This window comes from Arachis ipaensis, chromosome B7, assembly GCF_059453495.1.
Source record: "Arachis ipaensis isolate K30076 ecotype BB chromosome B7, ASM5945349v1, whole genome shotgun sequence".
NCBI lineage: Eukaryota > Viridiplantae > Streptophyta > Magnoliopsida > Fabales > Fabaceae > Arachis > Arachis ipaensis.
The window spans coordinates 13,200,773-13,272,861 of record NC_142442.1 but is presented as its reverse complement, the minus strand read 5'-3'; the positions used below and the strand labels follow the sequence as shown (position 1 = coordinate 13,272,861).

At 34.4% G+C, this 72,089-nt stretch overlaps 2 protein-coding genes across 2 annotated transcripts; both read right to left on the bottom strand.

Annotated features, from left to right (window-relative positions):
* Positions 1–54,065: 54,065 nt before the first annotated feature.
* On the bottom strand, positions 54,066–57,162 carry LOC107606593 (protein FAR-RED IMPAIRED RESPONSE 1-like). Its single transcript, XM_021107705.2, has 4 exons — positions 57,086–57,162; positions 56,799–56,865; positions 55,120–56,227; positions 54,066–54,610 (listed from the first exon to the last, which is right to left on the bottom strand). Exons 1-4 carry the CDS (start codon positions 57,160–57,162, stop codon positions 54,066–54,068), a joined length of 1,797 nt encoding a protein of 598 aa, XP_020963364.2.
* Positions 57,163–70,351: 13,189 nt separating this feature from the next.
* On the bottom strand, positions 70,352–71,050 carry LOC148550370 (uncharacterized). The gene has a single exon (XM_088494466.1). The coding sequence runs from the start codon at positions 71,048–71,050 to the stop codon at positions 70,352–70,354; it is 699 nt and encodes a 232-aa protein (XP_088350592.1).
* Positions 71,051–72,089: the final 1,039 nt, after the last annotated feature.

Below are 72,089 nucleotides of genomic sequence, written 5' to 3'. Positions count from 1 at the left end.
GACACGATTTGGACACAGCAGACACGCGTGTCGGACGAGTGTCGATGAGTGTCGTGTCCGAAATGTGTCCGACACGCAGACACGGCAATTCAGCAAAGTATCCGTGTTTCATAGTATAGAATAATAATGAACTAAAACTTCTTCATTTTGGTGGATTCCTTTCTTGTCTAATTAAATAAAAATTTGGATAAAAAGCAACTTGTATAAGTGCCAACTTTATAATATAGTTTCATATTTCATTGTGGCCTATTGATTGTAACAAACTTAATTAATTAGTTCAAATTAAAACATTTTGATTTTTTTTCCTTCTGTTTTTGCGATTTTATTGATGTTTTTTCTATTTTTGTTTTTCTATTTGTCTTTTTCATCTTCGACTGTGTGTCACGATATTGGACATACTCTAACGTTCTCGTGTCAGCACTTGGACTTATTCAATTTTTTGAGTTAAGAACAAGTCAGTTTAACTCTAAATATTTAGCAAGAAAGCTAAGAATACAAGAGAAATGAAGCTTTGATGGAAAGAACACTTTATTACTCAAGTATTTGTTACAAATGACTTATACACACAAATTATAACTCAACTTTATTTATAGCCATTCATCTTCTTAATAAATGATTAGAATTAAATCTAATCAATGGTCCAGAATAATCATTCAGAACTTTACTACAAATATCTATCCTACCATAATTTTCTAAATACTTATAGATTATTCTATATTACTCTTTATACTTCTATATACATTCATACTTTTTAAATTACTCTATGACCTTTTAAAATCTTCTAAAATCTTCTAGAGTATTCTAAGATCTTTTAGGACATTCTAAAATATTTTGAAATTATTTAAAATATTTTCAAATACTCCAAAAAACTATATGAATACCATTAAATTTAACTTTTTAAAATTTATCGTAACATATGTCTATAGACACATAATAATGTTATTGTTCATACTGTTCTTTTTCCTTTTTTTTTTTCCGGTGGTCAAAGGGAAGGATTTACTTTTTCCTCAAAACGTTCTTTTTTGAAACACTTTTTAGCAATCAAAGTAGCATCATTATATTCTAATAATAATTTTAGATTAAGATGCAATCTTAATGATTAGGATTTATTTTGGCGTGCCTAGCTAAAAGGACAACCAGCGCAATAAAAAATGAAAAAAAAAAATGGTCCAATTCTTGAAGGGCCCAAATACAATTTTATATATAATAGGATCTAATGTGATATTTAGTAGGAGAATGCGATATCTTTTATCGTCTTTGAAAATCCTTTCATCAAAGGTTGATTTTAAACACTATAGGGATCTGCATGCATGCTTGGTTCATATGGATAATCTTATTAAGAGTGAAGATTGTTTGTTTTATAATAGAAAAAAAATATTAAAAAATAAAAAATATCATGTGTAAAAATTTATTTATGATTTCACTCTTAACAAAGAAATTTTTTAATTTTATAGCACACATTATTAAAATGTTAAGCTTGCTATTTTTTTTATTTTATATCATATTTATTAAAATCGATTCGCCAACCGATCCAGTTAAAATACAAAATTATTGAATTAGTAGTTCAACTAGTAAATTATTAGTCAAATTATTCAAAATTAATTAATTTAATATATATTTTATAATTTAATATGTATATAAAATATTTTATACAATACATTTAACAAAAAGCAAAATAACTTTAGTGGTTCTCATGCCTTGTGACTTCTCCAGAATCTGTGTTTGAATCCGAGGAGCTATTTTTTTTTTTTTTTTTTTTAGTTTTTTACTATATCTCCCACCAGCATATACTGAGAAATGCAATCAATTTAAAGATTAGGGTCAAACGCAAAACGACGTAATTTTTAGATTGAGGGATTTATTTGTCCAATTTACGAAAGTAGCTTTTCACTCATCAGTCCACGTGTTAACTCGTGACGCCAGGTCATCAGAACGAGAGTCACGTCAGACTTTTCTGTTAGGTCTGATGGAGGCATTTGGACTGAGGGATTCATCCGTCCAAGTTTTGTGAAGGTCAGGGATTTAAAAGTATTTTCAAATGGTTAGGGACGAAAATGTCCGCGGGACAAAAGGTCAAGGACCTATTTGTCCTTTTCTCTTAATTCATTAGGGAACATATGAAATCTTATCAAATTCATCAACAAGATAGAGTTGTATATAGCTCCAACAATTCAATTTAAACACTACAAGAAAAACGTTGAGAATTATCGAAATTACCGTCAGATTTAGCAGCGACGCTTACCGACGAATTTAGTGTCGGATTTAGCGATAGTTTTAATGATGAATTCATCATGTGAAATAATTATCGGTAGATAATGGCTTCCGACGGTAAAATTGCCGGAAACTTTTTGGTGGAAAATCACGACAAACGGGTGCCAACTGTAGCGTCGGATTTACCGTCGTACTAATCTGATGGTAAACATGTTTAATGGAAACATTGTGTTTTGGTGATCCGAACCACGTTACAGTCGAAAATCATGCCCTAAATTGGAACTGCGAACCCCTCCCCTTCATTTCGAATTCCTCTTCTTTCTCTAACCTTCCTCTCTTTCTCTAACTTCTCACCTCTCAATCTCTCTCTAGCCTCTGCCGCCCGCCGCTGCTCCAACCGCCCCTGCCGCCGCTGGAAAGACCGTCGCCGCCTCCAACTATCCTTCCCTTTAAGGCTCTTGATTAAAATATCTTCTAATTTTTTATTAGTTAAGTTTAATTTTATTTAGTTAGTTTGATTTTAGTAGTTAAGTAGTTAGATTAATTTGTTGTTTAGTGGATTTTAGGTGGTTAGGATAGGTTAGTTTAGTTTATTGAATTTTGATTTTTAGCTGAAAGTGTTTGAAATTCTTCTGAGTTATTAATTGAGTTGCTGAAAATTACTGTTGAGGTTGGTTGAAACTTGTTTGATTGTGTGAAAATTCACTATTTCACTATAATTTTGATGAATTGTGATTCTGAAATTGTCTAAATGATATTTAACTCTTACCTGTTTGAATGTTGGAACTGTTTTGATTGTTTGGATAATTCTAAACTCTCCGTGTTAAGGTCATTTTTACTAAAAAGTGAACTGTTTTGATTGTAGTACAACTGTGCATAAGGCTTGTATGAGTATATACAATACAAGTATCAGTGCTTACTTTTTTTCATAATTATAAAAAGTATTTTTGTTTAATTTTTATAAATGTTTAATAAATTTTAATATTTATTTTAATACTTTTATATAATAAAAAATAATTAATATAAAAAAAGAGTGAATATAAATTTAAAATAAAAATTAAATAAATATAAAAATTATATTTAATTGAATATTTTAGATTATATATTAATTAAAAAATATAATATATAGTTATGTAATATACTTTAAGAAAAATATAATATATAACTAGAAGCAAACTGGTTTAGTGGTAACCTTGTTGTTTCTGATCCTTTAAGTCTTCTGTCTGAATCCCACTTCGGCAAATCTTAATTACAAGAAAAATGCTGAGAACCGTCATCCAGTGGATGTTAGACTTGTCTGCATTATGCTTGATTGTGTTTGAGAATTGATTGATGGTGTTGTGATTCAGTAGTTCATTGTTGAATTTGCCAAAAGGTTGTTGTTGATTTAGCTTTTTGATGTACTGCTGATTTTTTGTCGTTCTCGGTAACCTAATGTTGAAAGCATGCACCCAACCACATAGAATCTTATGCTTAAGTCATAAAACTGAGGTGGCAAGGTATTACGACATCTAAAAGTAAAAATATATATAATAATAGTTGAAAGGAATTTTATAATGAGGAGCCTTTGAAGGAAAGTCTAAAACAAAAGTTGTAACGCTCACGTCAACGAAAAATTTTCGTACGAAGAAACGTAAGATATATGTATATGAATAATAAAAAGGGAGTGTCAAAGATGCAAATATTCAAACTCCAGGCTCAACCTGCGAAGTCAAGGTTAGCCGGAGAATATTTATATAAGTATATACAAGATAAACTCAAAAGGGCCAAAAGACAGCTTACAGAACATGTTTCTCCAAATCAACCTCTAAGAGGGACATAACATAATCTATGCAATAGAGATATAACGTATCTACATATATATAACCAAAACAAAATAGAAACCATAAGGCAAGAGTTCTTCGCTTTAGAAACTTCCAAAATGCCTCAGCGAGGTGCCGCTTGACCTGCATCTGAAAACCACAAAATATGTATGGGGTGAGAATCAGAGGTTCTTAGCATGGTAACAGTGCTTATATAACTAACATATAATGTCCCAAAAAAGTCGAAGGCGATCATAGAACTTCCGACAACAGATTCAAACTTAAAGCTAATCTTTACAACCATAAATGTCGTTCTTGGTAACCTACTGTAATTATTTTGAAACTAAAACACTGTAATTTCCCTTGTTATTTTTATAAATTTACTAAACTAAAAAACTTTTAGAATTATTTGTTATTTCTTGAGTTTCTTCTATGTTATTATTTATTGGTGTTTGTTATGGTATTAATATGTTACTAATATGTTTGCTGTACAGACATGACGACAGGTAGTAGAGGTAGGTCGAGTGGGTCATCCTGTGGTCGTGGTAGAGGGCGGGCTGCCACTGAATCCCACAAGGCTGCCCAGTCATCGCCCTCTACCCCGGCTATCCTGTTGACCTTTGTGACGTCACAGGCAGGTCCGTTGGACCAGCAGTTTATCATGGTCTCAAATTCGAACTGGGTGCCTCCGTCTGCTATGCTCCCTGCAGATGCAGCGACCCCGTCGACAGAGCCTACGGTTGGTGATACCTTCAATGGCCCCCGAGTAGGATGCTCCTCTACCACCGCCCGTCATCCGGCTGAGGATTTGGCCCGATGACATGTAGTCGTGAGTTCAATTTTATAATATTAAGTTTGCTTATCTTTAGTTTGTCTATGTTAAGTTTGTTTATCTTATTTGATTGTTACTGTGCGGTTTGTTCTATGACAGATGTGCACCGAACCCCAATGCTTGCACACAGGAGATATCCAAGGTCATTAAGTCTATGTACGACTATCCATAGCCGACCTACATGCAGATCCCGACTGAAACCAGATAGCGCTGGTTTTAGAAGTTGGCGGCAAAAACCCAATTTGGTTAGAATTGATTTACTTCATTAAGTCCATGTATTTTATTCCAAGTAACTAATGTTGGTAAATCACTTTGTGCACTTGAAATTCATACGGGATGCAGAGCATAACCTCATGATCCGCAAGATATATGACTACCAGGCCGCCAAATGTTTTCAGCAGATGATGAGCGTTGTTTGTCAGGGGAAAGACCACCTAACGAAGTGGATCCGTCCAAACATCAAACGTGACCTGGAAGCTCACTTTAGATATAACGAGGCCTTCAAGCGTCGACGTCTGACGAACATCGCCAACAAGGCTTTTCCCAGGTCGTCGAGGTATACCGGTGGGTCGGTGAACTTCATGAAGACGAAGACGAGGCTGGTAAGAATTTTAACATTGTTTTAGTAGTTACTTGAATTAGTTAGAAGATTTTACAGTGTTTAATTTCCTTTTTCGTTATCAAGTTACATAAGTAGTTAGTAGAGTTTAGGGTGTTTAATATTCAGTTTTAGTGGATTTAGCTGGTTAGGATAGGTTAGAATAGGTTATATTAGGCTCTGAGATTGCTAAAAAATGATGGATTGTTTAACTGTTTGCTGATTCCTGCTGCTGAAATTATTTAGAAAATGCTTGACTGTGATTTTCATTTAAATAGAAAAATTAAACTAAAATTAAAATTAAAATTTGCTTCATATGCATTTTTCTGTCATTCTTTAATTTGTTCGTTTATTTACTATTTGATTGATATATGAATTTGTTGTCTAAGTTGTTGGATCGTGAGGCCACACTGGCGGAGATCTTCAAGTTACGCATACTTTGAAAGCAAACAAGGAGAGATTTGCTGATGAGCAGTCAGCGGCCCATTATGTGAGTTTAAATTAATCCTAAATTTCAGCTTTATTTGGTTTTAAGTTCGTTTATTTAATTGTTATCCTAATCACAACTAATGTGTGTGACGCAGGAGGCGTATCAGCAGAGGTTGGAGGCTGCAACCTGACGATTGGATTTTTGACGGTTTAGAATTTCACAAATGAATTCTCGTTGCAAGTATAGTTTCTAAACCAACAATAATCCTTTCATACAAAAGATTGTTTGTCACAAGTAACAAACCCCTAAAATTAATAACCGAAGTATTCAAACCTCGGGTCGTTCTCCCTAGGAATTACAATAAGGTGTCTTGTTATTGGTTTGAGTTGTTTTGGGGTTTTGGACAAGAGGCATGAAAGTAAATGGCAATGAAAATAAACTAACAACTATAAAAGGCTCTTGGCAAGGTATGAAAATTAGAAGTCCTATCCTAGTTATCCTTCTCAATTGTGATGAGAATTATTCATTGCTACCACTTAGTTAACCCTTACTAAATAAAGGAAAGTCAAGTGGATGAATTGACTTGAGCCACAAGTCCTAGCCAACTCCCAAGGAAAGACTAGCTTTAGTGCACTCCAAACCAATTAGCAATCTCTCCAATTACCAATCAACAAAGGAATTAGATAACTCAAGTATCACTAATTACTCTACCTAGGCCAAGAGGAACAAAATCTAACTAATAGCTATAAGAGACATTTCATCAAACACATAAAAGGCAATAAAAGTAAACAACATAAATTGCAAGAATTAAAGAGAGATCTAACTACAAAGGCAAGAGATCAACAATAGAAAAGCAAAGAAGAACAATTATTATGAATTACCTCTTATTGAATTGAAAGAATGTAGAGGGAACAATACTAGATCTACAACAAAATGTAAGAACAACATAAAGGAAATTACAACAAAAGAGTAGAAGAAGATGAATCTAACAACAAAGAATTGAAATGTAGAAGTAGAAGAAAGCAAAGATTAAACCCTAGATCTAAGAACTAATCCTAATCCTAATCCTAATTCTAGAGAGAAGTGAGAGCTTCTCTCTCTAGAAACTACTTCTAAACTAATCCTAATATGTGTGTAATGAATGGAATCCCCTTTTCTCTTCAATCCTTGGCTTTAAATAGCATCTTTGGCGCCAAAGTTGGTTGCAATTGGGCCCCACAACCCTTCAGAATTCGTTGGTTGCGAATTCATTAAAAAATCATATATCAGCACCGACGCGTATGCGCACAGCACGCGTACGCGTCCATGGGCGAGTTCAACTTCTTTGACTTTTCATGATTTCTCCACTTTGCATGCTTTCCCTCTTCACTCCCTTGATCCAATCTTTGCCTCCTAAACCTTAAATCACTTAACAAACATATCAAGGCATCTAATAGAATCAAGGTGAATTAAATTTAGCTATTTTGAGTCCTAAAAAGCATGTTTTCACATTCAAGCACAATTAAAGGAGAATATACAAAACCATGCTATTTCTTGAATAAATATGGGTAAAAGGTGATAAAATCCCCAAAAATCAATACAAGATAAACCCTACAAATGGGGTTTGTCAACCTCCCCACACTTAAACCAAGCATGTCCTCATGCTTAAGCCAAGAGAGAAACAAAGGGTATCAACATTTATTCAATGTAAATAAACTATATGCAACCTAAACTATATGCAATTATCTAAATGGATGCAACTAAATGCAAAAAATGGTTTTACCTACTTGGTTAAAGATCAATCCTCCAAGTCATACATGCACAAGTAGGGTCAAGATCATATAACGATTCATGAATCCTACCAATTCGAATATCAAAATGAAGTTCAAGTAGACTTGCGAGAAGAACGCTCATGAAAGCCGGGAATCAAGGAATTGAGCATCGAACCCTCACCGGAAGTGTTTGCACTCTAGTCGCTCGGTGTTTGGGGTTGATTCTCTCAATTCTCCCCTAATCATGCTTTCCAAGATTTATTTTTCATCTAACAATCAACAATTATTCAATGCATGCATACATGTATCATGAGGTCTTTTCTTTAGGTTGTAATGGGGCTAGGGTCAAGGTAGGATCATATATGGCTAGTGGACTTAGGATTTGAATCTTTGATTAACTTAAACTTTCCCACCTAACCTATATAATGACCTATACAATTAAGTACTAATCTAACTACCCATTCCTCACTTTTTCACATACTCATGCATCCCTTTTCATTTCACAATACTTATGCATTGATCTTTATTGGACTTTACTTTGGGGCATTTTGTCCCCTTTTTATTTCTTTCTTTTTCTTTTTTTTCTTTTTTTTTCTATTTTTTTTTCTTTTCTTTTCTTTTTCTCTTTTTTTTTTCACATTTATTTTTTTTCTTTTTTTTTCTTTTATTTTTCTCATTTTTTTTTCAAGAATATCAATGCATAAGGTCTTACATTTAATTAACGCATGAGTATGTACCCAATTCCCAATATTTACAATAATAATACAGAACTACCTTTTTATTCACCCAATGTCCCAAGGTTTCCACACTTGAATGATACTCACACACACTAGCCTAAGCTAATCAAAGATCCAAATAAGGACTTTTATTGTTTTCCGCTTTAAGGCTTGTAATGTGCTAAATTAAGAACAAAGTGGGTTAATCGTAGGCTCAAATTTGGCTAACAAAGGAAGATTGAAGGTAAGGCCATTTGGGTGAGTGAGCTAATGAAATGATGGCCTCAATCATATAAATGCATGAATACACCAAATAATGGACATAAAGAATCAAACAAATCAAAGATCACAATCATAGGAAGAGAATAATGCACACAAGAAGGAAAAATAAGTGGTTATAAGATGTAACCACGCAATTAGGCACAAATCTCACTTGCTTATGTTCTTAGCTCAAAAACCATGTTCCAAAATAAATTCTTTCAAGCAAGTTCAACAAAAAGTTTTCAAATTGGTAGGTTACCCTAAAACGGTTTCTTGGAAAGAAAATCATCACCCTAACCAAGTAGTCCTAATAACAAAGGAGTGGTAAAAATATGTACAAATTCTAACTAACATGCAACCTATCATGCAATGCAATAGCTAATCTAATTAAAGAAAATAAAAAAATTTGGTGTTGAAAAGGAAATTTTTACCCATGGAGATCGGTCAGATGACCTCCCCACACTTGAAGATTGCACCGTCCTCGGTGCATGCAAAGAAGAGCAAGGTGGATGGGTTGCTACAATTGATGAGCTTCTTCAAAAGGTTGTGCGGATGACTTATTCGTTGCCCCATTTAAAAGCTTTTCCGTTCCCTCCTTTCTTGGTGGCCAGCCTAAAAGGAGAGAAAAAAGAAAGAAAATTAAGCCTACAACAAAGATATCAAAGTAAATAGAACATAGGCGGGGGCTAATGCCAAATAAGAGTATGATTCTCTACTACATGGTAGCTAAGCATGTGAGTGAGAAATCAATATAAGCAAAAGGCATATCAACTGATACTTGATGCAAGAGTAAAGTTAAAGCATGGAGAGTATATTGAGTATCAAGATCAAATAAGAATTGACACAAACAAGATTAGTGATACGCATGAAAGCACTTGATTCTAACCTAACTCAATGATGAAGCGGTACAAGAAAAAAACAAAGGGTAATGAATTAGGAAGGACTAAAGCACTAATCTTGTGTGTTGACAAATATTACAATTAATGTAACAAGTCATGAAGCACCAAAACAAATGCAAGAAATTCTCAACAATTTAGTGAGAGAATTCAACACCATTATTAAAATGAGAAATTTAGAAAATAAAATGAGAACGAATAGAATTAAAATGCAAAGAATAAAAGTATGCAAATGTAATAGACAAAAGGAAATGGAAGAGGAGAAAAAAATTTTTTTTTTAGTATTGTATTTATTTATTTATTTATTATATTTTTTTTATTATTAAAAAAATTTTTTCTTTTTTTTTTTATATTAAAAGAGAAAAGAAAAAAAATCTTTCAAGAGAGGAAGAAGAAAAAAAAATGAGAAAGAAAGAAGAAGAGAAGAGGAAAGAAGGAGAAAGGAGGGAGGAGAAAAGCAGGGTGCAAATCCGCGCGCGCGCGCACAGCGCGCTTATGCGTGGATGCAGCAGGGACAATCCGCGCGCGCGCGCACAGCGCGCTTACGCGTGGATGAGGTTGTGCTCCCAGCACAATGCTGGCACAACGCGCGCACAACTCTCTGGTTTTTGTACCAGAAGTTGCGGAAGTGCAATGTGCGCGCGCGCGCACAGCGTGCTAACGCGCCGATGGCCGTTTTTTTTTTTTTTTTTTTTGCACCAATCTCAGCATTCTAAACCTCCAAGCATCTACCAAAACACCCTAAAACCTTATTTAACATACTAAACTACCAATTAAACTCAACTATCTAAACAAAACATGAAATTAAACTAATTCTATCAATATGTACAAAAGAGAAAATGAAAGGATTTTACCATGGTGGGTTGTCTCCCACCTAGCACTTTTGTTTATTGTCCTTAAGTTGGACTTATGGGGAGCTCCTCATCAAGGTGGCTTGTGCTTGTACTCATCTTGGAACTTCCACCAATGCTTGGACTTCCAATAAGCTCCATCATTCAAGATTAATATCTTCAAGCTTTGATGGAGTTCTTCACAAACCATGGGCTCCCAATGTTGATCCTCATGTGTTCCCGGATCCCATATTTTGTCTTCACACCCATCTCCAAGTTGATTATCATTAATCCATGTGGGTGGTGAGCAAAGTGAATTCTCAAGGAAATGACCAAACATCCTTCTAGACCCAAGCGATCTAGTTCTACACCAACTCTTACAATTAAGCTTTGAGCATGCAACCATAATGAACCTAGAATGATATTTCAAACCACTAACCATCTCCTTTTTACTCTTAAAGCCACATATATGTCTTAGTTGACCATCCGTCTTAAGCAAACCATACTCAAGGGGAATAATAAAGCTTGAGCATAAGGAATTTACCCACTTGAATGAGAGAATGGATGGTAGTGGCTTGGGGAGAGGTATCTCCAATGTGCTAGCGAGCTTCACTCCCTTGTGTTCTTCCTTATTAATCTCCACCTCTTCATAAGCTTCTTCACTTCCAATCCTTTGTTCATCAACTTCATCTAACTCTTCCTCATCACTCAAATCATAAATGGGAGGTTGAGAGAAATCTACCTCCACATTGCTTTCTATCTCATTGGGAGAAGGTTCTTCAAATTCAAAGGATTCACCACCAAGATGGTTGGATGCATGATCTTCATCACCAAGGGAACTCAATTCTTGCTTCATTCTCTCCAAGTCTTCATATGGAATATGCCTTGGAGGTTGTGCACATTCCTCCTCAACATCAAATTTACTCTTCTTGGAGGGATTTTCTTTGATTTTAGCTTCCCATGGAAGTTCCGCATCTCCTAAGTCTTCAACCACTTCTTCCTCTTCTTCAATGGTCATAGGTTCCTCCAATTGTTCTAACACAAAGTAGCCTTCCTCCTTTTCCACCGGAGTTTCCAATCTCTCCTTCATGCTATGCTCTTCTTGAGCCATGGGAGTTCCTTGAGTGTCCAAAAGTTGGGATGCTAACCGGTTTACCACCGCATCCAAGGCGGTCATGAATTGTTGCACATCCCTTGTCATCTCCTCATGTCCTTGAAGAAGAACACCAAGGGTTCCATCCATTAGAGGTTGGAGTGGATAAGAAGGTTCATTGTCTTGGAGAAAGGGTTCATTATAGGAAGGTGGTTCTTCTTGGTGAGGTGGTGGTGTGTATTGAAGTGGTTCTTGGGAGTAGTAATCTTGGAATTGTGGTTCCATGTATGACTCATATGGTTCAAAAGGAGGTTGGTATGGTGGGTAAGGATCATGGTCATATGGAGGTGTTTGTTGAAAATAGGCTTGTGAGTGTGGTTGAGGGTCATGTTGAGGATATGACTCATAGGCATATAGTGGTGGTTCTTGGAAATCACAAGGAGATCCACCATAGCCACTTGATTGATATGCATCAAAGAATGGCTCTTCCTCATAGTGCATTGGTGGGGGTTGTTGCCATGATGATTGATCATAAGCATATGGCTCTTCCCACCTTTGATTGTCCCATCCTTGATACACATCTCCATTATAGTCCTCATCACCTACAACATAGTTGTGATCACACTCATAGCCAAAATGAGAATTCATAATGGAAAGAGAAAACAAAAATCAAAAGATAATGGAAACTAAGAGAAATAAAATTCTACAACTAGCAAATAAAGCAAAAAGCAAGATATTCACACTATTCACATATGTACAATAACCAATAACATAACACCATTGCAATTCCCCGGCAACGGCGCCATTTTGACGATTGGATTTTTGACGGTTTAGAATTTCACAAATGAATTCTCGTTGCAAGTATAGTTTCTAAACCAACAATAATCCTTTCATACAAAAGATTGTTTGTCACAAGTAACAAACCCCTAAAATTAATAACCGAAGTATTCAAACCTCGGGTCGTTCTCCCTAGGAATTACAATAAGGTGTCTTGTTATTGGTTTGAGTTGTTTTGGGGTTTTGGACAAGAGGCATGAAAGTAAATGGCAATGAAAATAAACTAACAACTATAAAAGGCTCTTGGCAAGGTATGAAAATTAGAAGTCCTATCCTAGTTATCCTTCTCAATTGTGATGAGAATTGTTCATTGCTACCACTTAGTTAACCCTTACTAAATAAAGGAAAGTCAAGTGGATGAATTGACTTGAGCCACAAGTCCTAGCCAACTCCCAAGGAAAGACTAGCTTTAGTGCACTCCAAACCAATTAGCAATCTCTCCAATTACCAATCAACAAAGGAATTAGATAACTCAAGTATCACTAATTACTCTACCTAGGCCAAGAGGAACAAAATCTAACTAATAGCTATAAGAGACATTTCATCAAACACATAAAAGGCAATAAAAGTAAACAACATAAATTGCAAGAATTAAAGAGAGATCTAACTACAAAGGCAAGAGATCAACAATAGAAAAGCAAAGAAGAACAATTATTATGAATTACCTCTTATTGAATTGAAAGAATGTAGAGGGAACAATACTAGATCTACAACAAAATGTAAGAACAACATAAAGGAAATTACAACAAAAGAGTAGAAGAAGATGAATCTAACAACAAAGAATTGAAATGTAGAAGTAGAAGAAAGCAAAGATTAAACCCTAGATCTAAGAACTAATCCTAATCCTAATCCTAATTCTAGAGAGAAGTGAGAGCTTCTCTCTCTAGAAACTACTTCTAAACTAATCATAATATGTGTGTAATGAATGGAATCCCCTTTTCTCTTCAATCCTTGGCTTTAAATAGCATCTTTGGCGCCAAAGTTGGTTGCAATTGGGCCCCACAACCCTTCAGAATTCGTTGGTTGCGAATTCATTAAAAAATCATATATCAGCACCGACGCGTATGCGCACAGCACGCGTACGCGTCCATGGGCGAGTTCAACTTCTTTGACTTTTCATGATTTCTCCACTTTGCATGCTTTCCCTCTTCACTCCCTTGATCCAATCTTTGCCTCCTAAACCTTAAATCACTTAACAAACATATCAAGGCATCTAATAGAATCAAGGTGAATTAAATTTAGCTATTTTGAGTCCTAAAAAGCATGTTTTCACATTCAAGCACAATTAAAGGAGAATATACAAAACCATGCTATTTCTTGAATAAATATGGGTAAAAGGTGATAAAATCCCCAAAAATCAATACAAGATAAACCCTACAAATGGGGTTTGTCAAAACCCAGCAATCTCAGCTGTCTAGTGGAGCCGACGAACGGCTCGGAGACCTCAGTCGTGGATCCTAACAGGATTTGGTGCGAGACTATCTCCGAACCCCACAAGAATTGCCGCTTCGGGTTGGGCTCCTTCTTCGCCGGCGGTTTCGCTCCTCCGTGTTGGCGGCTTCCTCTCCCTCTGTCTGTGCCACCAGCCTTGCTGATCCCCGGGAAGTTATTGACTTGAGGAAGAAGGTGCAGAAGCTAACATAGGAGCTTCACCAGTAGCAGGAGCAGTCTGAGCAGAGGTATCGAGAGATTGTTGGAGGCGTTGCCGCCAGCTCGGACCCGACAGAGAAGCTAAAGTAGCCCGATCGGTTGTGACAGTAGATGGAAGAGTACAGCCATCAGATGTATGCTGGAGGCAGTGGCACTGCTGGTGGGGATCTGACGGCAGCCCCTACTCCATCGCCGACGATGACGATTTTCAAGATCTCTAGCTGTTAGGGTGTTATTCATTTTTGTTTGTTTAGGATGCATTACTCTTCTGTGACATTTTATTGTATTGATACCATTTATTTTTAATAAAATAATTTATTGATTTCTATTGCTTTTAGATTTCTGATAACAATTTCGTTCACAAGAATTTTAATCCGAGATTAATCGATAAAAAAATAAAAATTAACTGTGCTATTGGCAGATTTACCGTCGGATTAATCCGACAATATGTTTTGGTTCCATTTAGAGTGAAATGGTGCCAAAGTAATCCGACGGTAATAATCAATCCCAGGTTTGACAATCCATTGAAAACACCAACGGAAAATTCATCGGTAATTAACGTCGGCCGTAAAAAATCCACCAGAAAGGAGTTTTTGGCGCTATTTATACCGTCACCTACAAGACAACGGTAAATCCAACGGCACTAAACGTTTTTGATACGGAAATAAAAGGATAAATAAGACAAGAATTGAAATTGAATAGAAAAGATACATTGAAATTGAAATAAAAGCAAAAAGAATAGGTTGAAATTGAATACAAAGAGAATCACTCTACTTTCTACCCAATTTCTTGACGCAACAAGAAAGGGACTCCTCAACCTAACTTATCAACGCCATAGTTTGGGAATTGAATTGAAGGGACTCCTCAACCTTCTACTCAATTCCCCGATGTAACAAAAGAGGGACTCCTCAACCTCAATTGTCCACACCATGGTTTCATCACGAAACCAAAAGGGGTTTTCAAACCTCTAAAAATTCTATTCTACGATTACAATAGCTAAGGAGGTATTTATAACCTCTTATTAGGTTAAAACAAAGAAAACCCTAAAGCCCATAAACATAAGGCCCAATCTAGTAATTAAATAAACAAAATCAAAATACATTAAATAAAATATTCTAAAAATATAAACTAAAATATCTTCTAAATAACTCTTAAACTCTTCATATCACGAACATTTGAAGCACGTATCAGTTTTTCTTGTAGTGAAAAATAAAAAATACAAAATCTCAACACAATTGAAAAGCATATGAAAACCATACAAACTAAATTCATAAAATAAAACAAATATTTAATCCAAATAAAATCTTCATATCTCTTTAAAGACACACCTCAATATGCAACAATTAAATTGTTGAAAGAAAAACATTATCGTAAATTTAAGGGTGATATATAAAAATGTTGTACCTACAATTTTATTAGACAACTCTGGTAATAATTCTGTTATTTATAATTTATGCATATAATTTTTAAGTTTTGAAAATCTCGTAATTTTGTTTTGGGTAATGGTTTGTAACCACTACAAGTAAGAGAATAAACAGATATAAATAAGAAAACATGGCTGGATCTTACAATTTATGTTTTCATCTATAAAAATACTAGTTATTAAATTAGAGTTGTTGGTTGGAGCCTTGGAAGAGCATTTATATCATTATTCATTAATAATAATTGGAGTGATATATATAACATTCTCTGAATAAGTATTAGGGGTTTAAATCTCACTTTGTGCATGCAGTAATTTATTGACTAATAATAAACTCTTAAATAGAGCTCTAATTTTTTACGGATTAATTCTTAACCTATCATATTAGAAAATACTGTGGGTAACAAAAAAAATATTTAAACTTATAATATTGCTTTGATGCCACTTCTAATTAAATTAAGTAGTCCTTACCAACAAATCAAAACATATAAGTCCGAACATATAATATAGTTAATAAAGGCACGACTTATTTGTATAGTTTCTCAACATTGCACCGATGATAAGTGTGATAGAAGTGCCACAATATAGATTAGAATATTAAGCCTATGGAATCTATAAGGATGCACTAATCACAAATTGAACAATATATAGTGACTTAATTATCTTATTATAAAATAAGTAAAAACGAAAAAGTGTAAAACGTAATAATCATATCACATCCGAATGCACTTCTAGCTGGATGATTTGTAAAATCTCCAAATCTTTACCGATATTTGAATTTGATTTTGGATAATTAAATATTATTTGACTTCTAATCAAGCATCAGTATAAGCATCACGTAAAACAAAAATCACACATGATGATGGTTCCAATATGGAGGAATAATATGGTATCTGTTATGCACTATCTCCCCACATTTTTGACTCTATTCCTTTAAGTTAATTATGGCTTTTGAATAAAACATGATCCTAGCTATGAGTGTTCTAATAACAATAATAATTTTGATGAATGAGCATATCTACTAAGTATATATTATGGTCAAAAAAGCAATTTGAATATATGATTAAGCATTGCCCCCACTTCCATTTATCCCAACAACATTTTCATTATTATTGGATTTCAGCACTCCTAATTATTAGGTGATAGCTACAATTCCATAATTATGCAAACGGTCCTACTATACATCCCTCTCAATCTTCTTCTTTTATTTAATATTTTATAGGATATTAAATTTCCAACTTTATTTTCATGTGATCATTTATGAGTATACATTTTATAATAAAATAATTAGATAGATGTATAAAATATGAGTATTGTTAAAAAATATGTTAAGAATATAATTGATTTAATTTTAATATACTGTCAATATAAAATAATTTATATGTATATTTAATTATATAATATATATTACATCATAAAAAATAATTATTTTTTATATTAACTATATAAATAATTATCTAAAAATACAGATATAATTAAATAATTTGTATAAAATATTTTATATTATTAGTGCATCAAAATTAAATTATACATATAATTTATTTAATAAACAAAATTTAAAATCTTATTTTCAATAATTTTTTTATATATTTATATCTTTACATTGAGTGCCCTACCAAAATCTATTTACAAATAGAGATTAGATTTAAGGAAAATATTGAATTATTTAGTCGAACCATAATTTAAAAGATGTACAAATCAATAAAGTGAAAACTTAACTTGCACATAAAAAGCATATGCGAGAAGTTAAAAGGAAAAAAACACGTACATCATTTTGTTTTGTTTTGTTTTTTTGTTTGTTTTTTTTTTTTTATTTTTGGTTTTTTATCGACCATCAAAGATCTTCTTCTGCTCTCTCCAAAAATTTATTGGGTAATTTTTTCTTCCCCTTACTACTTAGTCAACCTTGGTCATGTGCCTATTCATTGGATTTTTTATTTTTATAAATTAAATAAATGTAATAATTATCGAAATAAATAATTTAAAAAATATTTACTAAAATAAATACTCATCTCTTATTTCGTTTACACTGTAAACGAGATAATTTTGCATGTATCTCATTTACAGTGTAAACGAGATAAGACAGGTCGACGCGACATATATATATCTCGTTTACACATGTATTTTAAAAAATAAAATTTGAAAATAATAAAAAATATTAATAATATCAATAATCCAAACTTTTAGCATGCAATTAGTACATGAAAAGGTTGGTAGAAAAGATTAAAATGGAAAGATGAAAAGCGCGAAGTTGATGCACGATAAATAAAATACAAAAAGATGAGATAACCGTTTGCCAATTGTTAGAAGAGGTTAACGGGGATAGTGGAAAGAGAACTGAAATATTATCTCTCACGTTATCTCCCACTATCCACGTAAAGAGATAACCGTTTCAATTCTCTTCCCACTATCTCCATCAACGTCTCCTAACAATTTTATCTCATCTTTTTGTGTTCATGCATCAACTTCATGCTTCCCATCTTTCAATTTTTTGAAGTGGGCACAATTACCGTATTTATTCTCATCATGGAACTTTTCTTGAACACGTATGAATTTTTTATTTTTCAAATTTAAATCAATCCAATTGGATCATAATTTAATCTAAAATTTTTATGTACTCTTTTTGAGTACTAATTGAACAAATAGGGGTGTTCAAAACCGATCTAATCCAAACAAAACCGACCAACCAAGCCGAAAAAATCGATAACCGAACAAACCAAAAACTGAAAAAAACAGAAAAATGATATTTTGCAGTTTTTTGCGGTTCGGTTCGGTTTTCGATTTTAATTTGAAAAGCCCTAACCAAACCGAACCAAACCGGTTATACTGAAAACCCTATATGAAAACCAAACCCCATCCCCCTTCCAGGAAGATACAGCCGCCACTCAACCCTAGCTCTCTCCTCTCCCCCACTCTCCGCTCTCTTTTTCCACACCGTAGAAAATTCCACATCCCCCTCTCACACGCCGTCGTCCTCTAAGCCCCTGACGTGCCGGACAGCACCCTCGCGGTGGCCTTCCTCGTCGTGCTTCCCTCTTCTCGGCGCGGCCCTTTCTCTCCTTCCCTTCCTCATCGCGATTCCCTCTCCTCGGCGCCACCCTTCCTCCACGCACAAAAGCCGCCATCTCCTCCATGCACAGAAGCCGGCATCTCCTCCCATCGTCTTCCTCCTAGCGTCCTCCTCCATGCCGTCGTTTTCTTCTCTGCAGTTCGCAGAGTCGTGGTCTTCATACTTCACTGGCGCTTCACATCTCTGATTCGCAGTTCTAAATTTGTTGGATCTGACTATTTGTTGTTGTTTTGTTTTTGGATTCTGATCTTGTATACGTTCTGATTTGTTATTTTGATTTTTAGCTTTGATTACTGGTTAATTGTTCTTGGTTGTGAGTTTTGTTTAGGGTTTTGGATCTGATTACTTCTTTATTTTGATTGTATGTTCTGTTCTGAGTTTTGCTTAGGATTTTGGATCTGATTACTTCTTCTTTGGTTGTGATTACTGATCATCTGTTATTTTGATTTTTTATTATTTGTTCTTGATTTGAGTTCTGCTCTGGTGTTTGATTTTAGGATATGGATGGATAGAAGTTTAGAACAGGATATTTTTTTGAATTATTTGAAAAACCAAAAAAATCGAACCGAACCAAACCGGTTTTAATTGGTTTGGTTTGATTTGGTTGGTGTTGATAAAAAATCGAACCAAACCGAACCGAAGAATAAATATAAAATTGGATCGGATGACTTTTTCTCAAATAACCGAACCAAACCGCATCGCAAACACCGCTATGAACAAACATATCTATTTTAATCTTTTTACCCACCTTTTTATGTACTAATTACATGCTAAAAGTTTGGATTATTGATATTATTAATATTTTTTATTATTTTAAATTTTTTTTAAAAAACACATGTATCTCGTTTACACTGTAAACGAGATATACACGTGTCGCATTCACCTCTCTTATCTTGTTTACACTGTAAACGAGATATATGCAAAATTATATCGTTTACAATGTAGACGAGATAAAAGAAGAATATTTATTTCAAAATATTTTTTAAATTATTTATTTCGGTAATTATTACATTTATTTAATTTATAAAAATAAAAAATCCCTATTCATTTGCCTTACTTTGTCTCATTGAAAATCGAAACAATAATTACACATATCATATAAAGTTTACATATAAACAATGGAAATGACATAGTAAAATATTTGATCACAATACTCAAATATTATTTAAGATTAGGTATAGTCTTCTTGTGCTTTCCCCCATCTACCCAAAAAAAAAAAAGGAAGAAAATCGTAGATAAATTTGATTAATTAGTACTAGTAATATTAAAAAGAAGCCAAAAGATAGATACCGTTATGGCTATTGGCTAATAGAGCATAGGAGGTAAAGAGGTAACTCTTCCTTCACTTATTTTATTTGGTGGGCTTATCTTTCACCGGATCTCTGAGAAAGAAAAAAAAAAACCCAACATAAGGTGGGCTCAAGTCTCTAAGCAAATTTCTAATACAGAAGAATACTAGAGAAGTTTCCTCTACTTAACCAAGTCGGATTGGTCTAATAGTTAGTTTATTAGTTCGTTTAAATAAATATTGAGAGTTAAAATCCCATCCTATGCATGTAACACAACATTTTATTGGTCAACGTCAAATCCTTAAAAATAAAACTCCGATTTACAACAGATTAATTCTTGACCTGTCGAATTGAAGAATACCGTGAAATAAAGAAGTTTCCTACCTCGACTTAAATCCTCTTCCTAATTTAACTTCAGTTAATCGAGTAGTTAGTTTACTCGTAATAAATATTAAAAGTTTAAATTTCGTTTTGTTTATACAGCAATTTATTCATTAACGATAAATTATTAAATAAAATTTAAATTCACAACAAATAAGATTTTAATATACCAAACTAAAAGATATTGTAAAAAAAACCTCTCTATAATTATGTACCCAATTTTTAAAAAATAAGATATAAAAGTATAGAATTCCCTACATTTACTTACTTGAGTTACTTTTTTTTCTTTTTGACGTAGTATTTATTTTCTCAGCTCAACAAAAAAAATTTTAAAATAGAAAACAAATTTCTCATTATCATTCTACTCTACATTCACAAGTTATTCTTAAATATGTTTCAAATAAGTTTTTATTCATTATATAGCTTGTGAGTTCCTCATTTGTTCTTTGTAGGAATTACTATTTATCTTAGTTGATTAAAAAAAAAAAAAAAAGAAATGATGAAAGAAGAATAATCCATGGATAACGGGTGGGTGGAGCCATTAGAATAGCATGAGAAGGTGCAATGTTTGTTGGGCCTTACCTACCCTATTGTACCTTACTTAGGTCCACGTATGGTCAATTGTCACATCACCCTCCTTCGCCTGCTTTTAAAATCATTATGCATTATTTTCCATCTTATAAATGCATGCATGCATCAACTAATTTGGAAATTAATACTCAGAATTGGTTCTTGAAATTTAATTTTTGATTTAATTTAGTTTTTAAATTTTTAAATAATCTAAAATATACCATAAAATTTTAACGCATGCCTTAAGTTAGTTTTTTTATTTATTTTTGTCACAAAAATTGGCCTAGCACATTTCGTTGACACCTAACACTTTAATAGTTATATAATGTGGCCAAATTCTTGTAGGCATTAATTTAGCCCCCAATAATTTGAAGATAAAACCTAACAGTCTCAATTTTCTCAAATCGTCGTAGCTTCTGGTGAGTAGGGGAGAATGTTAAGGAGCAGCAGCGAAGTCTTGGGCACTTCTAGTAGAGCTTGTTCGCATGGTGACTGAGTGAAGAACGCACATCGTGGCAGAGGTGGGAAGGTTCCTCATTGGTGTGGTTATGGGATGCGACCTGCTCTTTGATGGTCTGGGACGGATTCTAATCCAAAGAGACAATTTTATGGATGCTTTAATTATATAATGTGAGCTGGTTGAATGATTGCAACTTAATTTTGTATCTTATTTGTTCAATTTTTTTCGGTTTTGTAATTGTTCTTCCTCTTATGTTATTTCTGGATTTTTGGTATTATAAACTGCTGATAAGAGATGGTGTGATTTTTTTGTCTGTGCAAATATTGAAGAAGAAGAAGTCATAGTTGGGAGAAATGAAACTCTAGTTAGTGAAAACTATTGAAAAATAACTTTGGGATGGAGAATTAGTGCAATTCAAACTGAAATTAGAATGTAAAAGAATATGGAATATTATTCTGTCTATGGTTGTTATCATTTTTGAGTTTGTGATTATAGGTCATGGATTTAGTGGGATAAAATATATGTAAATCTGATAAAAATTATGTGAATAAAATATTGTTATGCTTTTAATTGTTTATTTTTTTGCCCTAGAGTTGGAAGTTGATGACAAATAAGAAATGAAAATTATGTATTTTAGACAATAATGTATATTGTGAAAGCTATTTAAAACTAGGATGCCATGAACAAAATATAAAATGAACAAAGCTGTATTACAATATAATTTATGAAAAATGAGATCGATTTAATAATTCATACTAATTATTCATTGTCATCATAATAAGTAGCAATGACAGTAACTACTGTGATATACTACACCTCAAATTTAGAATATCATCAAATATTTCAAAAATATATCTGAGATGCTATACGTCAATTAATTGTTTGCTTCACCTCATTCAAACAAAGATCATAATAAAACAAACAAAGTTCCAGCCAATGTCTCTAGAAGCACAAGTCAGCCTACACCAATCTCATAGTAACTTCAACAACAAATGAATGAACCACTATGTAAATCCAAGTAGCAGCAACAAAAATAATTTCATTTCTTTCATAAGCAAATATAAAACCATCTTGCTTAATTCAAACAACTTGAGTCATTATAAAAGCAAAAATAAAAACACTATTAAATTGTACAGAACATATAAACTTTAGCTAATAAACAAAAACCAAATTAAGATATGCAAATCAAACAACTTATTTTCTGTATGTCTGACATAAACGCCCATCTATTATGCATGTAGCCATCCAAGTCATTCAGTAGCAGGTCTAAAAACCAACTCCAATTTTCTTTGTTCTCGACATCAACAATTGCCCACACAATTGGATAGATATGATTGTTGGCGTCTTGAACCACTGCTGAGAGTATTTGTCCCCCAAATCGAGTCTTTTTAGGAAGGCGCCGTCGAGTCTAATTAGTGGGCAGCATCTAGCCTTAAAGCCCTTCTTACATCCATCTAGGCACACATACATTTTTTGAAAAATAACATCCTCCCCTTCAATATATGTACCAATATTCACAGTTGAGCCTGGATTACTCTTAAGCAAAGTCTCCGCATAGTCTGTAAGTAAACTATACCGAGCACATCTCTAGCAACTCTTTGTCATTGTTTAGTACTCTCAGTCCACTCTTCATAGGTCTACTAGAAACAAGCCACCAACACTCTACCATGTTATCATAGACTAACATATTGTAATAATTCTTTAGTGAAAATACATCTAGTACATTTTTATCCATCTCAGTCAACTCATCAATGTGATCGGTCTCATAAACCACGCTGCCATCTGACTTGGTCACAAAACTACCTCCATGATGATACACAATTGTTATACCATCATCCATCTGCAAATAAGATTCAAAAACACAGAATGGTTAACAACTACACTAAGTTTAATCCTTTTTTAAATCATGCATCATCAAACTCTTTAAAAATGGAAAATATTAAGTTAAATCCTCTGTGTATTCTAACTCCTAATAAACTGCTTCAAAAAAAATATATTACCCAAAACCAACTAAAAAATTTTTAAAAAATAGCGTCACTGGTAACATCCTTGTACTAGACACATCAGTCACACTTGATCATAGTGAAAATTTATTTAAAAAATTTAAACCCTAATAGAAGAATCCTAACACTATCAACTATCATAAATAACCCAACTAATAGTACAAAATAATGAACAACAACCTTCACCCAACAACGGTTATGAAAACAGCGCATTGAAGGTTGAGAATAACGATTTTGATACTGGCCTGTTCTTGAATAACTGCTGGTTGGCAGGGTCTTCCTTTTCACTACAAGCAAACGAGACAAGCGTGGAAAGCTTTCAAGTTGGCCTACTGAGACACCATTGATTCTTCCCGAATCCAGCATCGACAAGAGAAGGAAGAAGAATAAGTGTATATTGAGGTTAATGTAACGAGGGAATAGTGACATCGAGTTTACTTTAACTCTTCTAGTATCATAAGACATCGTTTTGGTTTAATTTAGGCACGAATCTAAAAATGACGTCATTTCGTTTTTGCCAGGTGTCAAGAAATATGCCAGGTAAACTTTACGGTGATGGAAATGGACGGAAGGACCAACTTGAGACACGCGTTAAAATTTCAGAATACATTTTGGGTCAATTGAAAATTCGATGGATAATTGAGTCGGGAGTCAAATTTTAGGAACCATTTTGAGTATTAACTCACCAATTTGGATTGGTGTAAGCGTTCGAATATCATCTTGTGCATGCAGTAACTTATTTATTAGTTATATGGCTGTTACAAATCCGATGTCATAACTCGGATTTATGCACCATAACTCAGCAATTCACACCATAACTCGGCGTTATATGTTACACCTGGGAATAAAAACGACCGACCAGACATTACAACTTATTAATACCTAATAACTTCTCTTCAATTCAGATGATCAACAATAACGTAACCGACCTATTATACTCCACCTCTAAAAGTATGTCATCTTATCCTTAACAGATACACTGAATTCTCAGTACTAACTTAAACATCGGAGTGCCTTTTGCAGGTACACTCCCCCTTTGTTCATACTCTCCGTGATGTGACATCTTCCTGGACAAAGAGCTCGGATCATCCTAGCTTATAGCTCGGCGTTGAAGGCTAAAGCTCGGCGTCGACTCCCCTAGCCGAGGTCACGTCCAGGTTATTCGCGTAAGAATAATTGGCGCCCACTGTGGGGCCGAAAATATAATTCCTTTCTTTTTATCGGCTTCAACATTTTCACCTCCAATCATGGCTGACAAACTTCCACCTACACCATCCGAGCTCCTTTGGATGGTGATTGAGTTGCAACAAGCCAACCAGCGCATGGCGGAGGAAAATCAAAGAATGGCGAATCAATTTGCCGAGCTAACTAATGCTCGGATTGAAAATAATGATGGACGCTAAGAGCCTACAGAAGAAGCCGAGCATCAATCTGGACCAACATATGTCTCCGAAACTGCTCGGCGAGAAGAAGCCCAACCTGAATACAATGAAGAAGCTTGGCCAGAAAATGAGGATGGCGAGCCAGATAACTCGCCTGGACTATTCACGCCCGGGGTGATGAACTTTGTGTTGCCCAGAAAGTTCACCCTACCAACTACCTTAACCCCATACGACAGGTTAGGCGATCCGAAGAAATATATCAAAAAAATTTACCTCCATAATGATAGTAAACGGTGCATCCAATAAAGGTTTATGTCGTTGTTTTCCATCTTATCTAGACGGTCCTGCACTTGATTGGTTTTGTTCTTTGCCTAAAGATTCTATTTCTCATTTCCGAGATCTATCAATGCTGTTCGAGGAGCATTTTGCTGGATCAGCTATCTACCTACCACAATTCCGACTACCTGAATACAATCAAACAAGGTCAGAACGAAAGCCTCAAAGGTGGGCATGAGCATCCCCGACCTCCACCCCGAGGTGCATCTACACGCCATTAAAAGTGGACTCTGACCAGGAAAATTCCATGAGACTATTGTTGTCGCCAAACCAAAAGCTCTGGCCGAATTCCGAGAAAATGTGAAAGGCCAAATTGACATCGAAGAACTCCGACAAGCTCAGAAAGTAGACAAACCACAATACAAGGAAGACGAAAAAACCCAAGACAATAAGAAGACTTTCAAACCCACCCCTGTTATGAATCTTATACCCAGTTCAATACCAAGCGCGACGACATCATCAAGGAGATCTTAAATTCCAAATTGATCAAGCCACCTCGAAAGGCCGACAACTATCCAGAACCGAAGGGTGTGGACAAATCAAAGAGTTACATCTTCCTCCAGAAACATGGACACACCACTGATGAGTGTGTCATCGTTAAAGACCTGTTGGAGCAACTAGCTCGGCAAGGCCACCTCGATAAATACATTGAAGGCCATATGCAACGACGTGTCCCTCCCACTGGTGACCACAACTCATCAGGAAAACATAACCGAGAAAGAGAAAAGGCGAGCACAAGTCATCCTGAACAACCAAGAGGAGTTATTAACTGTATTTCTGGAGGTTTTGCAGGTGGAGGCAGCACAAACTCGGCAAGAAAACGATCTTACCGAGCTATTTCAATTGAAGCCAGTCCGAAGAATCCTCAAACGCTTCCACACTTCCCCCAGATGACATTCCAGGCCTCCGACTTCAGTGCAGCTACAACAAATCTGGATGACCCTGTGGTAATCTCCATTCAACTTGGAGATCTCCTAGTAAAAAATGTACTACTTGATCTGGGAAGCAGGGCCGACGTTCTTTTCTATTCCACTTTCCAGAAGATGAAATTAAGCGACAACATTCTCCAGCCTTCCACTGGAGATATGGTCGGCTTTTCAGGTGAAAGAGTCCTGGTATTGGGATCTGTGTGGTTACAAATCACACTCGATCAGGTTCCTTTATCAAAAACTTTAGATGTTCAATATTTAGTAGTTGATTGTTTTAGCCCTTATAATATGATACTTGGCCGACCTTTTTTGAATAAGTTCGGTGCTATTGTTTCTACGGTCCATCTTTGTGTTATGTTTCCTTTGCAGGATGATACCATTGCAACAATTCACAGCGACACTCGTGAGGCCAAACAATGTTACAACAATAGCCTCAAAAGGCTCAACCGTAGTATACATGCAACTGTCCACACCATTAGCAATCAAGACGAGTTTCCAGTCTTGGCCGACCTTGACCCAAGGGCAAACGTTCTCGAACGACCAACCCCTACGGAGAACTTACAAAAAATCTTTTTTGCAGATAGGTCGAAAAAATTCACTTACGTCGGATCTACACTAAGCTCGGAAGAAAAAACCTCATTTCAAAATTTTTTAAAACAAAATGCCGATTTATTTGCTTGGACCCCTGCAGATATGTCAGGCATTGACCCTTCTGTAATTTCTCATAAGCTACCATTAGACCCATCTGTCCGACCTATAGCACAGAAGAAGAGAAACCTCGGCCTTGAACGAAAGCAAGCCTCTCTGAAGGAAACCAAGAAGTTAATCAATGTCGGCTTCACACAAGAGATCAGATTCACAACATGGTTGGCAAATGTCGTCATGGTAAAGAAACATAACGGTAAATGGCGCATGTGTGTCAATTTCACCGATCTCAACAAAGCATGCCCAAAAGATTCCTACCCTTTACCATCTATTGATTCCTTAGTAGATAATGCTTCAGGTTATAAAACCTTATGTTTCATGGATGCATATTTTGGTTATAACCAGATTCTAATGCACCCATCCGATCAGAGTAAGACTGCTTTTATTACTGAGTACGGAAATTACTATTATAAAGTTATGCCATTTGGTCTTAAGAATGTAGGTGCAACGTATCAACGCCTAATGGGCAAATTATTTGCCACACAGATCGGCAAAAACCTCGAAGTTTACGTTGACGACGTGGTAGCAAAAACAAAGCTCGGCAACAACCACCTTGATGGCCTTGAAGAAATATTCAATCAAATTCGAAAATATAACATACGGCTATACCCCGAGAAGTGTGCCTTCAGTGTACAAGGGGGCAAATTCCTCGGCCTCATGCTCACAACCGAGGAATCAAATCCAATCCGGAAAAATGACGAGCTGTGTTGGATATGACAAGCCCGCAAACCATCAAGGAAGTCCAACAATTAACAAGGAAACTTGCAACACTCTCCAGATTCTTACCTTGCCTAGTTTCAAAGTCTTTCTGTTTTTTCCAAATATTAAAAAAGAAAAAAGCTTTTCATTGAACTGATGAATGTGAATAAGTTTTCACAAATATAAAAGAAACTCTTTCAAAACCACCTATTTTACAAAGACCCCTTCAAGGGGAACCACTCTATTTTTATTTATATATCACTGACTGGGCTATAAGCTCTGTTCTTATTGCAGAAAGACAAAAATAGCAACTGCCAATCTATTTTACTAGCAAGACGCTGCAATAAGACTCCGGTCATATTTCCAAAGCCATGTGATCTATGTTCGCACAGACCAACCCTTACGACAAGTCCTTCAAAAACCAAAAATAGCTGGCCAATTAGTAAAATGGTGTAACACCCTAACTTCTAGCACCTCATGACCATACTAAAAGTTTGAGCGCTACTTACTTCTATTTCTTTAGTTTCCTACTATATTTATTTAATATTGAGTCTTTACACGTTAATTTGTCGATAGTTTTTAAGAAAAACGAAATTCCTTTTATCTTGATAGATACCTTAATCTCAACCATGTCCGATACACATATAGTCACATAATTACTATTAATACATAATAACTATTCATGCAAGACTCAAATATAAACCTACCCCTCTGTAAAAATATAACACTTTAAAATACCAAGGGCGATGGAAAAATAAAACCTAAGAATAAACCAAATACGGAAAATGCAAATACATATGTACGCAAAACTTGGTAGTTTAGTCGCGGCTCCGCGTCAAGGGTTCCTGAACCTGTTGTTGAAACAGAAGATCTGTAGGGGGTGAGAACGTCGTCCTCGCATGTTCTCAGTAAGGATAACGAATGCCGTAAAAATATACAGAATAATATACAAATAGTTAACTCATAACCCAAAAACAGTTTTCTTTATTGAACCCTTGAAATCCTTCCTAAGTCTTATCTAAAGTCGGGTAAACCCCTTTCCTTAAACCACATTACTTAAACAAAATCTCCATTACAATAGCAATTCCTCATCCCTAAACAATATTCCTCAATTGCCGCAATATCTAAATAAGCCAGCATTGCAAATAATATACCTAAACCCAATCCACAAACATCAGCTCCCACCACATTATTAAGGGTGTGTTTGGAAAACACGTTGGAGAGGATAAAAGTGCGTTTCAATGCTTTGAACGCTGTTCTTTAATGTTTGGCAATTTTTCTTCTCTGAACGCCAACGTGATTCTGCATCCCAAAAGCTGATTTACTAGAAGCAAAAAATTATAGCTTCTGCGTTTACTCAACTTACGTTTAGGTTTGTTACTAGTTATTATTGGTTTTTTCATAATTTTTTCTAAATAAATACTGAGAATACAATTATTCTAATTTATGTGCACTGTTTACTATTTTAATTTTTTATAATATGTATTATTGTTCCTATTAAAAATGATAATTAAATAAAAAATTAATTATAAATAATAATAAAAATATAACTTTTAAAAAATTAGAACCTAAAATAATAATAAAAATAAGATTATTAAGAGTATTTAAAAAGAGTACTAAAATATTTTATTTTATATATTTTTTAATTTAATAAATAAATATTAATTTTTACTATAAAAAAATATTTAAAAAGTTATTAATTTTTATTATAATAATAAAAAATTATAATATACTAAAATAGAGTACTATAAAAAAATACTATATAAAAAATACTAAAAAAATATAAAAAAATAAATATACTTAAAAAAATAATATTATAATTTAATATTATATTTTTTTAGTAATTAATTAATTATTTATCTAGAAGTGATTTTAACTAATATTATCCAAATAATCAAAATCAATTTTAGTAAAAAATTGCCAAACATAAATCATATTGGCACAAACTCACTTCTACTCAAAATCAATTCTACAAAATCACTTTCATTCAAACTCCAGTTTGTCCAATCTAAATCCAAACACACACTAAGTCCAAAGCACAAGTAGAATGTCTAGTCAGGTACACAAGCAAGTCACCAAGACAACAGCACAATCACAAGTAAACAAGATAAGCAACCACAATCAAATGTAAATGCGCAAACAATATGATGCATGTCTGTTCTAAGCAGGTCATGAGCTCATGCGTCGGTTGTCTACCCGCAACCCGACGTTACTCGAGGAGAACCCCGAATATGGTTCCTTTACCATGTCAGTCAGGCACAATTATCATCATGGGCGAACCCATGTCAGTCAGGATATCTTGGCATCACGGTAAGAACAGGCTATCAATTAGGCGAACCTTCCCGCATTAGTAACCATAGGCTATCAGTTAGGCAGGCACTTTCGCATTAGCAACCGTAGGCTATCCATTAAGCGGACATTCCCGCATTAGCAACCTTAGACTATCAGTTAGGCGGACACTTTCGCATTAGCACTTTGGCATAAAGGTTCATTTAACATACACTTTTCAAGTATCTATCATAGTCATTCTTTCTCACTTCTTTTCTCTTAAGTATCTATTTCCTTCATTATTTCTCATTTCCTTTCTTTTTATTATTCCTCCACATCACCAATTACATGTCCATACCTCCGCATCACCTACTTTATTAAATGTCCCTCCGCATCACCGCTTAATTACACATACCTATGCATCACCATCTATCTACTCATCTATCATACCCTTAAATTAGTTTTTAGGTAATCAAACTTCATAATGCTTAATAAAAACCCTTTTTTCTATGGAAACCGAACTCAATTATAACTTAAAACAAAAATCTTTTCTCAATAATCGACATATGATTCCAATTCTAGTAAAATCATTCATAAACTCTCAAAATTACTACTTCTAGTTAAAAATCAATTTCCATTAACTTTCATAACCAAAAACTCAATCATAAACACAGCCAATCATTCACAGCTAAAAATCCAAACTCAATAACATTATAATTACTAACATATTTGTAATTATTTACTATACTTTGGACATTCTTAAATTGAAAACTATTAATTTTAAAATAAAACCCCCTACCTTCGTACGAAATCAGAATTAACGAAAATTCTGGAGAAGCTTTCTAATCGAACTGCTGAAAAAGAAAACGTTAGAAGTCGTCTGTGCCTCCTAAAACTCCAATTGGCCGAACTCAAAGGAAAGAGGAGCTACGTTATCGTCAACTTTTATCGGAAAAAAATGATGCCAACGTATAGAGAAGGAGGATACGAACACTTTTATCGGATTAAATTTTTTATTGGAATTACGGATTAAAAGAAATCGAAGAGGAAAGAAATGCGAGGAGATCACGGTTTCACCATACAATTCGGTTACTCTCTCTTCATTTTGAAATGCAAGTTCGGTGATTACTGAATGAATTAGAGAAAATGCTTAAATGAGTTGATGATGATTTGGCAAGGCAATGGTGGTTAGGTGTCATAATATTTATCAAAGGAAATGGATATATATATATGTGTGTGTGTGTCATTGTTATGTTAATGCATGCATAGTATACATAATATTACCAATCTTTCTTTTGCCTTTGTTCCCCCTGGCTTCGGCCAAGTATTCTTCTTTTTTCTTTCTTTCTTTTAAACGTTAATAATAATAATAATAATAATAATAATAATAATAATAATAAGAGCACCGCTAGAGAGTTAGTAGTTTTTTAACTTTTGGGCCAGCAAACAACCAGCAATAATAATTTTATACCTCAAACAAAATAAAGCCCAAATCCATAAAAAGAGCGTGTACTCACGCTCCTTTATCACATTCTCTTCTTCTCCCCCAAAATTTTACAGTCTTTCCTCTACATTCTTGCACACCATCTTTGTTCCTCTCAATGCTGGAGCACGCTCAACACGAATCAGCGTTCTTGAGCTCGCTGTTCATCTCAAGTAGCGTCTCCAATAGCAGCGGCGTTACTCTCTGCAACAGCATCTCTCAGCTCTCTATCCATTCTCCTTCGTTTCTAGTAATGCGTGATGCTTCTTCAAGATTAATGTGAAGGTTAATGAATTCTTATTTTTGTTCATTTATTGCTTTCTTCAACTCTTACCTTCTTGGTGTCCATCATTCTGTATCCATTCAAAACATGCAACGAAAAATTCATAATAACACCCAAAAATATTACTCAATGTTTCCTGTCTATTCATGAAAAATCTTTAAGTACTCTATAATAAAATTTCTTTTGATTTTGATTTTGATTTTGATTAAATTATTATCTCAGTTGTTAGTAGAGGTTTGTTGTGGTAGAGCTTTGGAAATTAAAGCTGAAGTTTAACATGATAAGACGCAGCAACACCATTTTCATGAATAGATTGCCCACCACCTGTTTGAGAAATTATCGCAACGCCACGAGCAAATGCAAAAGAACTTGTCCCTCCGACAACCCTTAACTCTTATCTTCTTCTACCTTTATTATTATTTTTCTGGGGCATTGGAGCTTCTTTTTGTTTATACATTAAAGTTATTATCCTCTGTTTTTGAATCTATAAACATATGACATTGAATGCAGATGAATCATAATAGTAATATTGTTGGAACTTTTAATTTATAAATCTTTGAAAAAATTCATTAAGTTATTATCTCATTTGTTAGTACAGCTTTATTTTGGTAGAGCTTTGATAATGGCTACTGCATAATTGATTACTAACTTTGTTAATAGTATGTTTCTTAATAATATGCAGTGATTATTTGAAAATGGAAAAAGATCCAGATATTAAGATGCCGCGAAGAAGTACAACTACAAAGAAATCTGAAACAGGAACTAGAAGGAAAGTGCAGCAGAAAACTCTTGAAGAACTAGAATCTCGGGTATGAACCAATTTAAAAGGTGATTTTGCACACTTTACTCAGGACACTTTGCACCCATCTGAATGAAATTTTGCACACATGAATCAGATAGTTTGCACCCACTTTAATGAGAATTTGCACACTTTATTCAGCATAATTTGCACTCAATATAATTATTTTTTGCACACATTTTTCGGACAGTTTGCACCCACCTTAATTGGATTTTGCACACATCAATTTGACAATTTGCACCCACTTTAGTCAAGTTTTGCACACCTTACTTGCACAGTTTGCACCCAGTTTAATAAAATTTTCCACATATCACTTAGCATAGTTTGCACTCAGTTTAATAAGATTTTTTACTTTATGTTTGCAGAAAGTGATAGAATGTCGTTGTTCTCCCGTTTTGGTTTTCACAACAATAAATTCCCTTACAAAAGAGCAAAAACTTGAAGTTGATAAAATGAAATTCTCATCCATGAAGGCTATTCAAGATTGAAAAATTGATAGGCGGTTATTCCTCGCACTTTCTAAAGCATATAACACAACAACAAGCAAACTGAAATTAGTGGTGGGGGATATCGATGTGACAACAGACAAAATTGGGTTAGCTCTAGGATTACCTTCAATTGGTAAAAATTTTCCAGAAGAAGAAGATTGGACTTCAGAGCAAAAAAGATTAGTTGCCTCGTTCAAGTCTGTGACAAGCCCATGGTTACAAGAAGTATTACATTCAAGAGAATATAATGTTTCAACATCCAAAGGGAGAGATTATTTTAGGAGAGCATTTACAATGTTCATTATTAGCTCATTTTTGGCACCAACAAGTAGCGCTGTCACATCCCCAAAGCACTTACGTGCCATTGTTGATATAGAGAATATCACAAGATATAATTGGGCAAGATTTGTGCATGATGAGCTTATGAAAGGGGTTCAAAAATTCAAGAAAAAAAATACATTAAGTATTGATGGTTGTCTTTATGTTTTGATGGTAATTAGTCTAATGTACTTATCCTTTTTTCTTTTTTGATTTCTTTTTTGATGATAATCATTACATTTATTATTTTGCTTGTAGATTATCTATTACCACAAAGACACATTCGAAGATAAGGAAAATTATATGGGGCCTCCACCACCATGGATTGCTTATTGGGATAAAGAAAAACTTGCAAAGAAGTTGACACAGGAGTCATCAAAGCAAAGGCCAACGGTTTGTTTTATTTATTTTATCTTGTTAATTCGCTTCTTTTTTTTTTTAAATTGATGATTGGTTATAATATCCAGAATTCTTTCGATTAATGAACCCTTAATGCACATTTCTAAGTTGAATTCTTTTCACTTCTAGTTATCAGCTACATTTTGTTTATCCAAGAGGAAATATATTAATTAAGTTTGATCCTTTATGTATTCTTGTGTGATGTGTGATGTGTGTGTTGTTTAAGATACATACAACTATGCTGAATTTCTAATTGTTGAAATCCTGCTATCTATATAGAATGCTCAAATGGCATAGTTATAGTTATGATAGTGCCTCAATTTTATTCCAAGTCTTATATTTGCATGCCGTGTTTTAGAAAAAGGTTTTCTAAAAAATAAGTTTGAACAAGAAGAAAAAGGTTATGCTTAATGTAGCTACTTTAGCTGAACAAAATAACAGTATGTTATGTTTTCAATGTTATTTATTTTTATATAAAAAGTTTTAATTAACAATGTAGAGAATGACAAGGGAAATTTAAAAAGAGCAAAATTGTATATCTTCACCTTATAATATGAAGGATAGGAGCAAAATTGCATGAAGGAGCAAACGAATTGAATAATCACTTTTAATTGCATATTTTTTTTTTTTGTTCTGCGACTATCTCTATTTAATTCTTGCATATGAAGCCTTTTTTTCCTTGAACCTTCCTTTGTTTTTATGAGGTGGGACATAGGACTAATATAATTAAGTAAGGCAAGGTATATATATATATATGTTAATAAGTAGCTAATGTTTAATTTAATTAAAATTATTGTTTAAATTGTAAATTTTCATTTATTTCATTTTTCTTTAATTTTCACTGCACACTACTCTGAGAAAGTAACAGAATACTCTTTGCTCTCTGTACAAGCAAGCAAGTTCTGATCTCTTTGGTGTGTGATGATCAACAAGACACACAGTTTGATCGGTTTCTAACACACACACACACACACACACATATAGTTTCCTTGTGGTTCATTTGGCTTCTGAATCACTATTAGCTAGAAGTTAGTAAAATGACATCCCAAGGTTGTTGAGTGCAGATGTGGATTAGTGAGTATAATTGTGCTGTTTTGTGGTGTGCTTATTAGTGAATTAGTGTGTAGTTATTTGCTCTAAAGATTGAATGTAGTGTGATAAAAGAAAAATAGTGGCAAGTTTGGTGCAAACTGCAGAGAATACAATTACAATAGTAAATAACAAAGTTGAAGCTAAACTGGATTTAATATGTGATCTCTGTTTTTTATTTTCAATTTTTAATTCATGGATGCTAGTTATGCTACAACTCTTCTCCGTTGGCGAATGGAAAGCATTATAACCTAAATATTAATTTCTAGTGAACTGAACCTTTTTTGGATTTTTTTCTGTTTTGCATAATATGATGAGTGTATAATATAATCTGTGTGACTATTATTGTAGGGTATTGTTACCCTTTTAGTTAAGCAAGGTGGTGTTGATGCTAAATTTGCAAAGAACACAACAAGAGCACCAACTAATTTGGTTAAGAAAAGGGGGGCGAAGGAGCTTAATAAAGATAACACAATGAAGGAAAAGAAAGAAAGAAAGGTTAAAAAAAATAAAGTTTTGGGATGTTATAAATGAAAGGACTGAAGCTTATGAGTATTACAAACACTCTTTATCACTAATTAAATTTCTTGTTTATAGATTTGATGAACAAAATAATGACAACAAAATGTCAAAAGAAGATGATAATGTATCAGATGAGCAAAAAGATAAAGAAAGGTAAAAATTAGTTTTGATTTATCTTTTATAATAAAAGAGAATGTAAAGTAAAATATAGTGTATTCTTCTTTATAGTGATGCAAAGCAAAATGAGGAGAAGGAGCTCAAAACAAGGTAAAAATAGTGTATGTGCTTTTTTATAGTTATGATTTTTTTTATTTATTGTTCTACAAATTTTTATTTATTGTTTTTATTGATTTAATGGGAAGACAAAAAAGATGAAAACAACATGAGATCGCCAATGCGATCGCCTAGCAATATGGGTATAAATTATAGTTCTTAGTGTTTGTTGTTTTACATTATGTATTATGTGAATATATATGAGATTTTTGTTATGTAATTTTGCACACATGAATCAGCAAGTTTGCACCCTATGTAATGAATTTTTGCACATATGAATTTGATGTTTTGCACCCACCTTAATGATATTTTGCACACATGAATCATCAAGTTTGCACCCTATATAATAAATTTTTGCACACATGAATTTAATATTTTGCACCCACCTTAATGATATTTTGCACACATAAATATGATAAATTGCACCCACCTTAATGATATTTTGCACACATGAATCTCATAATTTGCATCCACTTTAATGAGATTTTGCACACATGAATTTGATGTTTTGCACCCACCTTAATGATTTTTTGCACACATGAATCTGATAATTTGCACCCGCTTTAATGAGATTTTGCACACATGAATCAGCAAGTTTGCATCCGCTTTAATGAGATTTTGCACACATGAATTTGATATTTTGCACCCACCTTAATGATATTTTGCACACCTGAATCTGATAATTTGCACCCGCTTTAATGAGATTTTGCACACATGAATTTGATGTTCTGCACCCACCTTAATGATATTTTGCACACATGAATCATAGTTTGCACTCACATTCCTATTATTTATATTCCACTTTCTCTCTATTTTAAATCTCATTTTTGTGTATATGTTCTGTTTTAGATGATGCAATAAAACCTGAATGGAGAGAAATTGTGCAAAGTGTAGTCCAAGCATTCTTAGAAATAGAAGACTGTGATATTTATACACCTTCTCCAATCAAGAAGACACAAGAACATGTGCGACCATCAATTCCATCATTCTCCCTAATGATACATAAGGAAAACAAAATAGGAGAAGAAAAAAAGGTGATAGATGAGAAAAATAAAATAGGGGAAGAAGAAAAGGTGATAGAGGACAATAAGTTAACAGAAGTAGATAAGGATAAGATATACTTTTGGGCAACAGACGATAGGTTGAACAAGGATGAGACTATGTGCATCTTAAAAGACATATCTAGAGTAATGCTTGTTAGGGAGGATATCATGTCAATGTTGCCAAGACATCAGATAAACAATATGGTTAGATTTCTTGACTGTGACATGTTTCTATTTTTTTTTATATTTTTATGTGTATTATGTTTTGGAACTAACATTACATTGTAAAATGCAGGTTCTGAACTATATGGTCTTTTTTTCAACAAATTAAGGCCACCTAACTTTGATGTCTATTGCATAAATATTTTTGTTTTGGTGTGTATACAAAGTTACAAACTACTTTTTCAGTTTTATAATTGGAGAGTTTAAACTTTATAATCTAACTATTTCTTTATATATAGGGAGAGATGTTCTCACATTGGGGACACTTGGTCAAAAGAAAGAAAAAAAAGTTATGTACTTCTTCCCGATGATTTTGGAAAGAATGGTGACAGCTTCTTTAAGCAAAAGGAAATTCCAAAACATAGATAGGTGAGTAAAACTAAAACTATTCTCTATGTATTGTGTTAATTTTTTTTGTTTGTGCCAGAGCTATATTTGCTATGTATTTATTTTGTCGGTGTCATGCTATTTGTGGATTAATTTCATTCTTCCCTGTCATAGTTGAAACTTCTCTACCATAGTTGAATCCCTTAAGATTATAGTACTAGACCCAAAATATTTACCTTTATTTAATTCTGGATGTGTCTATTCCCTGTGCTCTGCACTTTCTTCAGAACCCTGTTTCTATCCACATACCCTGTCACTGTTACCTTGTGTTAATTTTTTTCATTTCAATGCTATTAAATATTTATAATAGAACAGAAATGAAACAGAAATGCTATCCTCTGTTTTTGGACTAATAACAATAATTGGCCATATAAAGTTATAGACATGAATATATTACTTAATGCTATCCTCTGTTTTTGAATCTATACTTGATATATGGCATTGGAGCTTCTCTTTGTTTATATATTAAAGTTAGTGATGACTCCTTTTGTCTCATTTGAATCTGCTATCCTCATGAGAAGTATTTCTGTATCCTTTGGTACTTATGGTTTTGGACAATTTCATCATTACTTTGTTAAATTATAAATCGATTTGTTGGTCAAGACTTTCACTTCTAATAAGAAAATATGATATAATGCAGTTATTGGTGCCGTGCTGCTATGACTATCACTGGTGGCTATATGCTTATGACATCTATGAAAAGAGACTTTTTGTCTTGGATTCCTTGTATAAAGAGGCCAAAGGAAATAGGGTGCAGTTAGACATATATGCGGTATAATTTCGTTTTGCTCACATGATATTATATTATGTGGTTTAATAGTTTTATTTATTAACAATGAACCTTTTTCCAGAGCAAATTGATTCAACAAATGGTCTCGATAGCTGTGCCAAACTATGAGCTACCAAAGAATGATCCGATCCCAATTTATTTGAATCTCCCTAGACAATCAAATAAGTAAGCATAATATTAATTATGTTATATTATAAATAATATAAATGTACATGATAAGACTAACCAAATTCTAATTCAATAATTTTTTCAGCTATGATTGCGGATTATTTGTAATAAAATGGGTAGAAATGTGGAATCCTAGTAGTATCGAGATTAATGTGTCCAACATGCCAGAATGGGAGGAAGTAATTGTTTTTTTGTAGAGTTTTAATTTTTGCTTTTGATGTTCATGTTTTTTTATAATTTATGATCTTTGTGAACATTATTATTGTAGTTTGAGTGCGTTAATCTAAGGAAGCAATCGGTCATCCAAATACTTACATCACCTTCAAATGCCCTTCTTAAGGATGTTATAAATAAATCAGAGAAATATAGAGTGGTAAAGCCAACTCCAGCTCAATCAAGTCCTTATATAGTATGTAATACTGATGAATTGATGATCCAATGCCTTGGTTCGGCTGGGAAGGGCTTTAGAAAGAAAGCTCTCGTTAAGAAGCGCAAAAACTGAAATTCAAGACTTAGAGTTACCATCTCTTTTTAGGGGTTATTGGATATACTTATTTTGTATATAACAGAGTTCAAGGGATCATTAGATATACTTGTTTTGTAGAAAGGTATTGTTTTATAGTTTTTACTATATAGTATGCACTCACTTTCTGAACCTCCAAGCTGATTAATTGCCTCGATGAATCTTTGGGGAAGTTCAGAAGTCCATTTGAGCCTTGGCTTTGGCATCAGTTACGAGAACCAAGTGCATGCTACTTTGCACATTTTCCATTGTGTGTTGCTTCTTTTAGGAAAGAAAGAGTTACACTGTAGCATGTAACGTAAGCAAACACAAGAGAGACTTTTCAGTTTTAAATGAATGAATAATTCCTTTTTTAGCTATGTATGAATCCTATATGATCTTATATATAAATTGGAGTAGTTGTTATGTCCCATGATCTCATTCTCATATCAGAAAGCATGAGTGGGGTTATATTACAAACTAATTTTGTATCTATAAATAAGTTTAATTTGCACCTATTATAATGAGATTTTGCACACATAAATCAGACAATTTGCATTCATTTTAACAGAATTTTGCACACCTTATGAAGCACAATTTGCACCCGTCGAAGCACAATTTGCACCCGTTTTAATGAGATTTTGCACACCTTATGAAGCACAATTTGCACCCGTCTTAAGTATAATTTGCTCCCATCTTAATGAGATTTTGCACACCTTATGAAGACACAATTTGCACCTGTCTTAATGAGATTTTGCACACCTCACTCAAATAATTTACACTCACCTTATTGAAATTTTGCACACACATGAATGAGATAGTTTGCACACATGATAGTTTAATTTATCATGTAGAAAAAAATATTATTTTTATTTTTAGATAACGAATGTTAAAATTAAGTAAAAAAATTAAACTTTTTCATTTGAAAATAATAACTAAAAATTTTATTATTTAATTTTGTTTAATACTAGTTACAAACTAATTTAATTTACACCCATTCTAATGAAGCATATATGCATATATCCATAGTTATTTTGCTTACAAATTTCTCCATCATCTCGTTCTTAATATATTATTATTATTATTATTATTATTATTATTATTATTATTATTATTATTATTGTAACTGGTACTTGTTTTAATTGAGTAAGTTAGCAAGCTATAAATTTGGTACTAGTTAATATAGTTATATAAACACATTAATTATTATTACTGATAAATGGAATAACAGGAGCAGCAAGGTGCTGTATTGGAGTTTGAAACTAATCAATTTTATTATTTCTTGTCCAAAATAATAATTGTCTCATGAATCATTAGCTAATTGAACTCTTTAATGTATTGCCAAATAAAATTCTTTTTCGTTCGACATTATTTTGTTATCAATCGACATTTGAGAATTGGTATGAATGGATTGAATTCAATAAGGACATGAATCCTCCCATTGATCCTCCCGTTGAATCAGATTCAAATCCCAGCATCTTGAAGCTGAAACAATTTAAAAGAAAAAACAAATATATTAGATCACATGTATAAAATTCATATGTTTATAAATCACAAAAATCACAAACTATTGGATGAACCTGTTCGTTGAAAGGGAGACTTTGACTATCTCCAATATGTTTATTATCCTTTATATACAATAGAAAAAGCTATCACTCAAGTGTAAGTACTAAGTAATAACAGCATGGCTATAAAGTACAACTGATTATCCTTTATATATACCTTAAGGAAGTAGTTTCTACATCTAAAGTCTATTTATTGTAAAAAAACAGCATGGGTAACAAAAATAAAATAATGTTTTACCTCTTTTTCAGTTATCTCACTTTTCCTCTTCTTTGCCTCGGTCTTCTTTTTTATCATCTTGTCTTTTTCAGATCCTAGCCTATTTGTTGGACGACCCTTAGTGGACACATAAGGAGGGCTTTTAATATCTTGAATGCTTATTATACAGCCTCCTACAAAAATGGACAGTGCATCTTTACCACCATCTTTACCACCATCTTCTAATGTAAGCAAATTATTGGTGCACGAAATCACAATCACACTGTTGCAATTCCGCACAACTAACCAGCAAGTGCACTGGGTCGTTCAAGTAATAACTTACGTGAGTAAGGGTCGATCCCACGGAAATTGTCGGCTTGAAGCAAGCTATGGTTATCTTGTAACTCTTAGTCAGGATATCAATAATTCTCAGATTTAATTATAAAAAGTAAAAGAACATGAAATAAATACTTGTTATGCAGTAATAAAGAATAGGTTGAGGTTTTGGAGATGCTTTGTCTTCTGAATCTCTACTTTCCTACTGTCTTCTTCTTCATGCACGCAAGGCCCCTTCCATGGAAAGCTTTATGTTGGGCATCACCGTTGTCAATGGATACTTCCCATCTCTCAGTGAAAATGTTCCAAATGTGCTGTCACCGCATGGCTAATCATCTGTCGGTTCTCGATCATGTCGGAATAGGATTAATTGATCCTTTTGCGTCTGTCACTACGCCCAACACTCGCGAGTTTGAAGCTCGTCACAGTCATCCCTTCCCAGATCCTACTCAGAATACCACAGACAAGGTTTAGACGTTCCGGATCTCAGGAATAGCCGCCAATAATTCTAGCCTATACCACGAAGGTTCCAATCTTAGATTAGAAACCCAAGAGATACACATTCAAGCTTGATTGCATGTAGAACGGAGGTGGTTATCAAGCACGCGTTCATAGGTGAGAATGATGATGATTGTCACGAATCATCACATTCATCAGGTTGAAGTGCGAATGAATATCTTAGAATAGAAGCAAGCGTGATAGAATGAAAAATAGTAGTAATTGCATTAATTCATGAAGAACAGCAGAGCTCCTCACCCCCAACAATGGGGTTTAGAGACTCATGTCGTAGAAGATACAATATGAAACGTGTAAAGTGTCATGAGGTACAAGATGAATCACTAAAAGTAGTTTTTATAGTAAACTAGTGACCTAGGGTTACAGAAAATGAGTAAGCTAGGGTGTTTAGTGTAAAAATCCACTTCCGGTGCCCACTTGGTGTGTGCTTGGGCTGAGCATTGAAGCTTTCATGTGTAGAGACTTTTCTTGGAGTTAAACGCCAGCTTTTGTGCCAGTTTGGGCGTTTAACTCCAGCTTTTATGCCAGTTCTGGCGTTAAATGCCAGAATTCTTAAGCTGAATTGGAACGCCAGTTTGGGCCATCAAATCTTGGGCAAAGTATCGACTATTATATATTGCTGGAAAGCCCAGGATGTCTACTTTTCAACGCAATTGAGAGCGCGCCAATTGGGCTTCTTTATCTCCAGAAAATCCACTTCGAGTGCAGAGATGTCAAAATCCAACAGCATCTGCAGTCCTTTTTCAGCCTCTGAATCAGATTTTTGCTCAGGTCCCTCAATTTCAGCCAGAAAATACCTGAAATCACAGAAAAATACACAAACTCATATTAAAGTCCAGAAAAGTGAATTTTAAATAAAAACTAATAAAAATATAATAAAAACTAACTAAAATATACTAAAAACATACTAAAAATAGTGCCAAAAAACGTATAAATTATCCGCTCATTACAACACCAAACTTAAATTGGTGCTTGTCCCCAAGCAACTGAAAATCAAATAGGATAAAAAGAAAAGAATATACAATGAATTCCAAAAATATCTATGAAGATCAGTATTAATTAGATGAGCGGGGCTTTTAGCTTTTTGCCTCTGAACAGTTTTGGCATCTCACTTTATCCTTTGAAGTTCAGAATGATTGGCTTCTATAGGACTTCAGAATCCAGATAGTGTTATTGATTCTCCTAGTTAAGTATGTTGATTCTTGAACACAGCTACTTTATGAGTCTTGGCCGTGACCCTAAGCATTTTGTTTTCCAGTATTACTACCGGATACATAAATGCCACAGACACATAACTGGGTGAACCTTTTCAGATTGTGACTCAGCTTTGCTAGAGTCCCCAATTAGAGGTGTCCAGAGCTCTTAAGCACACTCTTTTTGCTTTGGACCACGACTTTAACCGCTCAGTCTCAAGTTTTCACTTGACACCTTCACGCCACAAGCACATGGTTAGGGACAGCTTGGTTTAGCCGCTTAGGCCAGGATTTCATTCCTGAGGGCCCTCCTATCCACTGATGCTCAAAGTATTGGATCCTTTTTATTACCCTTGCCTTTTGGTTTAAAGGGCTACTGGCTTCTTCTGCTTGCTTTTTCTTTCTTTTTCTCTCTCTTTTTTTTTCGCATATCATCCTCTTTTTCTTTCTTTTTTTTTATTCACTGCTTTTTTTTGCTTCAAGAATCAATTTTTTTTATTTTTCAGATTATCAATAACATTTTTCCTTTTCCATCATTCTTTCAAGAGCCAACAATTTTAACATTCAGAAACAACAAATTCAAACATATGTACTGTTCAAGCATTCATTCAGAAAACAAGAGTATTGCCACCACATCAAAATAATTAAACTGTTCTAAAATTTGAAATTTATGTACTTCTTTTTTCTTTTTCAATTAAAAATACTTTTTAATTAAGAAAGGTGATGGATTCATAGGACATTCATAACTTTAAGACATAAACTTTAAATTTTATTAATCATGGAATGACAATAAGACTCAAAAATAAATATAAGAGCACTCTAATAATAATAGAAGACGAAAAAAAAAAACAAAAAAATAAATGACTCTTAATAATAAAGGTTATCACAGAGTTAGGACTCAACAACCTTGATTTTGAGAAGTGGATGCTCCCTCAATCTGTGGGGTGCTTGGTCCTTCAAGGGAGAGCTTCTGACGCTTCAGCTCCTGTAGCTCACGCCCCTGCTTCTCCTGTTCCTTCAGCAGTTTGCATAGCATGCAGTTTTGATTCTGCTGTTCTTCCTTAAGTTGTTCCATAGCTTCTTGCAGCTTGGTAACAGATGCTTCTAGGCGGGTCCAGTAGTCAATTTTAGGAATTTCTGGGAGGAACTCCTGTGCCCTCCTTTTTATGGAGTTGTCTTGCACTTGTCTTTCCATTGACTTCTTGGTGATTGGGTGTTCAATTGGGATGAATTCATCTACTCCCATCCTCACCCCAGCATCTTTACATAACAGAGAAATTAAGCTTGGGTAGGCCAGTTCGGCTTCAGTGGAGTTCTTGTTTGCAATTGTGTAAATCTCACAAGAAATCAGATGATGAATCTCCACTTCTTTTCCAAGCATAATACAATGAATCATCACTGCTCTTTTGACAGTGACCTCAGAGCGGTTGCTAGTAGGCAATATAGAATGCCCAATGAAGTCCAACCAGCCTCTTGCAACTGGTTTGAGATCTCCCCTCTTGAGTTGGTTTGGGACACCTTTTGAATTGGTTATCCACTTAGTTCCAGGGAGGCATATGTCTTCTAGAACTTGATCCAACCCCTTATCTACTCTCACCATTCCCCTATTAAAGGATTCTGGATCATCTTGTAGTTGAGGCAGGTTGAAGACCTCTCTTATTTTGTCCAGATGGAAGTAAATAAGCCTTCCTCTGACCATAGTTCGGTAGGTGTGGAAGGCGGTTCCAGTTATTCTCTATCTGTTAGCCACAGATTTAAGTAGAATTCCTGAACCATGTTTCTTCCAACCTTTGTTTCAGGATTAGCTAGAATTTCCCATCCTATGTTTCGAATTTGCTCTTGGATCTCCGGATATTCATCTTCTTTCAGATTGAATTTAACTTCTGGAATCACTGACCTCAGACCCATTATTTTGTGGTAATGGTCTGCATGTTCTTTGGTTAGGAACCTCTCTTGATTCCAAAGACTCTTTGGAGTATTCTCTTTCTTGCCTCTTGATTTGGTTTGTTTTCCCTTAGGTGCCATGATCTTGATGAGTCTTAGCTCAGTGATCACGGAAAAACACACCAAACTTAGAGGTTTGCTTGCCCTCAAGCAAAAGAAAGGAAAGGGGAGAGAGAGGAGAAAAGGCAAATTCGAATGGTGGAGAGGAGGGGTTGGCCAAATGTGTATTTATAGGAGGAGGGGAGGGATTTTGAAAAACTTGAAAGAGATATGATATAGAGATATGATTGATGGAAGAAAATAAAATCATGATATGAAAAAGATGAGATTTTTTTAATTGAAAAAGATATAAAGATGTTAAATCTGAAAATTTGGTTATACATCTAAGAATTAAGAGATGATATGATGAGTTGAGAAAGATTTGGAAAGAAATTAAGAAGATAATTGAGTTTTTGAAGAAGATTTGGGAAGGATTTGAAAGAAAATTGAAAAGAGATTTAGAAAATTTTTGAATTTTTGAAAATTGAGGGTGAATGATGAAAGTTTGAAACATGTTTATGCAGAAAATTATGAGTCAAAACATGAAAATTTGAAAAAATTTGAAGTTGGAAACAAAATCTCCTCCCCCTGCCTTTCTGGCGTTAAACGCTCAGAATGGTATCCATTCTGGCGTTTAACGCCCAATTGTTGGCCATTATGGGCGTTTAACGCCCAGCCAGGTACCCTGGCTGATGTTAAACGCCAAAAACCCCTTTATCACTGGGCGTTTTGCTGAATGCCCAAGATGCTGCAATTCTGGCGTTAAACACCCAGAATGGTACCCATTCTGGCGTTTAACGCCCAAAATGCCCTTTACTGGCGTTTTCTTGTCAGCAAGCTCCTTTTCTCTTCTTTTTGCACTGAATCCTTCTGTAACTCTGTGAATTCCTTCGGTTTTGATGATTAACCTTTGAAGAAAATGTATATCAAACTTCTACAAGTATTAATTAAAACAAATAACCTGCTAATGGCTGGGTTGCCTCCCAGTAAGCGCTACTTTATTGTCTTTAGCTGGACTTTTACTGAGCTTCATTGAAGCCTCAGTTTTGAGCATTCTTGCTCAAAATTGTTTTCAAGATAATGTTTGATTCTCTGTCCATTAACAATGAACTTTTTGTCAGAATCAATATCTTGAAGCTCAACATATGAATATGGTGACACTTCTGTAATCACATATGGTCCCCTCCACCGGGATTTTAATTTTCCGGGAAATAATCTGAGCCTAGAGTTGAACAGCAGAACTTTTTATCCTGGCTCAAAGACTCTAGATGACAATTTCTTATCATGCCATTTTTTTGCTTTTTCCTTATAAATTTTTGCATTTTCAAAAGCATTGAGTCTAAACTCCTCTAGCTCATTTAGCTGGAGCAATCTTTTCTCACCAGCTAACTTAGCATCCAGGTTTAGGAATCTGGTCGCCCAGTAGGCTTTATGTTCCAGTTTCACGGGCAGATGACAGGCCTTACCATACACAAGCTGGTATGGAGAGGTTCCTATAGGAGTCTTGAATGCTGTTCTGTATGCCCACAGAGCATCATCCAAGCTCTTTGCCCAATCCTTTCTACGGACAATTACAGTCCATTCTAGAATTCTTTTTAGTTCTCTATTAGAGACTTCAGCCTGCTCATTTGTCTGTGGATGATACGGAGTTGCCACTTTGTGGCTAATTCCATATCGGACCATAGCAGAGTAAAGCTGTTTATTGCAAAAATGAGTGCCCCCATCATTGATTAATACTCTGGGAACACCAAATCTACTGAAAATATATTTCTAGAGGAACTTCAGCACAGTCTTGGTATCATTAGTGGGTGTGGCAATTGCTTCCACCCATTTAGATACGTAGTCTACTGCCACCAGAATGTAAGTGTTTGAGTATGATGGTGGGAAAGGACCCATGAAGTCAATACCCCATACATCAAACAACTCAATCTCTAAGATCCCTTGTTAAGGCATGGCGTAACCATGAGGTAAGTTGCCAGCTCTTTGGCAACTATCACAGTTACGCACAAACTCTCGGGCATCTCTATAGATAGTAGGCCAGTAGAAGCCACATTGGAGGACCTTAGTGGCTGTTCGCTCACCTTCGAAATGTCCTCCATACTGTGATCCGTGGCAATGCCATAGGATCTTTTGTGCCTCCTCTCTAGGTACGCATCTGCGGATCATTCCGTCTACACATCTCTTAAAGAGGTATGGCTCATCCCATAGGCAGAGTACTTTGCATCTGAAATTAGTTTTTTCTTTTGCACCCCGCTATACTCCTGGGGTATGAACCTCACAGCTTTATAATTTGCAATGTCTGCAAACCATGGTGCTTCCTGAATGGCAAAAAGTTGCTCATCCGGAAAGGTCTCAGAGATTTCAGTAGGAGGGAGGGACGCCCCTGCTACTGGTTCTATCCGGGACAGGTGATCAGCTACCTGGTTCTCTGTCCATTTTCTGTCTCTTATTTCTATATCAAACTCTTGCAGAAGCAACACCCATCTTATGAGCCTGGGTTTTGAATCCTGCTTTGTGAGTAGATATTTAAGAGCAGCATGGTCAGTATACACTATCACTTTTGAACCTACTAAATAGGATCTAAACTTGTCAATGGCATAAACCACTGTAAGTAGCTCTTTTTCTGTGGTTGTGTAATTCTTCTGGGTATCATTTAAAACACGGCTGGCATAGTAAATGACGTGTAGAAGCTTGTTATGCCTCTGTCCCAACACTACACTAATGGCATGGTCACTGGCATCACACATTAGTTCGAATGGTAATGTCCAGTCTGGTGCAGAGATGACTGGTGCTGTAACCAGCTTAGCTTTCAGGGTCTCAAACGCCTGCAGACACTCTGTGTCAAACACAAATGGCGTGTCAGCAGCTAGCAGGTTGCTCAGAGGTTTTGCAATTTTTGAAAAATCCTTTATGAACTTCCTATAGAATCCTGCATGCCCCAGAAAGCTTCTGATTGCCTTAACATTGGCAGGTGGTGGTAATTTTTCAATCACCTCTACCTTGACTTGATCCACCTCTATTCCCTTGCTTGAAATTTTATGCCCAAGGACAATTTCTTCAGTCACCATAAAGTGACATTTTCCCAGTTTAAGACCAGGTTAGTCTCTTGGCACCTTTTCAGGACAAGTGCTAGATGGTCAAGACAGGAGTTGAATGAGTCTCCAAATACTGAGAAGTCATCCATGAAGACTTCCAGGAACTTCTCTACCATATCAGAGAAGATAGAAAGCATGCACCTCTGAAAGGTTGCAGGTGCATTGCACAGACCAAAAGGTATTCTTCTGTAAGCAAATACTCCAGATGGACATGTGAATGCTATTTTCTCTTGGTCTTGAGGATCCACTGCAATTTGGTTGTAGCCTGAATAGCCATCTAAAAAGCAGTAGTATTCATGGCCTGCTAGTCTCTCTAGCATCTGGTCTATGAATGGTAAAGGAAAATGATCCTTTCTGGTGGCTGTATTGAGCCTTCTGTAGTCAATACACATGCGCCATCCTATAACTGTTCTTGTGGGAACCAGTTCATTCTTTTCATTATGAACCATTGTCATGCCTCCCTTCTTGTGGACAACTTGGACAGGGCTCACCCAGGGGCTATCAGAAATAGGATAAATAATCCCAGCCTCTAGTAACTTAGTGACCTCTTTCTGCACCACCTCCTTCATGGCTGGATTTAGCCGCCTCTGTGATTGAACCACTGATGAGCGGATAATTTATACGCTTTTTGGCATTGTTTTTAGTATGTTTTTAGTATATTTTAGTTAGTTTTTATTATATTTTTATTAGTTTTTATTTAAAAACCATTCTTCTGGACTTTACTATGAGTTTGGGTATTTTTCTGTGATTTCAAGTATTTTCTGGCTGAAATTGAGGGACCTGAGCAAAAATCTGATTCAGAGGCTGAAAAAGGACTGCAGATGCTGTTGGATTCTGACCTCCCTGCACTCGAAGTGAATTTTCTGGAGCTACAGAAGCCCAATTGGCGCGTTCTTAATTGCGTTGGAAAGTAGACATCCTGGGCTTTCCAGCAATATATAATAGTCCATACTTTGCCTAAGATTTGATGGCCCAAACCGATGTTCCAAGTCAGCTCAAGAATTCTGGCGTTTAACTCCAGAACTGGCATAAAAGCTGGAGTTAAACGCCCAAACTGGCACAAAAGCTGGCGCTTAACTCCAAGAAAAGTCTCTACACATGAAAGCTTCAATGCTCAGCCCAAGCACATACCAAGTGGACCCGGAAGAAGATTTCTGCATTAATTACCTATTTCTGTAACCCTAGGCTACTAGTTTTTTATAAATAGGACCTTTTGCTATTGTATTATCTATCTTTTACCCATACTTTTGATAGACCTTTTCATGTTTGGGGGCTAGCCATTTGGCCATGCCTAGACCTTTTGTTCTTATGTATTTTCAATGGTGGAGTTTCTACACACCATAGATTAAGGTGTGGAGCTCTGTTGTTCTTCATGAATTAATACAAAGTACTATTGTTCTTCTATTCAATTCATGCCTACTTCTTCTCTAAGATATTTATTCGTTCTTCAACTTGATGAATGTGATGATCTGTGACACTCATCATCATTCTCACCTATGAACATGTGCCTGACAACCACCTCTGTTCTACTAGCAATGACTTGAATGCGTATCTCTTGGGTTTCTAATCTAAGATTGGAACTTTCGTGGTATAGGCTAGAATTATTGGTGGCCATTCCTGAGATCCGGAACGTCTAAACCTTGTCTGTGGTATTCTGAGTAGGATCTAGGAAGGGATGACTGTGACGAGCTTCAAACTCGCGATTGTTGGGCGTGTGACAGACGCAAAAGGATCAACGGATCCTATTCCAGCATGATCAAGAACCGACAGATGATTAGCCATGTGGTGACAGCACATTTGGAACGTTTTCACTGAGAGGACGGGAAGTAGCCATTGACAACGGTGATGTCCAACATAAAGCTTGCCATGGAAAAGAGTATGAATGATTGGAAGAAGGCAATAGGAAAGCAGAGGTTCAGGAGGAACAAAGCATCTTCATACGCTTATCTGAAATTCCAACCAAAGAATTACATAAGTATCTCTATCTTTATTTTATGTTTTATTTATCTTTTAATTATCAATTCTCTATCACCATCTGAATTCGCCTGACTGAGATTTACAAGGTGACCATAGCTTGCTTCAAGCCGACAGTCTCCGTGGGATCGACCCTTACTCACGTAAGGTATTACTTGGACGACCCAGTGCACTTGCTGGTTAGTTGTGCGGAATTGTGACAAAGTGTGATTCACGTTTAAGAGCTCCAAGTCCTTTGGCGCCATTGTTGATGATCACAATTTCGCATACCAACCACTGGTTTGGCATCATCCTCCAATAGGATCTTGTGCATGCATCTTGCTGGGCTAATGCCCTTAAGATCACTTATGGACCACCCAAGAGCTGTCTTGTGTGTCCTTAGCACTTGAATTAGTGCTTTCTCTTCCTGTGGATTTAAAGCAGAGCTTATGATCACTTGAAAAGTGCCACTCTCTCCCAGAAATGTATATTTCAGGGATGGTGGTAGTGGTTTGAGCTCAGGTTTAGGAGGTTTCTCCTCTTCCTGGGGGATTTTTAGAGGTTCTTTTATTTCCTCTGGTTCCTCCAGATCAGGCTGAACATCCTTAAAGATGTCCTCTAGCTCTGATTCAAGACTCTCAGTCATATTGATCTCTTCCACCAAAGAGTCAATAATATCAGCGCTCATGCAGTCAATTGATGTGTCTGGATGCTACATAACTTTGACAGCATTTAACTTGAACTCATCCTCATTGACTCTCAGGGTCACTTCCCCTTTTTGGACATCAATGAGAGTTCGTCCAGTTGCTAGGAAATGTCTTCCTAGAATGAGAGTTGCACTCTTATGCTCCTCCATTTCCAGCACTACAAAGTCAGTGGGAAAGACAAATGGCCCAACCTTGACAATCATGTCCTCAATGATTCCTGATAGATATTTAATGGAGCCATCAGCAAGTTGAAGACATATCCGGGTTGGTTTGACTTCTTCAGTCAACCCAAGCTTTCTGATAGTGGATGCAGGTATTAGGTTGATACTTGCTCCAAGGTCACATAGAGCTGTCTTGGTACAAGAACCCTCTAATATGCATGGTATCATAAAGCTTCCTGGATCTTGAAGCTTTTCTGGTAAGCTTTTCAGAATGACTGCACTGCATTCTTCAGTGAGAAACACTCTTTCAGTTTCTCTCCAATCCTTCTTATGACTTAAGATTTCTTTCATGAACTTAGCATAAGAGGGTATTTGCTCAAGTGCCTCTGCAAACAGGATCTTTATTTCAAGAGTCCTGAGATAGTCTGCAATGCGGGCAAATTGTTTATCCTGTTCCGCTTGGCGGAGTTTCTGAGGATAAGGCATCTTGGCTTTATATTCTTCAACCTTAGTTGCTGCAGGTTTATTCCCTACAGAAGTGGTTGCAGAAGCCTTCTTAGAGGGGTTACTATCAGCACTTGCAGGTGTCTGATCCCTCATTGGCGTTTGAACGCCAGAACTGGGTAAGGAATGGGCGTTTAACGCCAGCTTCCCACCCTTTTTCTGGCGTTTGAACGCCAGAATTATTCCTCTCTGGGCTCTTGCTGTCCTCAGAGGGATTTTGTGCAGTGGTTTGGTCATCCTCTGTCAGTTGTTCCTTTCTTGGCTTTTTACTATTTTGAGCTGAATTATTCAATGTCTTCCCGCTCCTTAGTTGAACAGCTTGGCATTCTTCTGTTATCTGTTTAGATAGCTGCTGTCTTGTCTGATTTAATTGTGCTTCTATATTCTTGTTAGCATTTTTAGTGTCTTGGAGCATCTCTTTAAATTCTATTAATTGTTTTGTCATAAGGAGTAATTGCTGATTAAGTTCAACAATCTGTTCTTGAGGATTAGGATCAGTAGTTACTGCCATAGCCTTTTCTTTTATGGAGGACTCACTGTTTGAGTACAGATGTTGATTTCTAACAACTGTATCTATGAGTTCTTGAGCCTCTTCAATTGTTTTTCTCATGTGTATAAATCCACCAGCCGAGTGATCTAGAGATATTTGAGCTCTTTCTGTAAGCCCATAGTAGAAGATGTCTAGCTGTACCCACTCTGAAAACATTTCAGAGGGGCATTTCCTTAGCATCCCTCTGTACCTCTCCCAAGCATTATAAAGAGATTCATGATCCTCTTGTTTAAAGCCTTGGATGTCCAGTCTCAACTGTGTCATCTTTTTTGGAGGGTAAAATTGATTCAGGAATTTGTCTGATAACTGTCTCCATATTTTTATGCTTGCTGTGGGTTGGTTATTTAACCACCTCTTAGCTTGATCTTTTATAGCAAATGAAAATAGTAATAATCTGTAGACATCCTGATCCACTTCTTTATCACGTACTGTGTTAGCAATTTGTAAGAACTGTGCCAGAAACTCAGTAGGTTCTTCCTGTGAAAGACCAGAATACTGGCAATTTGGCTGCACCATGATAATGAGTTGAGGATTTAGCTCAAAACTGCTTGCTTTGATGGGAGGTATACAGATGCTACTCCCATATGCAGCTGTAATGGGGTTAGCATATGACCCCAGAGTCCTTCTGGACTATTCACCTCCACTTAGGTCCATGATGGAGAAAGGGAGATGATGTGGATTGCAAATAAAATATATTTTTGTTTTTATTTTATTTTATTTTATTTAATTAAAAGTAACCGAATAAAATAAAGTAAAATAAATGGAAAATAAAATAAAGTTTCGAAAACAAAAAGAAAACAAAATAAAAGCAAATTGAAAACTAAATTAATTAATTAATTAAAAAGATTTTGAAATTAGCAATAAAAAAGATATGATTGAAAATTATTTTGAAAAAGATATGATTGAGAAGATATGATTGCAATTTATAAAAAAAAGATATGATTGAAAAGATATGATTGAAGAAATTAAAAAGATTTGATTTTTTTTTTAAAAAGATTTGAAAAGATCAATTTTTGAAATTAGAATTTTGACTTGATTAAAAAGAAGAGATATGATTTTGAAAATCTTTGACTACTTTAATGTTAAATTTCGAAAATTATGAGTAAAATAAGGAAAAGATATTTTTTTATTTTTAAATTTTAATGAGGAAAGAGAAAAACAACAAAACGACACTAAACTTAGAAATTTTAGATCAAAACAAAGAGAACAAACAAGAAAACTTAGAATGTCAAGATGAACACCAAGAACACTTTTTTGAAAATTTTTTAAGTAAATAAAAGCATAAAAACACCAAACTTAAAATTTTTAGAAAATCAAACACAAATTTTCGAAAATTTAAAGGGAAAACACAAAGAAGACACCAAACTTAGAACTTTTAAAGATCAAGAAAAAACTAAGAACATGTAAATTCGAAAAATTAAAAGAAAGTAAAAGCATGCAATCGACACCAAACTTAAAATATGAAACTAACTCAAATAAAAGACTCTAAACTAACAAAAATAAAATATTCCTAATCTAAGCAACAAGATAAACCGTCAGTTGTCTAAACTCGAACAATTTTCCGGCAACGGCGCCAAAAACTTGGTGCACGAAATCACAATCACACTGTTGCAATTCTGCACAACTAACCAGCAAGTGCACTGGGTCGTCCAAGTAATACCTTACGTGAGTAAGGGTCGATCCCACGGAGATTGTCGGCTTGAAGCAAGCTATGGTTATCTTGTAACTCTTAGTCAGGATATCAATAATTCTCAGATTTAATTGTAAAAAGTAAAAGAACATGAAATAAATACTTGTTATGCAGTAATGAAGAATAGGTTGAGGTTTTGGAGATGCTTTGTCTTCTGAATCTCTGCTTTCCTACTGTCTTCTTCTTCATGCACGCAAGGCCCCTTCCATGGCAAGCTTTATGTTGGACATCACCGTTGTCAATGGCTACTTCCCGTCCTCTCAGTGAAAATATTCCAAATGCGCTGTCACCGCACGGCTAATCATCTGTCAGTTCTCGATCATGTCGGAATAGGATCCATTGATCCTTTTGCGTCTGTCACTACGCCCAACACTCGCGAGTTTGAAGCTCGTCACAGTCATCCCTTCCCAGATCCTACTCAGAATACCACAGACAAGGTTTAGACGTTCCGGATCTCAGGAATGGCCGCCAATAATTCTAGCCTATACCACGAAGGTTCCAATCTTAGATTAGAAACCCAAGAGATACACATTCACGCTTGATTGCATGTAGAACGGAGGTGGTTGTCAGGTACGCGTTCATAGGTGAGAATGATGATGATTGTCACAGATCATCACATTCATCAGGTTGAAGTGCGAATGAATATCTTAGAATAGAAGCAAGCGTGATAGAATGGAAAACAGTAGTAATTGCATTAATTCATGAAGAACAGCAGAGTTCCTCACCCCCAACAATGGGGTTTAGAGACTCATGTCATAGAATATACAATATGAAACATGTAAAGTGTCATGAGGTACAAGATGAATCACTAAAAGTAGTTTTTATAGTAAACTAGTGACCTAGGGTTACAGAAAATGAGTAAGCTAGGGTGTTTAGTGTAAAAATCCACTTCTGGGGCTCACTTGGTGTGTGCTTGGGCTGAGCATTGAAGCTTTCATGTGTAGAGACTTTTCTTGGAGTTAAACGCCAGCTTTTGTGCCAGTTTGGGCGTTTAACTCCAGCTTTTATGCCAGTTCTGGCGTTAAACGCCAGAATTCTTAAGCTGACTTGGAACACCGGTTTGGGCCATCAAATCTTAGGCAAAGTATGGACTATTATATATTTCTGGAAATCCCAGGATGTAGACTTTCCAACACAATTGAGAGCACGCCAATTGGGCTTCTGTAGCTCCAGAAAATTCACTTCGAGTGCAGGGAGATCAGAATCCAACAGCATCTGCAGTCCTTTTTCAGCCTCTGAATCAGATTTTTGCTCAGGTCCCTCAATTTCAGCCAGAAAATACCTGAAATCATAGAAAAATACACAAACTCATTGTAAAGTCCAGAAAAGTGAATTTTAAATAAAAACTAATAAAAATATAATAAAAACTAACTAAAATATACTAAAAACATACTAAAAACAGTGCCAAAAAGCGTATAAATTATCCGCTCATCAATTATCTAACTCATTGGCATTAGATGATGAGTTAGCAACATGATTTTGACACTCCGCCATAGCCATATCAAGATAACGATGTAAGATATCACTTGTTTCCTTTGTTTGGGATGCAAATTGAGCAACACTGTTCGAATGGGAGCATAAATCATCAAACCTCTCTGTTTTTGGATTCAACAAACTTGGATCATGGCTGCTCTTAATATCACTATGTCTTTGCTTCACAAGTTTGCTCCAGCAGTCCAAAATGTATCTTCTTGGAATTTCTCTCACGCGTTCATGCCCTAGGACAACCAAGCTATGACGGCATAATATGCCTCTTGATTCAAACATTTGACACATGCATGTAATATCCTTCGTTTCCGCATTGTAGTTAACTTCATAAACCCTCTCTTTAGAAGTAGATACATCCTCCAAAATAGAATAGACTTTAGATGTAGAAACTGCTTTCATAAGGTGCAAAATACAATTTGCTTTCTTTCTAAATTGTTTTTGTACTTCCTTAAACTTTGCATTAGTATAGGCACCTTGAAATTGCTTCTCTATTAAGGAATTAGTGGCACAAGGTATTATTGATTTATAGTCTTCAACATCAGCCTCCCTTTCTTGTTGCTCTTTCTATCCAAGGCAATTATCATATTGTTTGATAAATTGAATCAACAAGCTCTTGTTATTTATAAATTTGTCAAAATATGAATGCATGCTCTCACTTCGTTGTGTGGATCTCATACCAGCCCAAAAAAAGTTGTCAAAAAAAAATTGGAACCCAACAATGTCTTTCTTCATAGATATCTATGTATCATAGTAAACAAATATACATAAAAAAAATTTGTGAGCAAACTTAACAAAAGTGGATGCAAATGTTGTCATAAACATGTCAATAATGCAATGAAGCTTAAAAAATATTAGAATAAGAAGATTGTACTAGAGGCATATTCAAACACGTGTTAGAATTCTAGCAAATAGAATATGATTGCCACTTGATACTTTTTAAATACCAATATGCTAATTCCTATGTGCAAAATATAAAAATTCATGTTTAGAGAAGTACCTGATAGCCACTTGTTATCTTCTAGACCATATTCAATCAGAAAATCTTTCCATTGATTTTGAAAATCATCTTCTGAAATGGACTCCCAAACAATATTATTTAAATCACTTTGTAACTCTTCATATCTCTTGTGTCTTTTGAATTTTTCTGGAATCTTTTTCGTAATGTGCCAAATGCATAACCTATGACGTGTCTCTGGCATCATATTCTCAATTCCAGCTCGTATTCCGAGGCATTGGTCTGTTATAATGCCTTTAGGAGCCTTTCCATGCATACATGTAAGCCAAGCATTAAATAACCAAGTAAACGAGCCTGAATTTTCCTTAGTCAACAAACTACACCCAAGAAGCACTGAGTTACCATGGTGATTAACCCCCACAAAGGAACCAAATGGCATATCGTAACGATTGGTTTTATAAGTAGTATCAAACGAAGCTACATCACCAAAGTACTCATATGCTGCTCTACTTCGAGCATCAGCCCAAAATATAGTTTTGAGACGCTTGTTTTGATCAAGTTCAACATCAAAATAAAAATCAAAGTTCATATCCTTCATCCGTGTAAAATACTTCAACATCTTCCTAGCATCCATTTCTTCCGTAACATTGCGTACCTTTCTGCTGAGATAGTTCCTAACATCTTTTTCCATTAAGTTTATCTTAGAAAAACCCCCCGCTTCACCCACCAATACTTGATATGTTTTGCTTGGTCTCACACCTGCTTCATCATTCCTCTCAATGACTCGACACATGTGCATAGTCATCTCTCTATTATGTGTCAACAGTTTTGCCATCTCTGGATCACAAGGATGTGAATGATCCAAACACACCTTCAATATAATCCAAAGACCCTCCTTATTCAACCTAATAGAAATCCTTGCGGGGCAATTGTAGTTGGTTCTAGGGTTGGTCTTTTCTATTGGTGAAACTCTAGACTTGCGTTTCCCCTCCCTATTGCAAGTGATCATTTGATTCTTAGGAACCTTATCTTTACCAACTCTTCGGGTAAACCTTATCTTAGTAACAAAACCAACGCGCTTGGCATAATTCTGATAAAATTGATTTGCATCTTCAATGGTTCCAAAACACATGCCAACCTTGGGCACATCCTGTAAAAAAGTTAGCATACATCATATTTAAAGTTGTATTACAGTTAAAAGACAGGGACAGGCGAGTACTCTTTTTCCTACTCACGAGATTTTTTCCACAAGGGTTTTGCTCGGAGAGGTTTTAACGAGGCTTGCCTACCTACACCTTTGTAACCAAAGGTCCATAAATACATAGAGCATCTTATATTTTCACTCTATCCTCCTTTGAGCATATTTAATTTCTTTCCGAATTCAAAATGATTACTCTGCCGAACTATATCCGAAATCAAACAAATCAGATAAACCAATTGCTGATCTATAATTAAACAAATTGGATAAACAACTAGCCATCTATATCAAACAAAATTTCCGATCTATACTAGACACTCCCATCCTGTAAATTATATCTTTATCAGATATAACCATCAAACAACTAATGACTCAGGTCAATCAACATTATACAAATACATCTACTATCTGCATTACTTGCAACTTTTGCAAAACAGCAAAATCATTATTTATCCTTATCAAAATTCACAAACCTATGGATTATTAATCCCTCCTACAAAATCAACTTAGGTTCCAAACCTACAGATTCAAACAACATCTCTGTAGAGATGACTAACCAAGCAAACATCACAGTTGTACAATTCACACAACTGATCCAAAATAACTGCTAACAAATAATCCATACATGCTCAAACGCAATATTACCTAACTATAATCAAATATATTGCCTTTTCTTTTTCAAAAAAGCATAGGCAACAACAGTCAGCAGCTCACATAGGAGCAAATCAGTTTACCAACAACTACCATTACATATCTCAAACGAAAACATAGTACGATCAAAGCAAATGTACAAATACTACCAAACATTACTGTTCAACATTTTCATCCTCCTCTTCGGCATCTCCATCATTGTCCACCAAAAATCCATCTCGGGTGATCTTCCCCATATACATCTAGGAGAAATCGACCTCAGGAGCCAGGAACTTGGCCTGAAGAGAAGCACGTTCAAATCCTTTAACAAAAGAATCAAGGATATCTGCTCCCTTCTGTTTCTCCACCTCTTTCAACTTTGTAGTCGCCTCAATTACCCGAACACTCATATTGGAAAGGCCAGCTTCCTTCTTCTTCACATCCTCCACCTCCTTCGTATAATTCTCCTTGGTCAGCTTTAGCTCTTTCTCAACCTCAGACAGCCTAGTTTCCAATTCGGTAACCCTATTATTTTTTAACTCCAGCTCCTCCTTTAATTTTGGATCTTGTTTTTGCTCGGCCACTTTACGATGTTTCTTTTCCTGGCTACGCCCCAAACTGGCAAGTCGAAGACCAATCACCTTCAACAAAAAACAAAAACAAATAAAATCTATATCTATCTATAAAAAAATAAAATAAAAAACCCACAAACAAACAACAATACAATACCTGCATATATTGATCAATAGCAACGTCACCAACTTCTTCCACCAGAGTCACATCCGCCAATGTCTGGAAAACTTCGTCGGCAACAACCATATAGGGAAAATCCTTCCCCCACATATATGAGCCATCACTCTGATCGGCAACGTCATACAATTTCTTCTGGTTTTCAAAAAACCCTTGAATTTTCTCCATGGGGACCTCATCCCTAACATCCTCAGATCCCTCAGATAAATCCACCACATCATGTTTCCTTTTCTTCAAAATCACTTTTACTCTTCTCGGCTTGGGCTGATTCAACTCGCCAGCACCAACAATTTTCTCGACCTTTGACGTCGACCCCTCCTTATCCAAGTTTTTACTCTTTACCCGAGCTCTAAGGGTCGCCGCGGAAATCCTAGGATATTTTTCACCTGACAGTAACAAGATCAAACAGTTACCACTATATTTTAGTTTCATTCAAAACAACAATGTTTAAAAAATAACTCACCTAAGTAATCTATCACTGCCTGCATATTCTCGTCCCACTGTAGTAGATCAAAAACAGAAATCAACTCCTTCCTATCAACACCCTCAACTAAATACTCGATTATACGTTCATCCCTTCCACTTATAGTTTCAGGGCCGAGAATATTTTGAGGCTCCGAGCACCACCAAAGGGAAAACTTTTCCCCCAAATGCTCGTCCACATAAAAAGGAAAATATCCCTCTGCATTACTAACCTTCACATACATTTCCTTAAAATTTTTAAAGGACGAGTTATACAGTTTAAAGATAGCAAACCTCGATGAACTATTCAAATTCACCTAACCACCTTTCCAAACACCTTTAGCTTGAAACAGGGAGAAAAATAACTCCACTGAAGCTATCTCTTCCAAGAACTCCATCAGAATCTCAAAACCACGAAAAAATGCCCAGCCATTAGGGTGAAGTTGAGATGGTGCACAGTTTAACTGCTTAAGAACCTAACATTGAAAATCTGTAAAAGGGAGTTTTACCCTCAACTCCTCCAATACACAACTATACATGTAAAAATACTCAAAGTCCTCCCCCCTTTGAAATACTCGGTCACTGTCAGAACATGGAAGTAACTCTAACCGAACCCCAGAACCACCCCTCACAATCTTACTCTTATCTATCTCTTTCACAGCATCCTCATCCAGAAACAAAGACGGATGCTTCCTCACGTCCTCATTTACCCAATCATAAGACCAATCAATTTTTCCCTTTTTCTTCCTCTCAAACCCCATCAGAAAGCAAGCTAAGGAAGATGAAATACAGAAATTACAGACAGTGGTTGCACAAGCTACAAGGAAGACAAAAGCATTCCTCTTTTGCTCGTGATCCTTCAAATGCCTCTCATATCTACAAAACTTTGTGCCACCCCTTTGGATTCCAAAGTTTTTAATTAAAACTTTAAACCTGTTTTTGAAATCCACTAACCCATCACTTCAGTGACCTAAGAAGAAATAATGTGCATTGGGAACACGCACGTCATTAATGAGCATTAAATTTAGTTTCTCTCTCCTACTTATATTAATTAAATAACTGCTTAATGAAGCAACTTGAACTAGGGGCTCCAAGGCCAAGTCATTTGCCGAGTTATGCACCCACTTAATGGCCGATTTATGATTCATTAAAAGCTCAACCTGCTTCATTAAACATATTCTCAAGCCAAGCTTAGGGGCTATGATATGGCTGTTACAAATCTGATGTCATAACTCGAATTTATGCACCATAACTCGGCAATTCACGCATACGTTACACCCGAGAATAAAAACGACCGACCAGACATTACTACTTATTAAAACCTAATAACTGCTCTTCAATTCAGATGATCAACAATAATGTAACCGACCTATTATACTCCACCTATAAAGGTATGGCATCTTATCCTTAACGAATACACTGAATTTTCAGTACTAACTTAAGCATCGGAGTGTCTTTTGCAAGTACACTCCCCCTTTGTTCATACTCTCCGTGACGTGACATCTCCCTGGACAAAGAGCTCGGATCATCCTAGCTTATAGCTTGGCGTTGAAGGCTAAAGCTCGGCATCGATTCTCATAGCCGAAGTCACGTCCAGGTTATTCGCGCAAGAACAATTAGTGATAAATTTTTAAATAGAATTTAGATTAATAATAACTTAGTTCTTGTCCTGTTGAATTGAGAAATATTATATATATATATATATAAGTGCACCTTATCAATTATTTTTATTTGGATAAAGTATATTTTTTATATCTAACATTTGTAAAAAATTTTAAAAATATCTAAATTTTATTTTGTTTCAATTTTGTTTTAAAAATTTTCGATTTGCATCAAATATATCCTTGACAGTTAATTTTTCAAAAAATTTAGGACAAATTCAGCAATAATTTCGCAAAAATAACATTTAACATAAGCAAATCAAACATAGTTATCATATATTGTTGTTGGATTAGTTTTATACTTTCCAAAAATTTAGCTGTTAAGAGTCATCATGATGCAAATTAAAAATTTTTAGGATAAAACTAAAATAAAATAAAACTTAAAAATATTTTTAAAATTTTTAACAAACTTTAAAAATAAAAAATATACTTTATTCTTTTTTTTTTCATACTTCCCATTTTCGGTATTAAAAAGAGGAATTATACGTTTCATCTTTTTATTATGGTCATTTGAGCGATAACCAGAAACTTTCATTCTATTTTTTTTTCTAATAAGAAAATTAAAACTCACAACCTCTTAAATGAGTATAAAGAGACTATGTCATTTAAGTTATAACTCATTGACAAACTTTCATTCTAATTAATAATTCTTTTATTATTATTATTATTATTATTATTATTATTATTATTATTATTATACTAACTAAACAATATATATATTCTTGATTTCAATAAATAATTTTATTCGTTAACCGAATGAAGTGGGTTTTTCTTAAATTAAAGGCCGTCAAATAATAAGACAATGTGAGCGACACGCACGATCAAGCTGGCTGTGAATAAAAAGTTAAAAACAGTCAAACACTGAACAAGGTTGACGGTACGATAATGGAGATGGTGTTTAGTTTCTGCTTAGCTGTGTTTTTTCTTTTCTTTATTTTTTCTAATAAAAAAATAAAAAAGATATATTGAACATTACCCATTAGCCTAATTATAAGATTCTAATAATTATTAGTGAATATAATTAATTTCTTGATTATATAGAAGGGTGAGTTGTTATTTCTTTGCAACTTTATTTATTTATATATAATTTTTATGATAATTATTATTACATTAAAAAAAGAAAAAGTCTAGGAAGTCAGTAATTTTTGTATTTTCTGGCCAGTATTTAACCATCAAAACAAAAGTGAGTGATCTTCTACCATTAGATATAATCTTACACCATTAAAAATATTATTCATGGTTAATTAATGGTTACAAAATACCAAAATTACTGACCCTAACATTCCTCGTATAATTAAAGAAGCAGAGAAGTCATTCTTTATAGGAATAAGGGTCTGTTTGGAAAACTCTAGAAGTAGCTTTTTTTAACTTTTGACTTATGAAAAGTAGTAGCATTAATGTCGAGTGCAATTTTCAAAACCAAATTGCAACTTTTTAAGAAGCTATTTTGGAGCTTATAGAGAAGTTAAAAAAAATGACTTCTCTCATAATACTTCTACTTTTCATTACATTTCTTTAAAATAAGCACTTTTAGAGATAAAAATCCAAACACAAAATAACTTATTTATAAGTTACTTTTAACAGAGTCATTTATTATTTAAGTTATTTTATCAAAAGGAGCTTAATTAAGTTAGTTACCCAAACTGAGCCTAAATTTGATCTCACTTTTTATTATTTCAAGAAGAGTGCCGCAATGCAAGAATATCAAATAAATACTCTCACAAAGAATAATATGCAACTCATTTAGCTAAAAAAAATTATTTATGATAATAGATATATCACTTGAGTTTGGCAAAATATAAATTTTTGGAGTCCCTTTCTAATTTATTTAAAAATTATTTGTCAAAGTAATATTTCTTCTACTATATCTACTTCTATTATATTATTATTATTTACTATATAATTTATCCTATATAGCGAAGATTTTGAAAGAGATTTGTACACATTTTTTATTTTCTAAAATACCCTTATATATATAAGTCTTATATATATGCGTAAGAAATTGCTATTGATCGAGTGAAAATGTTTAGGCGACAAACAATTTCTAGTCAACAGAAATGTAGACAACAAACTCATTTTTCAGACTTTCTCCTCCACAAAAGAAAAGGAAAAAGAAAACATACTTGGTTAGTTGGTTTTCTTATTCTTCATAATAATAAATGAGACAATACGGCAATTGAACTTAAAGAGGAATTAGATTCTCTTTGGGTTATATCTGTAGAGTGAAGTAAGTTTAAGTAATTTATTCGAAGTGTGATATTTATTTTACTATTATTTTGGACTAGAAGTGTCATATTTAATTTTAATTTTAAAAAAGATGTACTTTTTTTTTTATTGTCTACGGTATTCTCCAACCCGACAGGTCAATGACTAAACCGTCGCGGATCTGAGTTTCATTTAAGGATCTGTCATTGGCCAATGGGTTGCTGCATGCACAAGGTGGGATTCAAACTCCCAACACTTACTTAAGCAGACGAGTGAGCTGACCACTCGACCAATCCAAGTTGGTTAGATGTACTTCTTTTATTGGTGTTAAAGACGTACTTTCCTTTGATGAAGAGTATTCTTTTTGTCACCTCAATTCCTAATGTGCAGTTAACTGGGCCTTGCATAAAACTTCAGCTGAAACATTTAAGATTTTGTCATAAATTGAGAATAGATAAGCCCATTGACAAGAAAAGCCCCCAAATAGTATAAATTATTTTTTTTTTTGGTCAGAAATAGTATAAATTATAAGGAGAATTTCTGCAGCAGAGGCCCTAAACCAAATGATTATTGATAATGACATTGCCCCTTAATCAAGCTGCACCAAATTTAAATCCTAGCTGAGACTGGGATGAGGTTTAGAAAACCTCAAAGTGTGGATAGTGTAATGACAAAAAAAAAAAGAAGAATTTTTTTGGTGAAAAAAAATATTGCAATTAAATTTTTGAAAACCAAATTTCTAATTCATATTAGATAATCTTAATTTTAAAAAAATATTTTAGTTTCTAAAGCTAAATACATTCTATACGAGGTATTATTCGAATTATAAAAGAGACTGACTTTATTGTTTTCGAACGAACAAAAATAACCTGATTTGTTCAAACGAAAAACAGAAATCAAATTTCGTCTAAATGACAGTACATAAAATGTCTCTAATAAATCCAAGTAAAATCCACTCGTAGAACATAATCTAAAGGTTCCTATAGTTTCGACTGCAACTATATTGTCGTCTGTCACATAGATGTATCTTTCAGCATCACTTGGCGGTCGGCTCCATAGGCAACCCTGCATAGTAACACTTACATGAGTAGTAGCAGCAGAATCTACCCACCAGGTGCATAACTTAAACTAGTCTTAGAACAAATCAAAATAAGAATTATACCCTTTTTTACACGCCAAGTGGCATATTTGGTATAATCTTTCTTCATATGTCCCATTTTCTTACAGAAGAAACATGTTGAAACTTGATCCTATTTCTTAGTCTTTTTCTGCTGAGAATGCACATCTGTAGTAGTATCACACTTTCTTTTATACTGAGAAGATGAAGTCATGTGAGCACTTTCAGTCTTATCTTGTTGTAACCTCTCTTCTTCTTGCACACAGTGAGATATAAGCTCATTTAAGGACCAAGTGTCCTTCAGAGTATTATAACTCACTTTGAATTGCCCAAAGTGTGCAGGAAGGGAGATCAAAATGAAATGCACGAGTAAGTCTTCAGACAACTCTAACTTTAGTGCTTTCAATTTTGAAGATGAGACATTTCCATAATGTACTCCTTTATATTCCCTTTACCTTTATACCTCATGGAAACAAGTTTGCTCAAAAGGCTACTTGTCTCCGCCTTTTCATTATTAGCAAAGAATTTTTCAACATCTTTCAGGAACTGTTTGGCATCTTTATCCTCAGTAATTGAGCCCCGAAATTCCTCAGGAATTGAGCGTTTCATGATCATAATGCTCATTCGATTGGATCTCTCTCACTTCTCTATTTTAACCTCATTGAGATTTTTTGGAGTGGAAGTGGGTTTCTCCTTTCAAAGAGCTATATCCAGATCCATACAACTAAGGACAATCTCCACAGTATCCTTCCAGATCACAAAGTTTGAACCATTCAGCATAAGAATACTGTTAATTTGTGCAAAAACATTGGTAGCTGAAGCCATAGTTTCTGGATTAGAACAAAAAGAACATGCAGTAAACATTAGTTAAATAATGGAAAAAAATCTATATTGAGATATCTAGAACAACATTAATTTTTAATTTTTGGATAGAAAATTAACTAAGTGATACTCTCATTGCAGTAATCAATATTGTCAAAATTCATGTCACACATTAACCCTTTCTTTGCACCGACTTAATGCGCACATGGAAACTTAAACTTCGCAACCTATTTATTACCGTATATATTTTCTATTAACTGGCTAAACAATAACCTTCCTTTGTGCCGATTATTGACCGCATAATTAATAGAAAATGAACAAAAGTGTACAATGCTTATTATTTGGCCAAACAATAAACTTCTTTTGGGTCGATTATTGTCCACATAAATAATAAGCATTACTTTATTCTTAATTAGTTACCCAAACATGTATTTACCATCAATATGTGTATATAATTCGGCCAAATATAAATTTTTCTTTGGGCTGACCAATATTCGCATGAATTATATATCACCATATTTCTTATGTTTTAAATAAATCAATTTTCACAAAAAATGCTACTTTTGCAACATAATGTTCAATCAATTTATTCCAAAACTAAATCGTTATAAAATAGGTGGGTATAATAATCCAAATTGTTACTAGTTTCTTTATGTAATAATTAAATAATAACATTATTTTCTATTACTCAAATATTATTAATGTGTACATATAACTTAGACAAATATAGATCTTTCTTTGGATAGATCAATATTCGTATAAGTGACATATACATAATAATCCTTATATCCCAAAAAGATAATCAATTAATTTTACACCAAATTAATGGTACACACAATTTAAAATTTTTAGACAATCAAAATTTAGCAATACTCCATTAATATTTTAAAATAAATAAATTTATTACTTATTAAAAAAAATAAAAATTCTGCCAAACTAAAAGACCGCCTCATAAAATATATACGTGCCTCAAGGTATAACCAAATAATGATATATATAAATGACGGACAGTACCTGAAAGATTTAAATGCTGACATTTTGGTACCTGATTATTGTTATTGACAAAAAGGTACTTAAATGTTTTAAAAATTTGCCAAGCGTGTGTTCGTGCTTGCTGGACCATAGCTCCGGTGACTACGATGCTTATGTGGACACCGATTTTTGCTGACAAGAGAAGGTTTATTTGAGTTGAAATTTGTAATTAATAATTTCATTAGCCTACCTGAAAATTAACCTCATTCAATTTAATTTTTGTCCTAATTTAATTTTGCCCTAAAATCCAATTAGCAACTGCTGTTATTAGTTACTGAGTTACTGTGACTTAGTGTGTCACTACTAGTAAAACTGAAAGGTCACGTTGAGAGGAAGAGACGTTGCTCTGGAAGTTTGGCGCGAAGAAGAACCTGACGAGACGAGAGACATTGTCGAATCAAGTGTAAGGGTGTTCAAGTCGCATCATCGCCTCTCCATTCTTCGCTAGGAGCAACCCTACAAAGAGGTAGGTTCTGCTTCATGTTCTTTGTTTTAGTAGTGGCCGTTATTGTGGTTTATTTTCTGTGCTTGTGACAGCTTGTTTATTCATGTTCTTAATGGTTATATCTCTAACATTCCCCCTCAAACAAGAGTCTCTTTTAGGTCTGTTTGATTTTTTCAAAGGCTTTTTTTTTTCTTTGTTTGTCTTATGCTATTTTTTCACTTTTGAAGTTTATCAAAGATCGAACTCTTGATCTTTCAAACTCTTTCAGACACAGAGCTCTGATACCATGACAGTATCAGATACAGGTGCAGAGAGAAGAGAGTTGGAAGATAAAACTGAGATAGTAGAAAAAGAACTAAGAGCATTGTTACTGTGTATGCATTTCTAACTGAACATTACAAAGATTAACACTATCTTAATACACCAACTTATTTATAGAGTTTTCTAATACTACAAATCACACTTATCACACTTCAATAACAGAAGTCATACATATTACACTTGCATAACAGAACTTAACTTCCTATAACTAACTCTACTGATTCATCTTCTTCTAGAGACTTTTCTGCTGACTCAGCTCCTTCTAACTCACTTTTTAAGCTACATTTTTATGCAACTCACCTCTTATACTTACTCTACCATTACTGAGAACTTACAATGAATATAAGTTTTTTTTATTATAGAAGAGTGAGTTTTTATTTCTTTACAATTCTTTTTTATTGACTTTTATATAATCTAAATAATTGTTATTACACTAAAAAAATAAAGAAAATTCATCCTTTTTTTAAGAATAAAATTGATTTAATTTTAGATTATTCCAAGAAAAGTTTCACAAGCTAGAATATCGAATAACTATTCTCACAAATAATAATATAGCTAGCAACTCGTTTAACTAAAAAAAATGATGATAATATATTACTCCAAACACTTGAGTTTGGCAAAATGAAAGTTTTTGGGGCCTTTTTCTAATTTATTTAAAAATTCTTTGTCAAAGAAATGTTTCGTCTAAAATATATTTTACTATATATTTTTTACTATATATGGCCGGTCGGATATTGACCTAAAAGAAGGCTGGATATTTGTTTTCCATTCATTAATACACAATAAACATATTACGTATATATATAAAAAAATTAGTTATTAAATTATAAATACAAATATTAAAATAAAAAATATATTAAAAATATATAAAATAATATATATAATTATTTATAAATTTTTTTAATAAATATAGTTAATAAAATTTTTATTTATATATAAATATATAATAATTAATTTAGTAATTAATTTTTTATGAATAGTGATATTTATATGGTGCATTTGGCGTGCATTCAAATGCAACGACCATGGATGACTGCATCCACAAGAGATTTGGATGGTCGGGTATTGACCAACACCTAGCTAATTAAATGTGTTTTATGTATTTGTTTTTAACCGTTACAATACTACCTACTACTATTGTTTAAAAAATATTTAAAGGAAATGTTTTATTGGAATAAAAGAGATTTCAATATATATATAATAATTATTTAACATAACTACTCTCATAATTTTTACATAAAAATGATAATTACGAACTATTAATTAAATAATTTGATATATTTAACTAAATTACTTAACATAATATATATTTAATTATTTACATATGAACTATTATTTTTATATAAATTTATTTTTATGTAAACAACTACTTTAACATAATTATTATTTATAAAAACAAAAATTTTGTTTTTTATGATATTCACTAATTTGATAAATGAAGAATTAATTTATTATAAATTAAATTTTTATTTATTATTATTTATCAATTAATTATTACATATATAAAAAATAATTTAAATTCTTAACTTGTTTAAAGAAAACAAATAAAATGACTACTGGATAACTCAAATTAGTTATACACTTATTACAATTGTAATGCCTTGCGTACAAGAACTTGAGATGGTGTGAAGTATATGCACTTAGTTTGCATTTAAATATCGGTTATTGTATTTGTGTTATTTCAGCCATTGTTATTGATTTTTAAAGAGAGAACTTTTTTTCGTGGAGTAAAAATTTCTTATTTATAGAATAATCTCTTGGTCATTAAACTGAAAAAATTAAGGGGTAGTTTAAATAAATAATTTAATTAAGTTTTTTTTTTAAAATAACTTAAAATATAAAGATTTATATTAAAAGTGTTAGGAATTCAGATTTTGGTTTTAGTGGTTCAATGATTCTCGAACTCAATTTGTTCCTTTCTAATCCAAGAACTCGAAACTTGTCTTTGCATCGGAGTAGTATCTTTGCAGGTCACCCTCCACCATTCACTTAATCGGATGGAGACCATGAAGCTCACAATCTTGCCGGAATGTGGATTCCATCGTTTAAGGTAATTTGCGAACAAAAAATAACTTATAAATAAATTATTTTGTGTTTGATTTTTTACTTATAAAATTGCTTATTTTAAAAAGAAAATGATAAAAAGTTTTTTATTAAAAAAAATATTTTTTTTTTACTTTTCCATAAACACTTTAAACGATTTTTAGAAAATCACAAGCTAGTTTTAAAAATTATATCAAATATTAATATTGTAATTTTTCATAAGTTAAAAAAAAAAATTACTTATATACCTATCCAAACTGAATTTACGTAAGAAAGAAAAAAAAATAAAAATAGGACAATAAAAATAGAAATAAATTTGTACCTAACTTAAGCATTGGAATTTTTGTAGATATAACCTCCACCATAGAAATGACGAACTCGAGACATTGAAAATTTGAAGTAGGAGAATAATGACAATTTCATATCTCTAACCCAATTTTTCTACAAATTTTTTTCATGTAAATAGCACCGTCTCTCGAAATGCGTCACCTCACTTGTCACAATTTTTTTATTTTGAGTTCTATTCCAAAGTTTGAAAATTATAATTTTCAAACATCTAAATTACTTAGTTTGAATATAAAATTAATTTTTATTTTTTATCTTTTATTAAAAATTTAAAAAATTCATAAAAAACAAACAAGATCAATTTCTCAAAATAATTTTAATTATATTAAAAAATTATATTATATTATTATATCTCATTACAAATGAGTTTACACAACACATATTTATAAGATGAATAATATACTTAAATATAAAAAATATAAAAAAAAAGTATGGTTGAATCAACCTTAAAAAATTGCAATACTTTTTTTTTTTGGTCTTTGCTGCTATTGTGTATTTATTTTACTCTCCGTTCCGCAGATAAAAACTTATTGCCATTGCCGAGGTTGTGAACTCATACAGGATTCAAGTATTTAGAAACTCGAGAACTACAATGATCGGTGCTCTGAACAAAAAAAAAAAAAAAAAAAAAACTCATGTACCTAATATAAATAAAGTAAAAAAGAACATTGATTATTTAAATAAAAACAAATCAGAAAATAATTATGATTTCATCATCATTAAAAAAGACCTTGATAATTCATGGAATTTTTTTTTGAAAAAAGAGAATTAAACAAAATTTAACACTTGATATTTCTAAAAGTGTGATGGCTTGTCTACGTTAATAATATGTTGACTGAAACTAATTGAACGACTCTTATTATTATTTATTTAAGAGTAATTACCAAATCAGTTCCTCAAGATTTTAGAATTGGACATTTTAGTCCCTAAAAAAATTAATATAAAGATCAATTTCCAACGTTTTACTCCGGCAGACAAATTAGTCCCCAGTTCATTTCCCGGCAAAGTAATTACTCAAATCAGTCCCCAAAGATTCTAAAAACGGATATTTTAGCCCCAAAAAAAATTAATGTACAAATCAATCCCCAATATTTCTCTCTGTTAGACATAATAGTCCTCCGTCCAAAAATAAAATAAAATAAAATAATTATTATTATTAATTACAAAATAATATTGTACTATATTTTTTGTATTTTTGGACAAAAATAATGATAAATTTATTCATTAAATTCTTATATATATATATATATATTCACTCAATAATAATAATAATAATAAAATTATTAGAAATTATTTTATAAGAAATTCAAACTTAAAACCATTTGATATTTTTGTATTTAATATAATCAAAAGATGTCCTATGTAAAAAAAATATATATATGTTTGTATTAAAAAATATGTATTAAAAAATATTTTAATTTGGATTTATATTAAATACATATTTTTTTTAATGCAAACATATTTTTAAAAATAGTACATCTTTTGATTATATTAAATACAAAAATATCAAATGGTTTTAACTTTGAATTTCTTGTAAAATAATCTCTAATAATTTTATTGATTATTATTATTATTATTATTATTATTATTATTATTATTATTATTATTATTATTATTATTATTTACATAATAATATTATACCATAATTTTTTATATTTTCTAGATAAAAATAAGGGTAAAAAACCTAAACAAGCCAAAGGGAGATCAATTTTACACAGATAAGCCAAAACAAAATCTGATTCATCAATCAACCAAAGGACATTTCTATATAGTTCGAACCAAATAGGTTCGAACTCACTTTCCAAGTAATTCGAACCAAATATGTTCGAATTACACGTATAGAACAAAGCAACATAATTCGAACCAAATTGGTTCGAACCCTAACTTGATAATTCGAACCTAATAGGTTCGATTTACACTGAAGAAATATTTACAAAGTAATTCGAACCAGCTTGGTTCGAATTACTCAGAATTCGTTCCAGCAAGCAATTTAAGTTACGAACATAGTTTCCGCATCATGTCTTAATAAAACTCGTAAAGTTATTTTTGCCGGTGTGCATTAGACATACATTTCGTTTAAAACTGCGGTGACAGAACATATTCATTAACTAAAATCCCATTCAAAGTACATCACACTAACGTTAATAAATTCTATCAGTCACCAACTACAAGCAAGAAAACCGATAATAGTGGAATCTAAACGCGAAATTGAAATAACAAAAGTACCAAAGCCACCAATACACCTAATCATGTTCCCGTGTGTGCTCTGCTCCTCCGAGCTGTGGGCAACTCCGACGTGTGTGGCCGGGCTGCCGACAAAGCCCACATCTCTTTGGCCGGTTCGGATCTGCCTCGTCTATATTGGTCCGTATCCGAGTGGACCTGGGACGACCCTCTCTCGCACGCCTCTTATTGGGGTCAGGGATGACAGTCGGCCCGTCATATGGTGGCCAGAAACCCTCCGGAATGGGAGGTGTGAAACTCATCTGATACACACTGAAGACCGAACTAAGACGATACACCTGGTGGACGTAAGGCTCCCATGGAAGCCGTGAGTAGGCACAGCATGCCAGTGCGTGGGGACACGGGAAATGAAGTGCCTGGAAGTATCCGCAGTCACATGTGTGAGATGCAAGCGAGACTCTGTAGGTACCCAGTGAGAAAGAACCAGTCGGAATTGTCTCTGCGACGGTGAACTCGGAGTTATCCCTGTCGTACACAGTTACCGTGAAGCACCTAGCCGTCTTCAAGTTGGCCTCTATACACTTCACCAAGTGCTGACTAAATTGTTGTCCGGTACCCATCTGCGCCTCAGCCTCCTTCCCTTTGCGAACAAATAATTCGGCCAACCTTCCGTATGTTGCCTTGACTAGCGAGCACACAGGAAGGTTTCTGACACCCTTGAGGATCGAGTTCACACACTCAGATATATTCGTCGTCATGTGTCCGAATCTACGCCCCTCATCACAATGTTGTGTCTACAAGGAATACTCAATCCGATTAGCCCAGCCACACATCGTCGGGTCTTCGGTCCTAAGAATATCAAACCAGTACTGGAACTCTACCTCGGTCTTAGCGTACGCCGCATTCACAAGTAGCCTCCTTGTGTCTTTGCCCTTGAAGGTGAGGGCGAAATTTGCCGCAACATGTCGAATGCATAATGCCCGGTATGCAGACGGAGGTAACCAGCCTCCATCAGGAGCCTCAAGGGCGGCCTTGATGCCGTTATGCCTGTCCGAGATAACCAGCATATCCGGCTGCGGTGTCACATGCTCACGCAGGTGGGAGAGAAAGAAGGACCACGACTCAGCATTCTCACCCTCGACTAATGCGAATGCAACAGGGAGTATGTTGGAGTTCCCGTCCTGTGCAATCGCGACAAGCAACGTTCCCCCATACTTGCCATACAGATGGGTGCCGTCAATACTAACTAGGGACTTGCAATGACGGAATGCCTCGATACATGGTGGAAAGGTCCAGAATAGTCTGTGAAAATAAGCTCGAGACGCGTCCAACTGTCCACCGACACGAACAGGGCTCGTCCTTAGCACTGCAACAGTACCAGGCATCGTTAACTGCACTCCTAACACCCACCTTGGGAGCTCGTTGTACGAATCATCCCAGTCACCATAGATGAGGGCAACCGCCTTCTGCTTCGCCAACCAGACCCTCCTGTAAGTCGACCTAAACCCAAAGTGTGCGGCGGTGGCATTTATGAGCACTTTGATACTGACAAATGCATCAGCCCTCACCATTGGCATAATGAATGCCGATATGACATGGTAATTCAAACTCCTGTGGTCGTTGAAAATGGAGGTGGCGAGACAAGTATGCGGTCCGTTGTAACGTTTGACCTCCCAAATCCCCTTGCGCTGTCGGAGACTGAGCCGAATCAACCATGTGCACCATTGCCGAACTCAGAATACTTGCCCACATACCAGCGATTGTCAGACTCCACGACCTTGTACTGTACCCCTCGCC

What these genes read in the sequence shown, in the direction of transcription:
- LOC107606593 (XM_021107705.2), bottom strand. Translation starts at nt 57,162, where the DNA reads ATGGGGAAGATCACCCGAGATGGATTTTTGGTGGACAATGATGGAGAT. An exon ending in GAGGATGAAAATGTTGAACA is followed by an intron (nt 56,866 to 57,085) that starts GTAATGTTTGGT and finishes ATTTTGGATCAG; the next exon opens with TTGTGTGAATTGTACAACTG. An exon ending in AGATAACAAGTGGCTATCAG is followed by an intron (nt 54,611 to 55,119) that starts GTACTTCTCTAA and finishes ATTCCTTAATAG; the next exon opens with AGAAGCAATTTCAAGGTGCC.
- LOC148550370 (XM_088494466.1), bottom strand. Translation starts at nt 71,050, where the DNA reads ATGACGACGAATATATCTGAGTGTGTGAACTCGATCCTCAAGGGTGTC.